The sequence below is a fragment of the Ochotona curzoniae genome, unplaced genomic scaffold, assembly GCF_017591425.1.
Source record: "Ochotona curzoniae isolate NIBS_2020 unplaced genomic scaffold, NIBS_Ocur_1.0 contig_4148, whole genome shotgun sequence".
Taxonomy (NCBI): domain Eukaryota; kingdom Metazoa; phylum Chordata; class Mammalia; order Lagomorpha; family Ochotonidae; genus Ochotona; species Ochotona curzoniae.
Window position 1 is genome coordinate 1,951,009 of NW_024466146.1, and position 72,089 is coordinate 2,023,097.

At 40.7% G+C, this 72,089-nt stretch overlaps 1 protein-coding gene across 1 annotated transcript; it reads left to right on the plus strand.

Annotated features, from left to right (window-relative positions):
* Nucleotides 1–34,281: 34,281 nt before the first annotated feature.
* CD28 (CD28 molecule) lies at nt 34,282–59,619 on the plus strand. Its single transcript, XM_040984527.1, has 4 exons — nt 34,282–34,465; nt 51,015–51,371; nt 51,932–52,056; nt 56,945–59,619. The coding sequence occupies exons 1-4, from the start codon at nt 34,411–34,413 to the stop codon at nt 57,071–57,073; spliced, it is 666 nt and encodes a 221-aa protein (XP_040840461.1). The 5' UTR covers nt 34,282–34,410; the 3' UTR covers nt 57,074–59,619.
* Nucleotides 59,620–72,089: the final 12,470 nt, after the last annotated feature.

Sequence of the window (72,089 nt, forward strand, 5' to 3'; positions counted from 1 at the left end):
CCCCTACCCTTAACCCAAGTTCCCTCCCTTCTACTGAGTTCCTCTGTATTATTACTATAGCATAGTTCTTCATAAGCTGTCACATGTTCATCATTGTGAGCATGAACAATGATAGAGAAAGAAACCCCAACTGAGGTGATCCCAGACCTGATTCCTGTATGTTTGCCAACACAAGGTCCAGCACAGTCTGTCAGCCTAATCATTCTGTGCACCCACTGGTAGTTGTAATTGCTGGGTCAGTTCTGTTTCCAGTCCTTATTTTACACAAACCAATGGGTGTTGGAGCCCAGCCTGATTCTGCCTACCACATACTTGACCTTCATGCAAAACAGTGGGAGCTGCAACCTAGTCAGAGCGACCCCCCTCCCAGGCCTGTCCCCTACCCTGGTTCCCATGTTTGTCAGTATGAACAGCTGACTGGTCCTGTCTGTCCCATATTCCATTTGGCTCTCATACATGTCAATGGGCATTAAAGCCCAGTTCATCCCAACCAGCCCCACTATTCAGTCCCTACTGGTGCCAGTAGGTGCCACCATCTGTCTAAGCCATACCTTGCCTGATTGAATTTGCCCCCTGTGTCAGCATCTTCCAGTTGATGCTGCAGCAAAGTCCAACCCACCTACACCCACTCTGGCTTATGCATGTATCAGAAGGTACAGTCAGCCCAGCCTGGCTTGTCTCAGATGTTATGGCCCTGCCTGGCCTGGTCTGCTCCCATCCCAGCTCTGATGCTCACCAGTGGGAGTACCGGCCCAGTATGGGTGTCCCAGCAGCCCTTCCACTGTGTCTGTCCCCACTGCCACCCCCAGATTTTACATGTGCTCATTGGGTGCTGTGGCCCAGTCTGGCACAGCCTGCCCCACCTTGGGATTTGCCAGTGGGTGCTGTAGCCTGGCTGGGCCCAGCTCATCCCCAATTCCAGCTCCTGCTGATGGAGGCTACAGCCTAGCCCAGCCCTGCCAGGCCCCAGGCCCAGCCCTAATGTGGACAGGCTGATATTGCTCCTGACCTGGTCTGACCCACATTTCATTATGGTATTTGGATTCGCCAGCGAGTGTGGGCACATTCTCTTAGCACATGTTCACCTGTACCCATTTCTACATTTGATCTTAGCTAATAGGCTAGGAGGCATTGTACCCATTTCTGCTGGGGATACCATAGAGGTGAAATTCCCTGGGTCACAGATACACATTTTGTGAAGTACCTGCTCAAATTCTTTCAGTGCTTTTTACTTGTTAATCACTAGCTCACTTTAAGAAAAAAGTTGCTTTTCACTGTGGGATTCTGTGTATCTTGTGTGCTAATGAGTTCTGCACTTGCTTTTGTTGCAACTCTAAGTGTTAAGAATTTGGAGTAAGAATTCAAAATCACAGCATATAACGATTATATACAATTGGACCTCAGGCTTGGAAGGGGCAGTTAGCATAACTGTACAGAACCTAGTCATCCAGAGATGCTCTAACTGCTGCCATTGCAATAGGACAGCACAGGCAATACATGGCATTTCAACTATATTCATAGTGGCAATCAGTGTTTAACGGCATAAACCCATTTAATGCAACTAAAGCAGCAAATATGTACCTAGCATACTTTTAAAAATTCCTCCTTTTGCTTCTAGTAACCATTTAAGTTGCATGGCTATGTGTGTGCTGAAAGGATACTAGGCAAAACTGACTTTCCTCCCACCCATCCTGTGTTTACTTCTAAGCAATGTATTTGGGGAACAACATAATCCCTCCTCAGTAACTGTATTTTCCCATTTCCTCCAAGGTCACATGAAAGACTGGATAGCTCAGGGAAGGTATTACCACAATGGAAAAAAAAACCCCACCATATTTATACTTATTCTAGTCTCTTTTTGACATCTTAGTTGTATCTAGGACACATCTGGACATCTGGAAACATCCAGCTTGATCACCTCTTATGAATTTTAGTAAAAGATTTAGTAAAAAAAAAAATAACAAAGCATTCTCTCTAAAGGGTTTCAGCATTTTGGCACACAGCATAGCCTCAAGTCAGAGCTGTCCCATGTTGATGGGGAGGCTGACACTCAAAGGATGTGGATTCTGAGGTTGCCACATGCCTTGCTGACCTAAAATATCTCCTTTTATGGCTGCCAGATGGCCCAGGGAGGCACCGAACACAGGCTCCGTTGACTTCAGAGCCTGATGCTAACGGACTGGAGGTTCTTCCAGGGCCTCTCCTAAATCTCTGCTTTTGAATATGTGGAGCATTTTAAGCCTCTTCCCCGTCTCTTTAGGGAAAGCAGGGAGTTAGAATTTCAGGTACAGAAAGTAAATGGTGTGCTTTCTCTATTCCTTGGAGAATTCCAAGGAGAAATTCTTCTTTCTGGTGAAACTTCTTTAGAGACTGTGCCAATGAGGCATGGAGAAACCCCATGGGGAAGCTTCTCTGGGAGTCTCCACATCCTTGGGGCTACCTGAGGAAGCAGCCCAGACACTCTTTAGGTTCTATCACCCTGGGTGCCGAAGCGAGAAGTGCAAGTGACTTCAAGTAATTGAATGATAAGTCCAAAAAGGTTAGACAAAAAATAATCTTGGAAGAAAGGGCAAAATAACGTTATTTAAAAAGAGGCGGTATTTTTTTTTCTGTTTATAGAAGGGAAAATGAGATAAATTTGGTTGAAAATAGAAAAATTGCAAGAGAGACCTGATTCACTATTTAGAAACTGGTATGCACCACAGACACGTCTAAGCTCTGGAGAGGTGATAGTGGACTAGGCAGATAGATTCTTTGCCATCCTGGGCTTCCTAGGGTAGTGGAATGGCAAAGCAGGGGACCCATTTCAAGAAATCCCAAGGATTTCTCTGATGGAATGATATTTAAACCAAGACCTGAATGGGGTTAGGTGGACAAAGTCTCCAAGTTGGCTTGCTTTTATTTCCAATGGTCTTGTAAACAAAACAAAGTTCAAAACTGAATCATTATTTTTTTGTACCCTTAGGTAGTTGTCTACCTGAAGTACAATTTTGATTTCATCAGCAGACAACTGGATTACTAACTATCTCCTTTTCTGCTTGCACAGGATTTTCTTATTTTTTTTGTGTGTGTTTCTTTGTGTTATGATTTAATGGCTTATGTCTGTATCTTCCTACAGACTAGGAGTCACTTAAGTTCAGGGATTATGACTTAGTATTTTCTGTGCTCTAGAATGAATAAATAAAGGAATCAAGACAGATGAATAAAACAAAATTAAAGGTTTCCAAAACCTTATTTTGCATTGAGAAAGGTGCTGTAACCTAATTACCTGCCTTCCATCTAATATATTCCATCTCCAACACAAATGTAGAGCATGTGCTAGTACAAGACCTTCGTTTGTCATAGAATGTAGTAGTGAGCAAACTAGGCAAGTCATTTTTTCTTGTGGAATGTACAATCTGCTGAAGAGACTCAGGTTATTTAAATTATCATACAGTTATACGATTCAGAATTCCAATGATGGAAACAGCGGTAAGAACTGAAGTAAATGGTGTTCGCTGAAAATGGAAAATTCAGTTTTTCCAAATAAAAGGAAGGTATCCGCTGTCTTCTTCCTCTCTCCCCTCTAGCAATAAATGCTTTTTAAATGCAAGATGCATAATTTTATCAGGGAAAAGGGCCTAAATTCAGCCTTGATTTTTAGCTGTTTGGTTTGGCTTGATGGTGCAACCTATTTTTTTTTTTTTTTTTGCCAGTACCAATGAATCATTAATAGGACTTGGATTTTCTGCCAAGTTGCTTCCCAGTCAGCATCCAGTTTTGCATAGGAGTTTTAGAATTCTAAAAGATTAGCAACACCTATGATCAAGGGTGCATACTGCTTGGAACCCTACTTACTCTCACAGGTTTATGAAACATCACATACTGAGTGACAAACACTTTTTCCCTTGATCCAGACCTAAGAAAAGAATATGATTTTCCACTATTCAAAGGTAAACATTGGAGCAGCAAACTGACTGTAAGATAGCACGGTAGTCCATGACAATTAGTGTCTTGTGGCTTCCTTCGGAATTTCCCTTTCCTTCCTAGCATTTCCCCCTCTATTTTCTTCCTTCTGAATACAAACATGTGGACGTCTGAGCTGTGCTGCTAATATTAGTGATGAACATGCTATTGCCTAGAAACAAGTATGGAACTGAGATGGTACACAGAATGATGTGATAACACTAGATCATCATATTTTCAGATATTGCATTTCTTAGATCAAAGAGGATGCTTATGATTGAACAGAGCAAGGCTCATTCGCTACTTTTGTTATGTTGCTATTTTTGCTGACAATATGGTCCTTTTAATGCTTATCTGACATTGAATTGCTTATCATTTTAATAAAAATATGAGAGCTGAGGCGGACAGAATATAGATAGCAAGCTAAGAGAGGTGGGATAAAACAAAAGGACAAAAAGGAAGTATGAACACTACTGATAGCTTTATTGTTCAAATAAACCACTTTCACAAGTTAATGTTTTACCTGTCTTCACTTTGTCAGCCAGAGATCAAGAGCCAAACCCCAAATCTTGTAGGTTCTGGTTTCCCTGTGTCTGATTTAGTTTTATGCCTGGGAAGCAGCAGAAGACACTCTAACTAGATTGGGTCACTGCAACCCACAAAACAGACAGAATAATTGCATGTTCTTGGCTCCAGCCTGACCCAGTCTCAACCATTGCAGCCATTTGAGAAATGAATTAGAGGCAGAAGATCCCATTCTCTCTATCTCCTTCTATGTTACTCTACCTTTCAACTAAACAATAAAGTAAATCTTAAAAAAATCAATTAAATAAAAAGAAACGTGTAGGATGCACATCATATGCTATATGTCATACACTGGCAATAGGAGTGTATTGTTCTCCTGGGAATAAAAATAGTGCTTGTGTGTGTAATCTTATTTTTAATGTATGTATAGTACCTACACATATATGAAGGATATCTAAAAAATGGAAATTTGATTAGGAGAAATATTTCTGGAAAGATTCTTTTGGAGGAGAGCAATAATTAAAATAGATTGTTGATCAACACTGCTCTTAATGGCATCTTTGTACTGTTTAGAGGAGATAGTTGGCTTCTGGGTAAAGCAATTTAAAGAGCTTGATATTGGTGCTACAACATCGACTAGGAAAGGATCATTGTGGGATGATACAAAATGATAGCACGGTTACTAAACAATGGAAGACTGGAGGCAAACTGGCAGGTTTGTCAACTGCTTTATTGTAAATGCAATAAACATAGGCTCAAACAGATTATTTATTTGGAAATAAAGAAGTGCTAGGTGGTTAAAATTGTGTTTGCTTATTCAGAGATTCTATTTTATTGAATCTATAGTTTTCTGTGTATATGAACAATAGACATTCTCTCATCCCCAGTCAACTAGCTTGCCAGATTAACAGAAGTTCTTTATGTCCTCTGTCCTGTCCTGGCTGTGCCATGGTATTTTCAACACTGGAGGCTAGTAAGCCACTCAGCTTGGTAAACTACACTTTCGTTCTCTTTCGTTGAGTTGTATGCTTACCAAAAATTACCTTGGTTTGTTTGCCAGCCTATTTATACCAGTTGCTTTCTATACTCTATTTGTTTATTATTTAATGAAATAGCAGGTATGTCTATGAAGAATAAGAAAGAAGACTATTGCTTTTACAAAATCCAAATTTGAAGACTTTGAAAATAATTAAGGAGGTGAAAAGTTGAAAAGCAAAAACAAAACAAAAACAAAAATCTCAGCAAAAATCTCCCCCCGAACCCCAAATCAAACCCCCAAACTCCAAAGTTCAATCCTCTAATAAATTAAGTTCATTAAAATTGAGAATAGTGGCTGTGTGCCTGTTCCTAACTAAATTTGAGCCTGGCTGTGAAGTAAAGAGAGCTTTGGGTTTATCCAGGCTTGGAATTTTCAACAGGCGTACAGAAGAGACGGAGGAGCCGTGGGGTTAAGGTGTATTTGGTGAGTATTGGACTTTAGGCTGGGTAAACGGGATGACAGGAACATGATGGGTACGAGAGAAAGTGAAAAGACGGCAGGCTTACTGACTGGAATCACTGGCACGTTGGAGGTTGTGGTTAGAGAATGGAACACTTGAAATTAAGATTCTGAATAGGGTGCAGTTAATGGTAATGACAAGATGGGCATGGGTAACTGAAGTGCTACGGAGGAGAACTCAGACGTGGGGAACAAAAGGACATGTGAGGCTAGATTATTGGAAGGATATTGAAATCACTAAGAAATACCCCTGGTAGAGGCTTGCAGGGAGACAGTGAAACAGCTCAAAGAACACAGCGTCATGCCGTTCAATAAGGGGCAGGTCAGAGAGTTGCAGAGATGTTTGGACAACGAAGAACATTGTGTGTTGTCATGACTGGAAAAAGTGTTTTGGAGGAAATACCTCTGAATGTCAAGGAGTTAGGACGGGACAGAAGAGAGCCCAGGTAGTGGATCTGAGCATGAGCAAAGGAGAAGTGGCAGGAAGGAGCAGCGTGTTTTTGTTGTCATTGAGTTTACCAGATATGGCAGCTTTGTATTGTGGAAAGTTTGGGATGCTGCACTGAGGATTTTTTCACTTGCTTATCTCTTCTTCTGTAGAAAATCTTTTTGTTTACTGGCTGTCTTTTGTAGTCCTCTCAATGTGCTAATCTTCAATGATGTTATCCTATGAGCCAGAGTTTTCGCACTGAAATGTCAGGCTGGGAGAAACTGCCTTACATTTCTAATAGTAGTTAAATAGTCAGACACATTAAATTGCAAATGAACAGATGGAATTAGATTAGAAAATAAGGAAACAGAAATTAAGTCTACACCCAAATTAGCAGGAAGCTGGATCAGAAGTGGAACAACCATGTCTCCAAACTGCATCTGTACATGCTGCCTGCACTGCAGGCAGAAGCTTAGTGTGCTGTACAAACAATCCCAGAACTTTTATTCATCTATAGTGGTAACTCAGATCCTGTGAATCAACCAGTTACTCTTCACCTGCTTCAGTTAGGTTCCTGGTAAGCAACACTCCAAGCTTTCCTTTAACAGAGACCTTTTATAGGGGTGTGGACAAGGTTAGGGAATGGCAAAAATGATAACGTGCTTAGGAGACTAGGAATCCTGGGAAGCCATCACCACTCCTAGGAGAAGGCTGAGTTATAGAACCCAGCAAGAGCCATCCCTGTGGAAAGCAGTGACCATAAGGACTGGCCAAACCCAGCCAGTCTGGCAAAGAATGGACTAAATCCTGGGGTCTTTCTTCCCATCCTCCAGTCTATTCCCGTTGATGGCACTCACCTGGAAGCCAGAAGACAAGGGAGCACAGCCAAAGAAAGAAAAGCACAATAGCTCTAGAGAGGAAACATAAAACAATAACAAAACAGCTAGTGCCTTGTTTCACAAATTCCCCATCCATCTCAATTTCCAAGAGCAGCACTTTATTACAATTCTGAAAATCTGAAAAAAAAAAAAAAATCTTCGGCTGTTAGAGGTTTGGCAAGAGCCCCATCAATATAATTCACCAGGAAAGAATTCTGCTGAACGCAAGCAGATGCCAAGGTATCATGTGCATGATCAATCAGGTTTGATTGCAGGGAACAGTTTTGTATGAGGACTTGCCCATCTACCAACTGAGCCCAGATCCCCTGTCTTCTATTTCAGATGGCATGAAACCATGTGAGGAAGAGCCTGTTCGTAGAGGCAAGTAGAGAATGGTTGCTGTCTGTAGTCACATTGCTTCCTGTCCCAAGAAATGGGGAGGCAAAGGGCAGCTGTATCCCCAAAGGCAAGGCTGGACATGCAGGCTCTGGTGTATGTGGAATGAGAGTAAGCGTACCCAAGAAGAAGATGGGTAGGGCTAGGGCCTAGTTATTCTTCCCAGATTTCCCAGGCAGAGAAGTCTTCCCTCTGGTTTGGAGCACAGTGAATTTGGGCAGTGGTTGGAGCTGAGCGAATCCGAAGCCAGGAGCCAGGAGTTTCTTCTGGGTCTCACACGTGGGTGCAGGGTCCCAAGGCTTTGGGCCGTTCTAGACTGCTTTCCCAGGCCACAAACAGGGAGCCGGATGGGAAGTGGGGGTGCTGGGATTAGAACTGGTGCCCATATGGGATCCTGGTGTGTGCAAGATGAGAACTTTAGCCGCTAGGCCACTGCACCAGGCCTTAGCACTCTTAATTCTTTCCCAGTCACAGACCAGTACTGGAGGTAAGCCTGTGAACAAATAAATATGATGTGACCACTGGGATCAGCAGGAATGGAGGACTGTACAACATGCTAGGGCAGCAAAGGGAGGAGTAACTAAACAGTCTCCGTGTAGGTCACTTGTGCAATTCCCCTTGCCACTGCCAGAAATGAACACAGCGAAGTCTTTTTAGGTCATGCCTGTCAGTACCGAGGTCAACTCACATTGCCCCCTGCTGTCCTTCCCAAACATAACAACACTTTAAATAATTTCTTCCTGACATCCTGGACCCCCTCCAAGTGTTCTGTTCCAGCCGTTGGACAAGCAGAAACAGGAAGAGGATGTCCTAATGTTCCCCTTGGAGAGACCCAAGCTGGAACTGTAATAGGTTTGTCATGAAAATTAGTGTTAAGCTTTTTTGTCTTGTACTCTGTGTGTCGGTATGAACACGTGCTGTACTTGTACAGAATCAGTGCATAGGCTGGGGAACTGGTTAAACCACAACATTTTTGCAGTATGCTGTTTTATGTCAAATGATGACTTAGTTTCTTCTTAAAGTAGAATGTACGTTTCTCATTTCAAATGCTTTCTTTGGGCGTGACGTCACTCCCACTGTTTCTGCCAGTTACACATGTTCTCATCTCCAGTTCGTCAGTCTAGGTAGAAACTTTTCAATGCGGTCCCCTTTTGTGACTCTTCTGTCAGCTTGCCCTTGAGCTGGTGTACAGCCATAACTTCAGTTTTTATATTATTTGGTATGAGAGTATCATCAAGCTTGCTTGACCAAAGAGGACATTGCAAACAGGTGCTTTTTGCTACTGCCAAGTGATGGCCCATTCATGCCAGGATGTTAGATACTTCCTGTGGTTTGTTGTAAACACCAGGTGGGATTCTAATCCGTTCAGCACAGAGTCCCCCATCCTTTATTTCTTAGTGAATGAAAACTTCTGGGAAGTCCCTGCTCAGGAATTAGCTACATCTTTCAAAGCCAGCAAGTCTCATTCCAAAATGACCCAGAAGAGGGCCAGATCAATTATCCCCAGCTTCCTCTAGATATGATCTATTTCTTGGAGTGATTTGAGAAACCCATAGAGAAGTACCAAGTCGACGCACAGCCCTTTTCTTGTCTCAAGGTACTCATCCAGGGTTTCAACATTGGAGATATTTGCCCTTATTTTTCAAATTGAAACACCTAGGAGCTTTGGGTCCCTAATCTGTTGTTATATCATTCTTGAATAATGAAGAGTAGCCAAAGTAGTCCTCACCACAAAGGCACAATCTTTGGGTCTCCCTTGGTCTTCGGGATAAAAGGTGACACTCTCAGAGGCAAACAGTGCTATCATTAGGGGCATTTCCCAGGAGGAAGGACAGACCTACCCACTGAGCTGGCCAGGGATTGATCATATGGTCGTGGTGGCTCTGCTCTGACAGTCTTTCATTCTCAGACACATCCATGTACCCTACTGGCATGGCTTGTCAGACGCACAGACTGATTGACGAGCGAGCTACATTGCAAAAGCTTTGCAGGAAAAGAGGTCAGGTCTTCCAAAAACATGCCTATCATTCAAAGGAATTATCTATGGCTAACTACTGCTTGTCCTCCAATATTGGTTCTTCCTTTTAGCTTTCTTCTAAAGTCATGGAATTCCCAAAAGGCAACTGGAAACACCCATGAAGTTCTGTTGTCCATGCAGTTAAGTTTGACCAGCAGGATATAAACAGATATGAAGCAGTGTCCTAATTGAAAAGGAAAAGGCAGATGCTGTGGGTGCTGGATCTAACCAGGCCCTAGAATGGCAAAGCTACATAATAGAAGGCACCTGAGTTCTTGACCCTTAAGCTACCACAACAGTAGTGGGAAGCATAAGTTGTAGATTGTGAGACAAAAAAATCGTCTGTTTGTGTTTGGACACTCTGAAGCATCCATTTAGATGCTGCCTTTGGGAGAATCTGCAGAGAAAGCAAGCACTGGGGTACTAGGCCTCAGCCAGAATAGAGAATGGATGGCAAAATTTTCCTCTGGATGCAAAACTTCTGCCCTAAACTGTCACTTTCTCCCTTAGACATTGGCCTGTTTCTCTGGCACACCCCATAATTGACATTAGGGAAAGCGTGAGTACTTTCTCAGACATGACTACTGTATTTGAATTTGTTGCTATGGAATGTCTATATTCTATCTTAGGAAAGACATGGAATTTTTCTTTGATGCTACATTCAGTTTTAGCCAGAAATACAGGGAAACCACTGTTTGCTGTAGCATTTTGGCAGAACCCTGAAGTGTGGCCTGGATCTGGGAGCCCACAATCCAGGAATAAGGGACCATTTACGTCTGAAATTGTTGCATTTGGACAGAAACTAGGTTCAGTTATGCTTGTGAAGCCACTTTCTTCCAGGGTCAAAAAGAGCTTATTTTTCAACTAAGTATGTTTCACTGTTTACTGGCGACTACCAAAATAATTATTTCCTGTGTGGGTCAGTAGGAGTGAGGTAATCCCAAGAAAAATGTTCCATTGTGCTTACTGGGAAGGGCAGTGTGAAAGCTCCAGACCTTCCCTTAAAGCAACAGTGGCCGTGTTATATGGTAAAGTTGGCTTCACTTACCTCCGGGAGGCAGAATCCTTTTCTAATCGATATTTTCAGGATCTTGTGAGATAGCCAGTGTGATACATGCTCATATCCATATCACATTATCTAGGAGTGCCCATTGACATAATTCTGGTATTTTAGAAAGGAATTTCCCTTTGAGCCAAGACAATCCTCTCTGCTTGTGTCCATGTGAAAGCAGAAACTTACTTTGCTCATATTGTTATTGGCTCATTTTGTCTGTCTTGAGTCACTTGAAGATCTGCCTTATTTGCCTTTGTCTTGCCAGCCCATATTAATAGGCTACCACTAAATATAATTCTCATGGATCATTCATTTAGTGAATGAATGGCTTGTTGAGGAACTGTAGATGAATACTTTCCCTTGTTGCCGCCCCTTCCCCCCAATGCCCCGGGCAATTGACTCTTCTTAGTATCATATCACTGAGATGAGAGAGTTTGCCAGAAAAAAGTGCCTAGCCAGTCAAGGCTGGAACAATCCTTCACAGTTCTGGAGAGTTAGTAGTTCTCTGCTTCATATCACCATCATTTCTGGAATTATCCACACCAGTTGGTAGATATTGACACAGTAAGGTGGAGTAAACTGGCTGGATTAACAGGTGATAGACAACCGGACTAGGTCAAATGGGGTACTACTTGCAACCACAGAAGCAGGGAGATGCTTTTGACTAGCCACAGGTCCTTTATCTTGGGCAGACGTTTACAGTATCCATTCCTTATGATAGAGCTGTTAATTATAGAATAGAATGTTCATTGCTGACTATTCCACTCACCACGTTTTTATTGAGTGACTGCTGTATAATAGGTACATAATGGCATTGGAGTGCAGAGGTGAACAAGTCAGACATGTTTCTTGCCCTTAAGTTTAGCTGCCAAGGGAGGATACAGAAAAAACACACACAAAATAATAATGAATTATGGCCACTTATAAAAAAAAAGAAAGAAACTGGTGATTGAGGTAAACAGTAAATGGAAGAATACTGGAGTGGTCAGAAATAATTATTGGGGGAAGAAAAAGTCTTAGGAAAAGTCAAGGGAATGAATGCCCCACACAGAGGAAACAATTCATGTTAAAGACCTGAGGCTTGAGAGAAATTGGCGGTTCAATGGATTAGGAAAATGCTTGTGAGTCTGTGGCAGAAGGAGAGAGGGAGCAAGTGCGCCAAAGTGGCAGGCATCGCCAAGGATTTTTGGATCCACTGTCAATGATCTAAAATCCAGTGGTGAATGTGGGGTGTTAGCTGAGCCGACAGAGCTTTGCATTGCTTGCCAGTGGTATGACCTGGACTTGGGTCCTCTCTCTGCATGTTTAAGATTTGGTCCTAATTCCTAGCAGCCCCACACTGTTGAGTAACAGGGAGCAGCATGGAGAGCTGGACTACGTCTAAAATGCAGCAGGAAGACAGGCTCTGGAGAAGTGAATTATAGAATTTCTGATTCTGGCTCAAGTTTAGGGAGGAAATGAGAAAAAATTGGACCCAGCCAGTCTCTGGAAGTGGAGGCTAAGAGGCTACTGACACGGATGTCCACAGTGCTATTTGTACTTTGTGCTGTTTTGGTATTACAGGATATAAGCCATCCAAGAAGTGTCTTCCTTTGTGGCTGTCATTAAGATGCTGACATAAGCAAGTGCAGACACAGGATGGCCACTGCACATGTAGGTAGATGCGATGCTGATAGGAGTCTGACTTAGGCTGATGTGCTGACTTGATGGTAGGTATTAGTGGTGGGTCATAAACTTGAATAGAAAAATTGCATCCTTATTTTGACTATGCTCTCCACTGAAATTCAGTATTATTTAGGTGATAGGAGCTAATTTTAACAGTACCTGTGGCTTTGTCTTTAGTAGGAATCACAGACATATCACATTGTAGTTGCTGCAGAATCTCAAGGTATTACTTATGCTTACCACCATTATACGAATATAGTAGTTATCACACCATAACTGAATTGTACTATTTGATATTCTATAGACATTACCACATCACAAATATTTGTTTTTAAAAAGTTTTGGGAAGATTGCATTTCAACACTTTTGGTTTTCTTTGAAACCTTAAGTGTTTTATTTTATGCAATGTAAAACATGGTTACAAGAAGGCTTCTTTAGGCTTCCTGATCATCAAAGGATTCCTGATACCGAACAGATTCAGAACTGTCAGACTCACTGCAGTCTTGCCAGTTGGATGTAACAGGAATGTTGGGAACCACATGCCTCCACAACTGCTTTCCTATGACACACTTTTGCATTCTGAGTAGAAACAGGAAAGAGGCAGTAAAGTACTTGGTAATTCCATTTCCACACATCGTCATGTACCTATTTTTGCTCACTTTATAGACCAAAGGCAGAGTTTCTGAGAAAGAGTGAGTGGCAGATCGAAATCTCCTGGATGGAGATATGAAGGAACACAGCCAAACTCTTGGGAACTAATTGTGCATATCTATAAATCTTCCCCAAATAGATCTGGGAAAAGAAAGAGCATCCATTGCTAGAAATGTTGACCTGGAAGAATGGAAAAAGGACACTCAGTCAGCCCGAGCCTTTCACGTACCCCTGGGCAAGGACCTTGGAAGCTCTCAGGAGGATACTTGCAAGCTCTGTTCAAATCCTTCACCAGGCTGAACCTGTCTGCCCCTGCCCCACCACTTCCCTTTCTGCCCAGGCCCCTTGTGGAAGCTCTTCTTAGGAAGCCTACCCTCCTCCTCCTTCTTCTTTTTCCTCTTCTTCTTCTTTTTTAGGATTTATTTATTTTCATTGGAAAGTCATATGTACAGGGAAGTGGAGAGACAGAGAGGAAGATCCTCTGTCTGCTGATTCACTCCCCTAGCAGCTGCGACAGCTGGAGCTGAGCCGATCCGAAGCCAGGAACTTCCTCTAGGTCTCCCATGCATGTGCAGGATCCGAATGCTTTGGGCTGTCCTTGACTGCTCTCCCAGGCCACAAGCAGGGAGCTAGATGGGAAGCAGGGCTACCGGGATTAGAACTGGTGCCCATATGGGATCCTGGCACGTGCAAGGTGAGGACTTTAGCTGCTAGGCCACCGCGCTGGGCCCAAGCCTACCCTTCTCAATGGAGACACAGCATCAATAGTTCCGTGCAGGTTCCAAAAGGCAGGAGGCAGCACACCGAGACCAGCACCAGAACTTCATGGGCCTAGGCAGAAGATGAGGGCTTCTGCTTCCTCATCTTGCAGGGAAGAGGTGAGAGCAGAGCAGTTATTGATTCTCTTCTTCAAAGGATTTGTACATTCAAGTTGACTTGAAGCTGAAGAGGCCACTGATTCATGCCCTACCTCCATCCCACAGGTTGAACGATGGCTTCTGACAATGCTTTTCCCAAGGATTCAAGGACCAGTGGAAGTTCATTCTGAAGCCATGGTTTAATGGCAGACAGCATGACGTCAACCAAAGAACTTGTTGGCTTTCCCAAGACCGTAATCTCAGAAAACTCAACTCCAGGTCTACTACTTTCTAGGTCTCTGTCTATCAAATGGACACGCAGTCATAATTCCTACATAGAATTTTTATGATCTAATGATTGTGAACTGAAAAATGCCTGATAAATGGTGGACTTCAGCCTAGTCATTAAGACATCTGCCTCCCCCATTGGAGTGTATGGGTTTGACGCCAAGCTCTGGCTCCCAGGCCTGGCTTCCTGCTAGAGCAGACCCTGGGAGGCAGTGTGATGGCACAAGTAGTTGGGATCCTTCCACTCCCAAGGCAGACCTAGGTTGAGTTTCCGGTGCCTCATTTGGACCCCTGGCCACTGTAGGAATCTGGAAAGTGAAATCAGCAGGCTGGATTCTTTCTCTCTGTCTTTTGTCTTTCTCTTTCACAGAAAACAAGAACAGCAACTGCTAAAAAGAAGTATCTGATTAATGTTAGCTTGCAACTTTTTTGACTTCTGTTTTCTTAGACAAGTACGATGGTTTATGAGGAAGATTTCTTTTGCTGAATTAATGCGAATGTAAATGTGTGGCTACTTTTCATCTGCTGTGCTTGATCCTTTTTTATTTTTAAAAAATTTTAGAGATTTATTTATTTACTTTTTGGAAAGGTAGATAAACAGAGAGAGGAGGAGGAAGATCCTCTGTTGATTCATTCCCCAAGTGGCTGCGATGGCCAGAACTAAGCCGATCTGAAGCCAGGAGCCAGGATCCTCTTCCAGCTCTCCCACGCACGTGCAGGGTCCCAAGGCTTTGGGCCGTCCTCGACTGCTCTCCCTGGCCACAAGCAGGGAGCTGGAGGGAAAGTGGGTTGCTGGGATTAGTATAGGTGCCCATATGTGATCCCTGCATGCTCAAGGCAAGGACTTCAGCTGCTAGGCTGCTGGGCTGGGCCTGGCTGCACTTTACTCTTGCTGATGATCTTTTTGCAGGTGATTTTGTCTTTGAATGATTTATTCCATGCCTGAGCATGAAGACAGGCTTTTATCTTTTCCACTCTGGCAATCTTCTCCTTTGACCTCTTCCAGCTTCTGCTGTCTCTTGCCTCCACTTTTGGGTCTTGCCTTCCTGCAGAATGCCAAGGTTGTGCTCACAGCCAAATGGTAGCTTTGTGGTTAAAGACTGTTCCTGCAGGTGGGGCCTGTAGTTTCCGAGTCATGTCTGTGACTGGTGGGTAAAGGCCTAATTCTGAAGCAGTTAGTGTGACCACATGTTTTAATTCCATTCTCCCATCATCCTTTATTAGTGATGATTTCATCTCCATAAGCCTGACTCCCCTGACTTTCTTAGTCTTTCTTACTTGATTTAGAACTGAATTAGATCTAGGAAGGAGTCATTTACTGACCTCTTCTAATCCCAACAATAGAATCCTGCCAAGATTTAAGGAACAGGCGGGGAAATGCAGCTGGCAATTGGAGCTGGATTTATAGTTTCACTGTAACGCTGATCGGAAATCCCCCAAGTACCATTTCCTCTAAGTCCCCTTCTTCCCATGCTGCCATTTAACTGCTATGAGAGCTCAGGGAATTCTGCTGAATGCAGTGGTTCAGGCACTGATCCTAACTATTTGGAGTTGCTATATGAGACTAAGCCCTTTGGATACACGGGCTCTAATTTTCTGATGTCTCTTCAGGCTGTGCAGCAGCTCACACCTGATGCTGACCCACATTGGGAGGTTCCTCTTTGAATTCAGTGCAAATGGCACAGTGTATAATGAGGTATACAAGGCCTTTCAAGACCAGCCCCCAACTACTTGTTATCTCCTGTGCCTTTCCTCTGTGTCCTATTTGCTCCAGCCAGATGGAGTTCCTTGTGGTTCTCTGAGTAAACTGTGAACTTGCAGGCTTGTGTAATAGTGTCTGCTTTACCAGGAAGGAAAGTTGCTTTCTTCCCAGTTATTGGCCTGGCTTGATTTGCTTACCCTGTACATGTTGGCATTCCTGTTCTCAGAGCCTCTCAGGAAAGTCCTACTTCAGTGTTTCTTTTAGTTTCCTTGGATTAAGGAGCCTGCCTTAATACTCCTTGCAAATTCATGGTGATGCATCCTCTGGGCCATGGTCATGGTCACTGAGCATAGATTTATTGAATGAATGAGTGCATTTGCCAGGTCGGTATATGCTGTCCTTCGATCTGCTTGGAAGCCATGAAACAATTCAGTTTTTCTAGAAGACTCACATAACAATCTAGGTTAGCAGATGTAAGTTTTGCACAAAGAGCAATAACGTGAGAAACTGGCTTAGATTGGATCCCTGAAGGGGATGAGATTTCCCTGTGTCTCCAGTCTCCATTCTGGCCTCACAGTGAAGAGAAGGATGAGCCAGATTTTAGTCCCTGCAAATATGACTCACTTGTAATACAGAATGAATCTGAATCTGCTAAGAACAAGAATTGGTCTGGATTTTTCCTCAAGACAATGTGCACAACTCAGACGGACTGATCTCGGGAGGTGTTCCTGACTAGCTCCTTAGACACATGCAAGCAACATCTGGACCCTGCCACGCTGTCGCCTGTTTATTCTTGGCTTTTGCCGCTATCGTGATGATAAAACCTCAGCTTCATTTTTTAAAAAAAATCTTCCCAAGTTCCTTCCCCCATCAGCGTTTCTTGGAGAAAGCATACATTCTTCAGTTTTATCACCTGTTCTTATGGGACATTAGGCAAGGCTTAGTGTGCCTGTGTGGCTAGATCAAGTCGAGGCAAAATAATCACTTAGGAAGAAGGAAAAATATGGCCTTTTGTAAAATTAAAAGAAAAAATTAAGGATTTAAAAGTTGGGGATGCCCTCAGCTCTGTACTCTGTCACATACAAAATGCCTAATAAAATTTATTCATAAGTATTGTTTTAATGATTCTATTACTGGTAGCATTAGTAGGATCCAGGGCTTAAAAATGGGTTGTGTTTATACCAGGCCAAAGCGGGTTTGAGGACTATTCCCTCCTGGCACTACCTTCCTCGTAGGAAGTATAGATTGCATATATTTGCTGGAGTTCACTCAAGTTACTTTTGGGACAAACAGGATAAGTGGTTGGAACAGAGTTCAACAGCTGTTACTCCTCTGTGACATTCCAGAGATGTGGACAGATGGATTCAGATTGACCTTCCTCATACAGTGAGTGTGGGAACTGGTGGGAAAGAATGGGGGGAAGTGAGATTCAGCAAGGGAAAGTCACATAAGTTCCCAAGAGGGCCCAGTAACATGAGAAACTACAGAAAGCAATGTGGAAGTTAACAGTTCTATTTCCTAGGAGTGCTATACTGAACAACATACTATAGAATGAAGGGTCTTAAAATGATTTGGAAAGGAGGAATGGCAGTTTTCCCAAGGCTGGGACAAGACTATAGTTTGTGAAGAGGTCAGGGCTTGCCTCCTTACTATTCCACTGACAGCACAGTTGGGAACAGAAAAGGGTCAGTCCAGGTTCAGTACTAGATGTGGAATGAAATACATTCTTTACCTTGCCCTCCCCAGCTCCAGTCATATTTAATTAACATTCCTGTTTCAGAAAAAGTCCAAAGGTACCAGGGGTTAAAAAAAAAATCTGCTGGACACCAGGCCCTGGGAACCTACGTGTCATACCTGCAGCAAGGCAGGCAGCAAGTCTTTCAAGGGACACAAAGAACTGGGTTCCAGACAGACAGAACACACAACTGTGGACTGTATACTGAGCATACTCTCTCGGGTGCTAAGACCCTGGGATTACTTGAACTCTGATTGAGAATAGTCTTTCTTGATCTTTTATGCTGTTGGTTTTGTATTTGCCACTTCCCTTCTGCGTTTTTTTTTTTCTTCCAGATGATCAACTGAGTATATATTTTATCAGGAAACCACCCTGAAGCTTAGATCAGCATTCCGGGGCTTCATGATATATTCTTTTTGCTGATAGCTCACAAATTCCTGGTCAGCTCAGGATTAATTCCTGCATGATGACGTCAAGAATACACAGGTTTTGCTTCTTCTCTGCATTAGCTCTGTACCAATATGAGGCCATCAGGGAAACAGCAGACTCTGTATTGCTGATTAAAGATACAGAATTCTAGCCAAATCATTGCACATACTTTTACAAAGGTTTTTGTGACCTTCAGTTGGTGACTGGAGTTTATTTGTGCCAATAAAATTGATGCAAGTCTCTTTAATAACCTTGCTCTTGATCACCCCACTATTAATCATAAAGCTACAAGAGCATAAGAAATACATACAAACAGGGTTTCACCAAACCAAAGAGGTTTGGCACACCATAGGAAAAAATTCAGCAGAGTGAAGAGACAGTCTACAGCATGGGTAAATATTTACAAATTATACATCTGACAAGGGGTTAATAACCAGTTTGTATAAGGAACTCAACTCAATAGTAAAAACACCATATTGGTGAATTTAAGAATGTCAGTAGATTTAAATAGGCATTTCTCAAACAAAGACCTATGAATGGCCAACAGGTGCATGAAAAAATGCTCAATATTACCAGTTGTCAGGCAGATGCAAATCAAAACCACAGTGAGATAACACTTTTGTTACAACAACGATTATAAAAAAGTCAGAAGATAATGAGTGTTCATGAAGGTGTGGAGGGAAGGAAAGCCTTGTTGGTGAGAATATAAATATAAATTAAATATAAATCAGCACAGTGCAGCCACGGTGTCACCTGCTTTCCTCCAGATAAACACTGGGACCATCATCTGATCTGCAATCTCACTGATGAGTATATACATTCACTTTGTTGAAATAAAACACCCATTCTTCCATTTTTTTTTTATTGCAACTCCATTCAGAAAAGATCAGAAATAACCTAATTTAGAATGGGCAAAGAAAATGTGATACAAATACAGAATGGAATACTATTCAGCCACAGAAAGCATACAATTTTTGTCATTTGCAGCAGCGTAGATGTAACTGGATGCTGTATTGTTAAGTGAAATAAAACAGGCACAGAAATACAAGTGCTGTGTGATCTTACTCATGTGGAATATAAGAAAGTTAATCTCAGGGGCCAGCGTGGTGGCGTGTTACAGTAATACTCTGCCCGAGGCGCTGGCATCTCATATGGACACTGGTTCTAGTTCTGCTACTCCATAACTGATCCTGCTTGTGGGCTAGGAAAGCAGCAAAAGTGCCCTGAGTCACTGGGCCTGTGTACTCACACAGGAGGTCTGGAAGAGCCTAGCTCCCAGCCTCTGATCAGACCAATTTTGACCGTTGTGGAAGATGAACCAGCAGATGGAAGATTCTCTTTCTCTCTCTCTTTCTGTAAGTCTTTCAAGTAAAAGAAGCAAATCTTTAAAAAAAAATTAATTCTCAGAAATGAAAATATCATTATATCATCTGGTATAATGATGATTTCGGAGGCTGGCATGGTAGGAGAAGATGTTGATGAGGGAAAGTTGTTTAGCAGGTGTTATGCTATAAATAGGTAAGAAGTTCTGGGGTTCTAATGTAAAAAGTGACTATGGACAGTGAGAATATACAGTACATGTATTTTTTTTCCTCAAAAAATAATAGAGAACCTCTAAGTGCTTTACCATTAAAAAAATTAAGTGTTTGGGGCTGGCACAGTGGTGTACCAGGCTAATCCTCCTCCTACAAATGCCAGCATCCCATATGGGCACCAGTTCATGTACTGGATGTTCCATTTTTGTTCCAGCTCCCTGCTTATGGTCTGGGAAAGCTGCAGAGGGCTCTCACACCTATGTAGGAGACCTGGAAGAAGCTCTTGGCTCCCAGCTTCAGATTTACTCAGCTCGAACTATTGCAGCTATTTGGAGAGTGAACCAGAAGATGGAAGACCTCTCTGTCCTTCTCTCTCTGTAAAAGCAGCCTTCTGAATAAAAATAAATAAATCTTAAAAGCAAAAAGAAATGTTAAATGTTTGAGGAGATAGATGTATTTACCCTGGTTGAACATAACACATTGTACACTTGTATGGAATCATTGCATGGTACCTTGTAAATATGTGCACATTTAATGTGTCAATTTAAAAAAAACAAACAAACAAACAAACAAAAAAAAGGAAAAGAACAAAAAGCAAAAAAAAAAGGTTTAAAAATAATTGTTTTAAACTCCTTTACATCCCATTTTTAATGTAATCCTTGATCAAATCTCATTGCTTATTCCTGCAAATAAATTTTTGCTAATACTTATTTACTCAGTGGGATTATTCAATCAATATGGCTATTTCTTTTTACTTTTCCTTTCTGTTAAGCTTGACATAATTTTTTGGTAGGGTCTGGATGTGCTGGTTGTGATAATTTGCTTTGTTAAACTCATCTTTGTCTATCTTTTGAATAAATTTTTCATACCAGCATCTGGTATAAAATCCCATAGTTCAGGGAGAGAATCTCAGACATCTTATTTTTCCACAATCAACATACAAGCGTTTACATCTCTAAAAGGAAGAACTTCGGGGGGAATTCAGATATGTCAATGAAAGGCAAGTTTCTAGCAGGAATTTAGATCAAAGAAGATGATATGGGAGTCAGCCATCAGGATTCTTGTTGATTAACTTGACAACCATAATTCTGGAATATTCATCAATGATGCTTTGTAGAGAACACTACAAATGCTGTTATTGGTGGGTTTTGTATCGGGGAGGACTGCTGTGTTAATTTCCAAATCATGTTCTAGTGGCATTGAATCTGTAAAATGAAGTCAATTCAATAGATGTATTCAATGACTCATACTCATGGATTAAACATTTACTCAGTCTATGGAAGTGTGAAATGAAGATTCATTAAATCTTATTTTTATCTTAAGGGTGAGGGAGAGTCACACTGTGTGAGCTAAGAACAACATATTGTTTTCATTTCTATTTTATACACAAGAAACTGAGGCTATGATTTCCTGACATAACTAAAATATGGCCTGATTAGGATAGTCTATAGTATGTTAAGTCCTGTGCTTTCAGCCACTGGATTCCCACGTCAGTTACCTGTCATCTTTTTTTTTTTTTTTTTTTGCATTTGAAGTAGTAAGCTGTATCTTGGTATGGGCTCTGTGTAGGAAACATCACTATCTCCCAGGGGCCATGGGTGACAGCTAGACGGGCCAGGAGAAAGGGGCAGGAGCCATCAGGCTTGGCTTTAATGTTGGCTGAAGGACAAATGAGTTATGAAGACTGAGTTTCCTGTATTGTCTTGACTTGTTCAAGGTAACAGAGTGGACAGCTTGATGTCCTAGCTCATGACATGATGTGTTCTGAACTGTGTCATATCCTCAGGAAGTCAGGAAAAGCAAGGTTACCCTGGTTATAGTGTCAGGGAAATAAACCTACATTTGCAGCCACATTGATTGCGGGTGAGGAGAACAGCAGTAGAATATTGCATTCCTTTCTTAAATACTTAGTATTTACAATGTGCTAGGGACAGGAAATATGGTTATAAATGGCAAAGACACAGATTATACCCTTATAATGTTCATAGTCTAAAGGGGAAGGCACAAACATTAAGCCGGGAGTGGCACAGATAAATATATAGCTACCTTTTTCTTCATAGCATCTTACCACACTATATAAAGAATGCAATGGAGGTTATGCCAGAGAGACCTTGCTTTCAATGAGTCAGAAGTTCAGAGTGGGTCCAAGGCCATGGTGTAGTGGATAAAAGCTGTTGTCTGCAATGCTGGCAACCCACATGGGTACTGGTTTATGTCCTGGATGCCCCACTTCCAGACTGGGAAAACAACAGAGGATGGCTCAAGAGCTTGGACCCGCTCATGTGGAATACTAGAAAGACACTCCTGGCTCCTGGCTTCAGCCTGGCCCAGTCCCAGCTATTGTAGCCATTTGGAAAATAAACCAGAAGATGGAAGATTCATATTCTCCCTCTCTCTTTCTTTTCTCTGTAGCCCTGACTTTCAAATAAACAAATAATTCTTTTAAAAAAGTGAGAGTGCATGATATGAATGATCATGCCTGGTGAAAGCATCTCTAAGGAGGTTTAATTCATTGATACTGAAAACATGAATAATATTTGCTCAGATCAGACAGTAACTTCCTATCCAGATTAACTAGTGTGGAGTTTCAAGATTCCTTCTCATGGAATTGTCTTATTCTCAGGCCTTGTTCCTGTTACGTTCCAACAGCCTGTGGAATTTGGTCATCTGTATTATATTTTCTCCAACAAGTCATGCAGTTGAGACTTTTATTTGTGGATGGATTAAGGGTGCTTGTTTCATCATGATGCATGTTCTTGAATTTCAAGAGCATGTGTGTATTTATGAAATCTGGACTTTCTCCAGAAAAATGCATGCAGTACAGTTTATGCCTTCCAAGTGTCATTTTTGCCACTTCTGCCTTTCCTTAGTGGCTCCAGTTTCTGGGATTCTAATGAGACACTGTGTTAAGATGCAACACCGCAATAGGGCCCATCTTACCTTTTTGTAAGGAAGCAATCCACAGAGGTGGAGGGATCTGACACTGGAGACGCAGCATGGTACTATGAAAGGACACAATTCAAGAGAGAATGATGTAGGCTCTAATTCTGCCTTCGCTGCTTCTAAGACTTCTTAACCTTCACTTGAGATCAGGTTTCTCATCTGCCAAATGTGGGTAATAATAACAACTTCCTCACAGAATGTGTGAGTATTAAATGAGATTAGGATTATAAAGTAGTTGGAACATAGATAATTATTTTCTACATAAATCAGTACGTTGATGTATATTTTAGTATATGAAGGACTTTTTATGATTGGAAATATAGTATGGAATTGGCACCCCGTACATTGAGGCTTAACTTGCCTTATTTCATTGCTGTCACTTGTACTTTTTAGTGCATGTGAACAGTATTAATTTTCAAGAGCAAATGTAAAAGGATTCTAATAAAACATTTTCTTTAGTGAGATACATGTTTTCTAAAACAGGAAGATAAATGTCAACCTTTTGTAATGGGATGGAGAAAATGATAAAACCAAGTATACTTATTGTTTTGTTAATTTATCACAGGAGGAGGAAAATCTTCCTCCTCTGTAAGATAACGGAGTTAGGCTAAATAATTACACTTTTCTCTTTTCCATACATTTGATTCAGGTAAATGCTACAATATAAAAGTGTTTGCTTTGTTTCCCCATTTTAAAAATTATTATTCATATTTTATGATACAGTTCCATAGATTCATGGATTTCCCTTACCCCTTTCCCAAATCCCCCCCACGATTTTCCCTGTATTATTACAATAGTATAGTTCTTCACAAATAGTCATAACTGCATCATTGTGGGCGTAGGCAATGGCAGAGTCCAGCATCCTATTGTCAAGATAAATTTAACAGTTTCATTGGAAGTCCATTTTTAATTTGGAAGTAGATAAACATATGGTATTGTATCCTCACAGCTGAATATGATAGTCTCCATTACACAATTATTATATATCCCCTTAAATGAAAAAACACAAAACAAAATGAACAATATGACGAAAACAAAAATTAACAATGCCATGAAGTTAATAACATGCCACTGAATGACTAATGTGTCTCTGAAGAACTGAAAAATAACATCAAGAACCTTCTTGAAGAAATGATGCTTGTGTGCTCTATGAGTCAGTGAAGAATTTAATATGAGGTAAGAAACTTGTCCCGACCTGCAGGACACAACGCTCCAACCCTGAGAGTGGACTGGGAATGCCGGGCTGCTAGACCCTGGGCTGCTGGACCAAGAAACACATGGACACACGTATTTGGTGGAAAGAGTGGCCAGTGCTCTTTATTTTAATCTTCATATATATACCTTCTTCTCTAGGGGAGGAGGAGAAGGGGAAGGGTTTCCTGGAACTAATCATCTGTATTGAAACAGGGGAGGAACTAATCATCTATATTGAAACAGAGGAGGAACTAATTTTTTGAACAGGAACAAGGGTGGAGGTTCTATTCTGCTTGCTTTACACAGGATGTTCTGGCCTAATATCCTGCTTGCTGTGGCCCTGCTTGCCCAAGGTAGGTTTTGCAATGCAACAGGTTGTCAGGCAAGCCAAGTCTAAGACCCGTAAGTCTGAGGCTCCTAACAGCTCCGCCTTTCATTTTTTCTATGATACAGCAAGGGTACGGCTCAGTGACTGTGCCTGTCTTAGGTCTTCTGACCTCCCATCAGGTCCTTACCCGTCATGGGAAGCTGAAGCAGATGGTGAAGCCCTAACTCCTGTCTTAGGTTGGTACTTGACTGGGTCAGAGGTTGCCTATCTTTGACTACCAGCCCTGGGTACTGTATAGGTGAGAGCCAGAATTGAGGGTCTTGCCCTCCTTCTAGGGCTGCAAAGGCTTGTCTTATGGCCACAACCTGAGCCTGTGCTCACTGTTTTTTTGGCCGCTTAAGCTGAAGGCACAGCAAAAGGAGGCCTATGAATAAGAGAGTTATCATACCAGGAGCTCTGAGTGGTCTGCAGAAACAGAAGAACAGTAAACTCCCTTCGAGACTAGGGAGAGGAGCTTTCTCTGGTCCCTACTTAGTTCCAACTTTGGATCCCCACCCTCTCCTGCAATGACCGTCAGGAGCCTCCCGCCAAAACAAAACAAAGCAAAATAAAACAAACAAAAAGAAAATTAAAATAGATAGACAGAGAACAGCAAGGAAAACTTAGAACCAGACAAGAAATGGTCAGTGGGGACTCACATATACCTTACTAGGTAGCACACAAAAATAAGTTACTCTTCATTCTGCACACCCCTCCTAAAACTGTTTCGTGCCTCAACTGTTGACATATGCCTTGTTAAAGTTATAAGCCAGTTTGGACTATTCTAAAATCCACCAAGTTCAGTAAAAATTATGCTTCAAGACAATAAGCTGCTAAATACAAAAATGAAAATAGACACGAGACACCTGAATGGTACCCTATAGCCATTTTTAGGTGTAGAGCAGCCGGTTGTGTGTAAAACAAAACAGAAATGTCAATGAAGTAGTCAGAGGACGTGGTTAAGAACTTGCATTTTCTAACATATTGGTCACTCAATACCATGTCAATTAACTCCATAATGTTGTAAACTGTTGTTGATGTTATATTATGGCTTTTAATTGGTTGGGACGATATTCTGCCAGCTCTACTTTTAGACCAGAGATGGTCTCCCCAAGAAACTGGTTAATTGAGCTGGACAATAAGATGCTGGACTCTACGCATGGTACATGCTTGCAATGAAAGAAGCATGACTGGATTTGATCTGTAATACTGCAATAAGGTGGAGTTAATCCACTATGGGGGGAGGGTACGGGGAGGGGTTGGGGGAACCTCAGAGCCTATGAAACAGTGTCATAAAATGAAATGTAATCAACCCCCGCCCATTTCCTGAACAAATGGAACCCCTGGGCTATAATATCTCCAAGAGAATTCCAGGAAATGGGATCAACATGGGTGGAATTAATGGCAAAGTTGTGATGTCAAAGCGTGTTGGTCAAATTTTCAAAGTCTGCATTCCAGAAACCATTCAACCTGTAAGAGAGCTCACAAGGGAGATTAGCAAGTGTAGAGAAACGTTCCCACTTTACTGAGGTGACACATACTACATTGAACCCGAGTAATAAATCAGCTTGTTGGTTCAGCATTAGTATTCCTGAAAAAGCTTCAGGAAGATTCTAATTGTGGGTCTCAATGGCAGTGGAGGTGGGATCGCTCTCATTATTCCTCAGTGTATCTCCGTCCTTCCGGGGTGTGGGTTCCATAGGAGTAGAAGCAGGAGAAGGGTGTTTAACCAGCCTTTTGGGAACCCATCTGGGGCTGTCTTTATCCTGTGGGAAAACACAAACACTTCCTCTTTCCCAAATAAGAACAGGGTCTGGCCCTTGCCATCGTCCAGTCAAAACATTTTTCCAAAAGACACTGTGTTTTTTTTCTCTGAACGTGGGTTCCAATGCCGATCTGCTGCCGTTTCCCTCATGGTCAATATTTAAAAAGTTGAGGGTAAAAAGGGCTAAATGTAATTGTTCCCTAGGTGAGGAGAATTCTCCCCCTTTTAATTTGAAAAACATATTTTTAAGGGTGAGGTTGGCATGTTCAATAATGACTTGACCTTGAGGGTTATAAGAAATTCCAGTAATATTGGCAATGAAAAACTGGGCACAAAAGGATTTAAGAGAGGAAGAAGTATAGGCAGGGCCACTGTCAGTTTTTAGAACTGATTTTATTCTCTTCTCCTTGGGCATGGGTGGTGAATGTAAGAGACAATTTTGCAGGAGAGAATCAAAGGTAAGCACATCTTCTCATTAACCAGAAGACAGCTTAGTTTTCATTAATGCAACTCTAGCAAATGAGAAGTTTTGAGTGTGTTTGCATTTGAGGGGGTTCTGTAGGTCTTGTCAGGAGCCCCTCATCCAACTTCAGGTTTACAGACTGAGACCTCCAGAATCCTGACTTTGAGACAGGAACTGGGGTGTACAGAGAGTAGAGTTGTAAGGTGTAAACAGCATGCAATGATCAGGATATTACACAATACCACACTCACGTCTAACAGAGTTGACGCAACACTCACACACAGCTCCTCACTGGTAGCTTTACAACACAACCACTAAGTATTCTCCTTCAGTTTAGAGACCTCGCAGGTGATAAGACCGCTCAGAAATCTCCTAGACACGTTAAAGCCTCTTAGGCTTTGGTAGTTTTCTTTTTTCTGGGAGTTGCAGGGGTCTGTAGACATTACACCTGTCAGACTCTAAGCTTCTGAGCCAGGGCATAACGGCTCATTTTCAATATATTTTAAAATGTCTACTTTGCTTTCATCTTCAACAGACTTTTGTGTGAGGGGCTACTCTTCTTAGTTGTAAAATGGAGCCTGTGGTTTTTGCAAACAAGACGGCAGCTCTAGACAGTCGTTAGGAAGTTGTTCACAAATGTGATCCTCTACCAGTTTCTTGTCATCTCATCAAATCACAGAATCCTTATGATGGTCAGATATCACTATCTCAGGTTTAGCAATGGCTTAACAATGCCAAAATGAAAATAATTGTTTTTCCCTCAACTAATTGATACATAGAGTTTCATTATGTGCCTACTTAGCAGCTACTGACAGACACTGAGAAAATAAGCTATATTTTTCTACTCTGTTATTGAATGATCACACTAATAGATGTCAAGTATTACTTCAAGCAAAAGTTTTGAGTGTTTTGGTACTTCCGTCTGCCTGGATACCCACTCACAATCAGGCCATTCTTAATGTAGTCATCCACTGAACTCACTAGCAGGGATTGGCCTTAATAACCGTCTGCTACTTTCTTAATTTTCTATTCTGACCTCATACACAGCATGCAATTTAGTCTTATAGGATACTACTGGAAAATATAAGAAAAAGAGACATCAAGCAATCTTGCTATATACTTAGCATGTTTTGGGAAGCATCCATAGAACTTGTCACAAATGCTAAAATCACATACTTGCCATGACCAAGTTTATATCTTTTGTTTTGCAAAAAAACTAATGTTCCTTCTTACCATTTCAATGTAATGTGAAGATCTTCATGTGTTGTCTTAACTTTCAAGGTTTCTGTACTCATAAACATAAATACATGTGACCTGGCTTGCTAAGGTTGTTTATAATTAGCATGGACTTCCCAACAGTATAATCCTTGATCAAAAATTGTTAAAGCATTGCAAATAGGGGTTGGTCTAACTATTCTCGGGAAAGTAGCGGAGTGAACCTTAACAAAGGAAAGAATAGGAGAAGGGGGATAATATGTATCGAACTTGGCCTGGCAGGACAGGAGCAAAATGGCCCAGTCCAGATCACCACATATCAACCACTGTAGATTTTCAGAAGATTAGGGAGTAGCTATAGTGTGGAGGTGGATTGCCATTATGTTTTAATAATTTCATAATTCTAAGCTTGCCTCTGGATTTCTGGGGTCCCTCATTATCCCTCATGCCCCAGGACAGGGAGAAGGTCTGGGGATGAAATCATCTATGCCCACCCAGAATTCCAGGGGTCCCTCAGATTGTCCCTCGTGCCCAGGACAGGGAGAGGGTGTGGGGATGAAATCACTTACACCCCTGCAAAATTTTTCTTAGAAATGTCCGAACTAATTATTGACTTACCTTACTTGCCTTGCACCCCAAACGCTTTGGCCAAAGTCTTTACTGCAACGTTCCTCAGTAGCTCCACCATATCAGGTTCCCCATACGGTCCACCAATTTGTCTTGACCTGCAGGACACGGTGCTCAAACCCTGAGTGTGGACTGGGAATGCCGGGCTGCTGGCCCCCGGGCTGCTGGCCCAAGAAACACACGGACACATGTATTTGGTGAAAGAGAGTGCTCAATGCTCTTTATTTTAATCCTTATATATATATATCTTCTTCTCTAGGGGAGGAGGAGAAGGGGAAGGGTTTCCTGAAACTAATTATCTTCATTGAAACTGGGAAGGAACTAATCATCTATATTGAAACAGAGGAGGAACTAATCATCTATATTGAAACAGAGGAGGAACTAATTTTTTGAACAGGAACAGGGGTGGAGGTTCTGTTCCACTTGCTTTACACAGGATGTTCTGGCCTAATATCCTGCTTGCTGTGGCCCTGCTTGCCCAAGGTAGGCTTTGCAATGCAACAGGCATGCCAAGTCTAAGACCCATACGTTTGTGGCTCCTAACAGAAAATATTTTGAATAAATGAAAATAAAAATTAAAACATCAAAATCCATGAGATATAGTTTCCGCTGATCTTTGTTGGTGAGATATGTCTCCTGCAGGCAACAGATAGATGAGTTTGTTTTTTAATCCTGTCTACTACTCTTGGATGTTTGATTGATGAGTTTAAGCCATTTACATTCAGGGTTAATATGAATAGGTGGTAATTTGGTTCTGTTATGTTAGCAATGAATTGTTCATTGTTTGATTTAGTCTTCTATTATTGTTTTACTGGGATGTTCTTCACATAGGCCTTTGGTTTTGGTGGGTATTATTTCTTTTTCCTGTCAAAAGAAAATCTTTGAGTATCATTTGTAGGGCAGGTTTGGAAGAGGCGTGTTCTTTGAGCTTTTCTTTACTGTGGAAGAATTTTATTTCATTTTCAAAGACAAAGGAAAGTTTTGCTGGCTTTGTTATTCTGGGCTAACATTTTTTTCCTGTTAGAATCCAGAATATATCATTCCATTCTCTTCTGACCTATAGAGTTTCCTGTAAGAGATCTCCTGTGAATCTAATTACCATTCCTCTGTATGCCAATTGGTTTTTTTCATGTGTACATTTAAGGATCTTTTCCTTTTGGTCAACTGAAGAGAGCTTGATTATCATGTGTTGTGGTGAAGATTGCTTTTGGTCAAGCATGTTGTGAGTTTTGTGTTCCTCCTGGTAGAGGAATCCTTTCTCCAGATGGGGGAAGTTTTAATTCATTCTTTCACTGAATACAACTTTAAACCCAGCTTCTCTTTCTGTGCCTTCTGGAACTCCCATAGCTCTTATATTTGTTCTTTTCATAGTGTCTCTTAATTCTTGAGTACTTTTTAAAACCTGACCCAGCTCCACTTCCAGTCCCTCATCCTTAAATTGGTGAGGTTGACAGCTTTTCCGAACTATCAAAACCACTTGGACAGAACTCTCAGAGTACGTGCCACATCAGGACCCTGGGTTGATATTGGATGGCCATTCCCCATCCCTAGGTATTGGGAGATTGGGAGGCTGGGCATGGCTTTTCCTATTGCTTCCTTCCCTCCCCCCCCCCCCCCCAGATACAGAAGGAAGAAAACAACAATCACTCCCGTTTTCCCCTTTCCTTGACCTTCCCACCCTGATCAACAACGTAAATATCATTAAAAATAAAAATCAAAAAAATGTATGTTTTGAAAAACAATGCGTGTATAGCAGCTTCTTAGTTTGATGTAGAAATGATCAACAAAACGAAGAAGTAACCAACAAAATAGGAGAACATCTTTGCACACTGTACAACTGATAGGGGACTAATATCCAGGATTTATGAAGAGCTTCAGAAACGCAATGGCAGCAAAACAAATAACCCTGTGAAGAAATGGGTGAAGGAAATGAATAGACATCTTTCTTTTTTTTTTAAAGATGTATTTTATTTTTATTGGAAAGTCAGATTTATAGAGAAGAGACAAAGATCTTTCATCTACTGGTTTACTTCCTAAGTGACCACAACAGCTGGAGCTGAGCCAGGAGCCAGGAACTGCTTCCAGGTCTCCCACACGGGTGTAGGATACCAAGGCTCTGGGTCATTCTCTTCTGCCTTCCCAGATCACAAGCAGGGACCTGGAAGGGAAGTGGAATAGCCAGGACATGAACTAGCACCCATATTGGATTCTGGCACACACAAAGTGAGGACTTTAGTCACTAGGCTACTTCACTGGTCCTCAAAACTACACCTTTTAAAAGAACAAATTCAAATGGCTAATAGACATATGAAAAAATGCTTAGTCCTTCTAGTCACCAGGGAGATAAAAGTGAAAACAACATTGAGATTCTACCTAACTCCAGTGAGGGTGACCTACATTCAGAACTCTTAACAACACCTACTGTCATGGATGTGGGGAGAAAGGTACCCTCCATGGGCCCGGCGCGGTGGCGCAAGTGGTTAAGTCCTCGCCTAGCACGCCCGGGATCCCATATGGGCGCCGGTTCTAATCCCGGCAGCCCCGCTTCCCTTCCAGCTCCCTGCCTGTGGCCCGGGAAAGCAGTCGAGGACGGCCCAAAAGCTTTGGGACCCTGCACCCGCGTGGGAGACCCGGAAGAGGCTCCTGGCTTCGGACCGGCATAGCATCGGGCCGTTGCGCTCACTTGGGGAGTGAATCATCGGACGGAAGATCTTCCTCTCTGTCTCTCCTCTCTGTATATCCGTCTTTTCCAATAAAAAAATAATAAAAATAAATCTTTAAAAAAAAAAAAAGAAAAAGAAAGGTACCCTCCTTCACCGCTGGTGGGAATGTAGGCCAGTACAACCACTGTGTAAGTCAGTATGGAGAGTGCTTTGAGAACCACAAATAAACAACAAAAATAGGAGAAATCAGTAGGGGGAGGGAGGAGATGAGAGAGGAAGTTGCAGATGCTTTGGAATTGTATCACAAAATAAATAAACTTTTAGAAAAGAAAAAGATTGCGTGGATTTTGTTTTTTCCCCACAAAAATAAACATATCTTTTTAAAATATCCTCTTACATAAAGTTAATGTGCTCTACAGTTGTCTTTGATATACATTTAGTCAGATTTTCCAGATTACTTATTGGGGGGGCAGAGACAGAAAATGTGTTCCCATCCATTGATTCACTCCTCAGATGCCCAAAATAGATGGAAGGGCTGATGCTGGGAACCTTGAACTCAAGCCAGATCTCCCATAGAGATGGCAGAAACTCAATTACTTGAGCCATGACTATTGTGTCTTAGGCCTGCATTAGCAAGAAGCTGGAGATAGCCACTCCAATATAATAGGATGCATCTGTCTTACCCGCTCATCCAAATGCCATCCCTGGAAACAGTCATTAACTTGGTCCTTAATCTTTTGTTATCAATCACAGGAACTTGTGGGAAGTCCTTGTTTCTGGAATATATGCTCTTACTCTATGAAATGCGTCTCAGAGCCTCTCTTTCTGGATATGGGTAATCTGGTAGCTCTAGAATAGAAGTGAACTTTTAATTCACCCTGCCATTTTAAATTGACCTGAAGGGCCCATCATTGTGGCACATGGGCTTAATTTGCCACTTCTGATGCTGGCATTTCATATTGGATTGCCCATCTCCGTTCTGGCTGCTCTACTTCCAGTCCAGGTCCTTGCTAAAGGACCGAAAACTAAAGGAAGGTGGTCTAGTTATTTGGACCCCTGATACCCATTTGGAAGTCCTGTATGGAACTCCTGGGCCCTGCTGGACCAGATATGGCTGTTGTAGCCATCTTGGAGGGTAAGTCAGGAGATGAAAGAGATCTCTCTTAGTCTCTTCCTCTTTCTCTCTGTCACTCTGCTTTTCAAATAAATATATAAATAAATCCTCATAAATTGTGTTAAAAAATAATAAGTTGACTGGGCAAGACGTTAGGCCCTTGGTAAGATATGGGTTCGCCCAACTGGTTATAAGGTCAGAGCAAGGAATGCTGAGTCAACTTCTAGTAGTGGGTTTTCTCTGGGACTGCTGGCATGACTTGGCTACTTCTCTGTAGTTCATTTGGATGAGTAAATCACGTCCAAGAACAACCTTTTTCAAAGGGCAGAAGGATGTGTTAGTCTGGGAGGGTCACAAAGACTGTCTGAGAAAATGGAATTATGGACAAATGGAATTTTCCAGGAGAGAAAATACTTTCAATATAATATTTATCAGATTAGGGGAAAGGTATCTGAATGCTGCTTCTCCTGATAACTAAGTCACCAAGAATATTAATTATGGCACTTATTTTTAAATTTTTTTAATTATCTTTTTTCATTTCATTTTAAAATTATTTTATGGTACAGTATCATAGACTCTGTGATTTCCCTCTCAACCTTCCCAAATTGTTCCTCCTGCACTGATTTCCCCTGTATTATTATAATAGTATAGTTCTTCATGAACAGTCATAAGACCATCATTTTGCTGTTTCAGTGTATCCTGACACTGCAGGTATAGACAATAGCAGAAAGTCCAGCACTCTGCTGTCAAGATAAATTCAACTGTTTCATTGGGAGTCCATCTTTGATTCAGAAGTAGAGAAGTATACTGCATTGTATATTCACATCTGGATATGACAGTTTCTATTACACAGTTACTATGCATCCCTCTAAATGAGAAGCCACAAGACAAAATCAACTCCAGGAAGGAAAAGAAATTTACAATGTCATAAAGTTAAATAACATGCTACTGAATGACTAATGTGTCTTTGTAGAAATGAAAAAGAACATCATGAACCTTCTTGAAGAAAATGGTGCTACTGTATGACCTATGAGTCAGTGAAGAATTCAATAAGAGAAAAGAAACTGCTGCTTGCTCGTGTCCTTCAGTCTCCAGGTGCCCCCCCTGCCATCAGCCTGTCCTCTCTGCTTCACCCTGGCTAATGACTCTTCATGTTTTTAAACATGTCCTTACCCTATTCCACCGTCTTTATTCTCTCCATCATAGCATTTTGAAATGGAAAAAAGAATAGGTAGCAGCACTGGGCTATTATTAAATAATTTATAAGATTGTAAAATGGAATATGATGCATCAATTAAACATGATATTTATGAAGAATACTTAAACCAATGGGAAAATGTTCAAGATACTGCAGATACCGGCATATGTTGTTTTAAACCAAAAGTAAAATATATTATTAAATATGTAAAAATCTTAGTAAGCCGCTATATGGAAGAGAACGGACAAGAATTCTGATAGTGTTAATTTCAGGGTTGTAAGATATTGGAGAAATCCATCAAGTATGACACACTAACTCTGGCACTTGGATAGGAGAGTGGATTGGCCATGTTATTGGGATGACATTGCTGGCAAGTGACGGGAAGTGGAGAGGGCTTCAGAGGAGAGGCTATGGGTTTGGGACTTTCTGCTATGGAGTCTCTTTTTGTGGCCCATTACTTATTCTTGGGATGATACACTGAGGCACATGAGATGGGTGTGCGTGTGGCGGGGGAGGGGCTTAGATTATCTTCTTATCTGCTAAGAACAATAATGGTGTTGGGCCTTCCATTTGCTCAGGGAACTTCCTTTAGCTACGCAGCCATCTGTGTGTGCTTGTGTGCTTGCAAGCCAGCTGTGTTTTACAGAGTTCCTAGAACTGAGCGGAAGGAGGCTTTTCATAAAATGAACACTGTGGGCTAAGCGCTCCATAGGATCACTTGATGTTGGACACATTCAATTCCTGGTACTTATGACTCCTTCAAATCTCCACGCAGATTTCTTCTAATTCCTTTTTGTGATTCTCATCGCTGTCTTTTTGACTGAGTCTATCATCCTCCTATGAAAAATGAAGAGGTTCTGCCCTTCTTAGAACATCTTGTTTGTCTGCCCTTAAGCACCCATTAGTCTTCATCCTTTTTTCACAACTCTGCTATCCAACATCCATAAGCAGATGTTCTCAGGAGCCCATCACACAGTGACTGACATCCTTGATAAAGTAGCAAGAAAAGGCTTGACTTAACAGAAGAAACAAAAGCCTAAAGTCATCAAAACAAAGTAATATCCTGTGTGAAAAGTTGCAGTCACGATGCCTTGTGGTTTGAGTCCCTTGATCATGTGCCCTAAGGGAAGTAGGTTGACAGTGGCCTTGGATGACCGAGATTCTCAGGCCGTGGCTGTCTGGCGCATCTTCAGTTCACCTCACACTCAGGGTTCCTTGGGAAGGAGGTTCTGGAGCCGCGGTCCACCATTAGGACGATGATTGTCAGGTTGCTCTTGGCTTTTAACTTCTTCCCCTCAATTCAAGGAACAGGTAAAACAATTCAGATTTTTCTTCTCCTCTAAGTTTTTCTTTTGCAGTCTTGTGATCAATGTGTTTTACTTTACATTTCAGACAGTGTATGAAATGTGGACATAGGAATTGTGGTTCTGCTCTAATATGATAGCTTGTTATTTAGACACTCATTGATTCTCAACTATAGTACAGTATTTTGATAGAGAATAGTTGGAAAGCAGGAAGATATATTTAGCTACTAGTTGACATTGCCCTAGGATTTTTGAGTTATATATTGCTTTTTTCTTTTAATTTAAGAAGCTGGTTCTGAGTAGGTTGGTTCTGAAAGCTCTGAATTTAGGCTGTGTAGATTTATAATATAAATTCAATTCTTCCTAGCTCAACTTAGGTGAGTATTCCAACTCTTTAAAACTTAGGACTTATTTTTGTTTTTAAAAAAAATCTTTAAAATGAGAATGATAGTTTCACCTTGATGTCATTACAAAGACAAAATAAAATAATCCATATGAAATGCTTAGCTCACTAAGTGCTTGGCTAGTGTTATTAATGTTAATTGTAACTGATGTCTACCTTAATTGAGTAGGTCTCCAAAGAATGCTGGTGTCTGTACAGAAGCTAGAAAAATATAAATGCTAAAAAATTAATTTTCATCTACTATTGGCTGAAATCTGTTGTCTTGGGTTAAAAACTTTAAAATTCCCAATGATGATACATTTAACACTTTTGGAGCACTTGTTTTGAGCTGTATTAAGTTTTCGCAAGGAGGAATTACACAGTACCTCAAACCCCATTATAGATAAAGGGATTGGGAAGGCAAGGAAATTAAATATTTTGCTCAAGGATGTGCAGCTATCAGTTATCAGAGGCAGGATCCCAACGGCATACGGCTGCTAACTCCAGAATCTGTGCTCCTGTCATGCTGTTTCACCTAATGTGATGTAGCTTGTAAGTTCATGGACATAAAGAAATCCAAGATTACATCATTTCCAGAAAGTACAATTCCTAACAAAAGGAGCCTGTTCCTTTGGTGGTAGGAATCAGACATTTGGTCAACTTGTTCTCAGAGCCAAGTTTCACTTGGCTCAAGCCTTGGATTGATAGGGATCACAACATGTTTAGATAAGGACAGTTATTTTTGCTTGAAAGACATGTTAACGAACCAGCACTGTCAAGATTCTGTCTTTGGGGTGCTGTACAGAGTCTAGGATTTTTGCTTTTGTTCTTTGAATCATGTACAAATATTCCAGACAGTGTAACTTCCCGATGTGGTACAATAGCTATACCTATGTCGGCACTTCAAAAAGTTCATGGGAAAATTAAATTAAAAGATGATTATTTTGGTACTTTTGTGGAAACCCATGCAGTCAAGGGTCTTCAAAGAATTCATGAGAAATGCATTATAAGCAAATCATGCATGCCTTTCAACATTACTTTGCACCCAAATAAATATTGCTAATTCAGTTTTCCACAAAGTTTCTGAATCACCCTCACATTATATCCATTTATTTTACTTTCTGATGTGCCATTGAATTTAAATATGCATATAGTTAGAGTGCTGATAAGTCAAAGACCTGAGGTGATGACAAGATATGCTGCAGGATCTGGAGCCAAGCATTTGGAGTTAATGAATACATTTTAGAAACACATTAAAATTTATTTTAAGAAGGTCTATAAACTTTATTTTAGGGATCCTTAAATTTCATTTTAAAGCATATTTAAAATTTCTTAATTTATTATACTCTAGAGGGAAACTTCACACTGGCTACACAGTTTTAAATTGGCAATTCTAACAAAATGCTTTTCTGGTGTTTTGTGGATAATCATCTGCCATCAATTCATTCACTCTTTTTTGAAGATTTCTTGTATAAGACTCAAAGTTTTATATTTTTCCTTTAGTCTATTAAAAGGGACACAGTTCATAAGGAATTGTAGCATTGAGCCAGGCAGGACATTTGCTTTTTACTTTGAGAAACATTAGCTTTTTAAACGCCAGTTCCCTTTCCTAACAGGTTTTAGGACTAGATGTGAAGTGACCATTCTATTGCCTATAAGCTAGGAAGGGAGCAGGCACTGAGATACTTTGGAATTGCCTCTTCCGGGAGGCAGGCATCTAATAGAGTGTTTATGATATCCTGTATCAGTGTTCCTGGGTTCGAGTCCCAGCGCTGCTCCCAGCGCTGCTCCCAACCACAGCTCCTGTTCTGTGCACTCTGAGAAGCAGCAGATGATGGGTCAAATTGGTTGGTTCCTACCATTCAACATGGGATGACTGTTGCAGGCATTGGAGACACACACACACACACACACAATTTTCTCCATATCGTTCCCTTTCCTACAAATTAAATAAACAACAAGAAATGCCTTTTCTAGTAAGAAAACTTCTGAGAAGGAAAATAATTATAGCGCACAAACACACCCAATCTATTCAGATAGTGCAAAGCCCTCCATGTGCTACTGATTGTTCTGTTTGTATTCACTTTCCTTGAAGAAATTATAGATAAAGGAACTGAAATCCTTTGATTTGTGATTAACAACTACTGTGCCCAGGCTGAGATGTGTTTGTTATGTCTGAATATGTATGAAGAATCGTTCCGATTTCCATGAATTTAGTGCTTTTAATTTATGGGTTCACAACACAGCTTGAAAGAAATGTTATATGAAGCCTAGCATGATACTTCAGGATTTGGGTGATGCTGTAAAAGTTCTTTATGACTCTATTAAAGAGACACAATTTAGGAAGAGTGAGTGAACCTTAATTTGGACAAAATTATTTGTGAACACCATGTGTTTTTAACAGGATCAACTGAGAGTGACAGAGAGGACTTGCTTGGGTTCCAGCAGAATTGTAGAACCTTGAAAGGGAATCAATTTGTGGCTGATCAAACAGGAGTGTTCATGTAACACATGGTTTTCATCCTATGCATAGCTTTTGTCTGTGTTGGCTATTTTTTTTTTTTCAGCAAGAAAATGATCTAGTACAAAGAAAATAATTCAGAAATACAAGCATTTTTTTTTTCATTTCCTTCCAAATGTTGGTAAGTAGACTGTCAAGATAGTCACTTTGGGCACAATTGATTTTATTAGTGTTGTGTCTCCTGAGCACTTCTGCGAGCGGCACAGCAGGCAGAAAAATGATGAGTATTTAATAAAAAGTCATCGGCAGAGTAAAGCAATTAGAAACATCATATTTATTTCAGTCTTCAGCAAAGGACTCCTCTGTGGTAGTTGTATATACACAGAGAGCAGTAATCTACTTTGCCAGTTAAGTGTTGTTCTGGGGCTGGGCTTGGGCCAGCAAGGAGAGAAGATGGATGTCGAAATTTAGTGCAAACTGTAGAAAGTGTTTATGTGCCTTCCAATGCTCTGCCACTAGGGTTTCTGGCTGTTAACATCTCAACTGGCTGTTTTACTATTTCGAGTCATTTTGATAGATGTTTTAAAAATATAGACATTGCTTACGATTTTGTTTTACTCCACATGCCCTAAGATATATGTGTCAATAGCATACATGTATATGTTCTTACACAGATGTAATGAACTTGTAGGCTCTAAATAAAAAATTGTTTTTTCAAAGCCACCGTCCAGCAGATTTTACAGCAAATGCTGTGACACTAATAGCAATATACCAATTCCAGGAAGTACAATGAATCATTGCTACCAATAGATTAGAGATAGAAATGAATCTGTGGCCATCACTCCAAAGTGTTCTCATTTAAATCTGTGCTGTCGGTGGAGAGGCACTCTTGCTGCCTCCCTTCTTTTGGCCATGGGCACCCTCCTCCTCCATGGTCGCTTTTTCTCATCAGTGGAGAAATGCCGAATGATTACTCTGGGGCTTTTATCTTATGTGGCTATCTTCCTCCAAGTACTTCCTGCATGCAGTGTGCTGACATTCGCAAAATGACTTTTTTTTAATGTCACCAATATCCCAGAAGAAAATTCTGTTTGCGGTTTGTCATCTCTAAAACAAGAGCTCTTTAGTGATGAGTACAGACATCGGTGAGGATATAGAATCCCTTCGAGTCTGATCTTAACACCAGACGGCAAGCAGTCCTGCAAAGCGTGGCTGTTTCGCAGCAGGTCATGATAAAGGATGAAACAATATTTTACCTCCTCTCCATCTTGGTAGATTGGTTTATTGTTTTCTTTGAGAAGTTTGTCTACAGAGGGAGTCTCCTGCGCAGCAGATGCTTGTGCTAAACAGTGGGAAAAGTGACAGCTGCCTGGCTTTGTGTGCCACTGGAGGGGCCTCCTGCTTTCCAAGCTGTGTGAAGTTCTCTGCATCTCTTTTAAGGTGGTTTCTTAGACTATTTTTCATCAATAGCATAGTTTTAGCACCAAAAGACACATCCAGAGTTTTCAGGCTGAGAACCATTACATGAGAATTAACCCTGGAGTGGAGGTAGCGCAGGCCCATGGAGAAGTGGTTGCAAAGCAAGTGTCTAACTTTCTGGTTACTCTCATTGCGATGGTCTGAGCACAGAAAGAGAGGTGTGCTGGGGTGGAAGTGAAGGCTTAACAGTTCCCTCATCAGTAGGTACAGGTTCCATAAAAAGAGGGTTTGGGGACTTTTTTTTTTTAGCGTCAGTACTTTAGTGCTAATTTAGTCTGTGTGTCACCACGCAGTTGATGCTTGCTGGGTGTCTTCCTGGTTGGCAGACAGCCTGCCACGTGGTGGAGAATTTCTTACATAACTCTGAGCTGCTCCTTTATCTCTGCATCACTATTTATGTCATCCTTTTCTCTTATCAACTGCTTTATCTAGGGTTAATGGTTCCTGCTGGTGTCATTCAGAATTACTCACTCACAGTGCATGTTGGTCCCTGAAATATTCATGAGCTGCTTTCTGCAGCATTTAAACCACAAAGCAATCCAAATTGCTGACATGTCCAGACAAACTTCCTAATTGAGAACATAGGTGTCTGAATTACTATTATTTGTATTATTATTGTTCTTACTTACCGAGAAGATAGCCGGTTGTCATGACTTAGGGATTCCTGGCAGTCGGTGAATTGCGTTTGCAGGTGCCATGTGATCTGATGTCTGTCCTTGATCCTGAACACTCACAGTAATGAGAGTACATAGTGTAATATCAACTGGGTTCCATTCCTGATGCACTGACTCCATCTGACAGTGGGTGAGGATGGGCATCCGTGAGGAGGGTGTTTCCCTTCATCAGGAAGGCCTTAGGGCACCGAAAGGGGGTGTTAGCAGGTTCCTGTTACTGCTCCTTGCTGCTGTGCTTTGCTAACACAGATCCTTCTTCATTTGCTCATTCAGCTGGTATCTATTAAAACTTGCTATGTGTAAGACACTATTCCAGATTCTGTAATAAATAAAAAATCCACTTTGAGCTTTAAAAAAAGATGAGAATTGTGAAATCTTTCTGGGAAGTTATTTTTTTTAAAATCAGGACATGGTAAATAATACTGTATCCACATAAACTAATTTTATAGAAAGCAATTATAAGCAGAAGCATCCAGAGAATTATTGAGTGCAACCCCAGATGTACAGAGATGAAAAGAAACTCAGACATCTTTCAATTTGTGATCAACAAATTGTATCGTTTCCTATAAGCAGCTTATAGGAAAAGGACAATGCACCTGACTTAGGCTTTTGCCCAAGATGAAGCATCTCTTGTGTAACTTTCCATCTTTCAGGAGCCAAGCACATTAAGTGCCATTGTTCTTTTGCTGAATGAATGACAGAAAGAGTTTGTCAGAGGAGAAATGAGAATACCAAAGAATGCTTCTCTGACATATCCAAAGTTCTTTTTAGAAAGTTCTCACTGATCCTTGTGATAACATTTCTCTCTCAGAAACTAACGTCTTAGATGTCATTGCTCAGACGGGACTTTCTGTTAGGAAACCGCTCGAGTTCCTCTTTGTTAGGTTGAATGTAGCGTGACACTTCTCTAAAAGGGCAAGGGCAAGCATCCTTCACACCAGTGGCCACTTGTGTAAGAGCAGAGATCAAGGTTAAATGTATTACTTAAACTTGTACTGCCCCAAAGCTACTTGTTTGGGAAATTTATTATCCAGGCTCCTGAATTCTGTTACTTGTACTCATTTTTGTCCTGCTTTGAAAGCCTCCTTGTATTTTAACATCATACTTTCTGTGAAAAAGGAGTCCTGTCCTCGATGTCCCTGGTAGGTGTGACACACATGGTCTTGGACAGTATTAGTTGCCTGGCCTGTTTCTAGACAGAAGTCATGCTTCTACCATGTGCTCTTCACTACACAACTCTCTCTTCTCTGGTTCTGCTAGCTTCCTGTCCCTTCACCACTAAGACCCTAAAGTGGTCATAGCTCTGCCACCACAAGCCACGGGTTCCAGCGCTGGTGCCTGTGGTTTGCTATCTTCACACCTTTGCCAAGAAACCCTCCTACTATTGTCCGATGATGAAAGTGTCATTTGATTTCTCTTGGCATCTGAATGAGACAACATACTTGTGCATGTATATGTCACAGTCACACAACTCCCACCCCTTTTGAGAGGCATTCTTTATATATATTTGCATTCCTGATGAAAATGGAGTTTCTAGACAAGTAACCAGAAAGACAAATGAAATGACGATAAAGTTATTTAGAAACTGTGACCTGTATTATTCTTTTCTTCACTTTAACATTAATTTCTGAGAGAATCTGGGGCCATTCAAAGTGTGATGGCTCATGAATAGTTTCGTTTTTATTTCTCTACTAGCCCAATGAGGAATGTGAACGATGTTACTGGGGACTTTAAAAAGTTCTTGGAAAAGTGGGATTAAAAGATAAGTTTATGTGGAGTCACAGTGATTTTTAAATTGATACTTTTAAAAATAATATTCATTTTTCATGAACTTTTTTTAAGGGACCCCCTACAGCAAGATTTGTATTCTTCTTTCCCATGTCTACATACAGCCAAGCCACCAACTAGAGTCACCAGAGTAACAGAATGCTCAATCTCCCTTTCCTCCAAGTAGCACTGTTTGTCTTGAAAGTTCTGCCCCTTGCAGAACTTGAAAAGGAACAATTGGTCAGGGGGCCACATGTTGAGGGTATCCCGGGCCTGAACAGGAAATGTACTCAGAGGAAAGTTACAGTAACTTAACCAGCATTGTGGTCAGGAGTGGGGTGTTCTTTCTGGGCTGGGACACCAGCGTTACCTTCACAACATACTCACAAACATCACAGGACAAGACTGTTGGAAACAGAAAGCTTTCATTTTTGTTCCTTCCTACCAAGCATCTTAAATTCTGTTCAATCATAATTTTTAAAAAGCAAGCAACATGGTCATGGTTAGGCTCTTTCAACCTGATTTTTCATCTTCAAAAGAATCTGAGATGGGAATACCAGGAATGCAGTAAAGTTCTTAAACACTTTGAAAGAAAAAGTAAAAAAAAAAAAAAAAAGAAAGAAAAAGTAGCATTACTAATTAAACAGGTAGGGTGTCTCTTTCCTTCTTTAGCTCTCTAATGCAGACTGTAACCTCAAGTGCTCCTTACCCTACACTCTGATTTAGCAGTCTCTGTGTCCGTGTTATTTCTCCCTGGTGCTGTGACATGGGAAAGGAAAGAGAGCATCCTACAAATGTCAACATGACAAACAACGTAACCCACAAAAGCTTGAAGTTGAGGATTTTTCTGCTGAGATTCAGATTTAAAAAAATGTGATTTCGTATGTTTTGTACTCTTGGGCGAGCAAGATTGATGAAGATGAGATGATTATTTCTAGTGGATTGGGAGTACTTGATAACAGATGTTCTTTGTGACCCTGCTGGTCTGTAGACCTTATCTGGGATCCATTTGTGACCTTAAGGAAGTCTTTGAAATCCTAAGCAAAATGTTTTGACTCTCTTAATCTAGGGGGTTATGTTCTAAGATCACAGTAGTGGATGCTTGCAGATGGTGTACAACAATGTCTTTCTCATCTTAATCAAATATTTATTAGATATGGAGGGCATAGCTTTTCCAGTTTGAGGTAGGAGAGCAAAACCAGTATCGAGTTCTTTCTCTTTTACAATTTGCTAAATAGATTAATTCTTACTGTAGATCTTAGCAACCTCAGCAAACGACTCCTCTTTCCTTATTTAGTCAAGAACTTTTTCTTTTTCATTTAAAGGAAACACTTTATAGCTACTCTTTGGCATGCTTCCTTTCCAGCATCACTACTCTTGTGTTTTGGGGCTATGGTAAAATACAGTAAGGGTTAATTGAATGCAAACCTTGTAGTATCATGACAGTTGATTTGAACAAATATTGGTGGGAAATGCATATGGCATGGATGTCCTGGAGTGGAGCAGTATGAGGTTTTGTCACGTATAACTAGTCATTTAAAACTTATGAATGATTTACTTCTGGAATTTTCCATTAGGCTCTTTTGGATCACAATCAACTGTAACTGAAACTACAGAAAGTAAAACCGAGGATAATGGGACAGGCTCCTATAGCGTGTTCACGGGTTGCCAAGAAAGTTTGGAAATACACTTTTTCTAAATATGAATCTAGTGTCAATTCAATCTTAAAAGAAAACGTTGTTTTTTTTTATTCATCCATGATTTAAGCATCACTTCTCCATGCCTAAATGAATTGTATCTTAACTTGAACATTGCGTGACTTTGTTTAAAAAGTCATTGGCTGCTTGTGTCTTTATTCACTTGTTACATAAAATGAGAGATTAGCTTAATTCATCTCCAAATTTCATTCCAACAAAGTGGTAGACAGTGTAATTTGTCTTGAGTTGTTCCTTTTCGCATTCCATTTACTCTACTGCTCACGTCAGATGACTGGTACTGTCCTCTCAACCCAGGTGAATGATCTATATAATGAAGCCCTGAAATCATGTTGAAATTTTGACGCAACAAGGCAGAGCTAAAAGAACAATAGGTGAGACATCGTGAGACGTGAGATTAGGTTTCCAGAGTCACTTGTTCCGAAACTGTGGGCAACTCACAGACCTCTTTGACCTCATTTCTCCATCTGTAAAATGGCCAAAAAGATGACTGCCCCTGCCTGTTTACTTCACAGGTTGGTATGGAGTTCAGATGAAATAAAGCAGAACAATGCATATTATAGCTCTCTGAATGTAGGTCACAGAAATGAATTTAAGACAACATGTTTACCATCTTGTACTTTAGACTCCATCTTTGGAAACCTAGCCATCAACTGAGCTTTTGGGGAGGGTCCTTTTAAAGTCATGGTTCTTTGATGCTTAGCCACACCTGAGAAGTGGTTATCCACTCAACCTGTGGGAAGTGTTGACCTAAATATAATAATTAACCCATTTACAATAGGTAAAAAGAACCCCTCTGTTCTTCTCCTGTTCTTCTCCTCCTCTTTCTTTCTTTTTCTTTCTTTTTCTTTTCTTTTTTTTTTTTTTTTTTTGGTAAACAAGCTATGTATACCCCACCTCATCTCATTCTCATGGAAGTACAGGCAACTTTCAATCTTCCAGAAGTCAGCTCTGTCATAAGGTTCAGATTATCTGTGGGAAATCTTTCAACTCTCACTACTTTGCAGCAGATAAGGGCCTTCTCACCTCTGATTTTACTCTTCATGTTGCCTGTTGTCAAACAGGACTCATGAGGGAAAGAGGTTTGAGGTTACTGCTTCCTGTCTCCACACCTTTAGCTGGTTTAGCTGCTAGGAAAGGCTTTGAAAAGCAAAGCACTAAATTCATCATCAAAACAACTTGTCAATTTAGTTAGAGAAATGTCAGTCAAGGCAATCTTGTGGCACATAAGCAAATACATGAATGGGTTGATGAAGATTCTGTTTAAATCCAGCAGGTTTGACCAAGGAATGTCTTCCTTAGCCACTCACAAGGAGGCAGATAAAGTATTCCAGGGAGTGGTGTAGGTTTGTTAACATTATAACAGACTAGAAGGATGCTCTTCATTCCTTGAGTGGACTAGAAATCAAAATAACATCAACCAGAAGAGAGGCTGAATATATTTCTCTAGTTTCTTCTGAATCTAAATATATCCTTAAATTTTACAATATGTCTTTAAATTATTTTTTATATTTTCCCCCAAACACAGAGAGTTAAAATACACTTTAAAGCCAAGTGTCATTGGATATTCTGCTTACCCATGACATTATGCCAATCCCATGGAATAAAGGGTGTGCATTTTCACAATGCTTAATTTTAACAGAAAAGAAGAGGAATCATTGCATCTACTGGAAGTTATAATAATCACATGTATTCAATATTACTTAGAATTACTGGCTGCATTTTTCTGCCACCAAAGGAAGTGTTTTTTTCATTTGGTGTCTCTCCAAAGCAGATATATACTTTGAGGTTCTATGAAATAATTCCTCGCTAAAACTTCCCCAAATTATTGATATAAATCAAGATAGGCTAAGTTTTATAAAGATACAAAATACTGAAAATCAAGAAGTTATGTTAACCAACCCTGAACTCAACTTGAATCTCAAACTAGGAGGCTGTTAGCCACATGCTGGCAAAGAAAGCAAATAATTTCAAGCATAGTATATACGCTACCTAAAAAGTTACTTATTTATTTGTGTATTTGAAAGGCAGAATGAGAAAGAACAAGAGATTGAGGAAGAGAGAGAGAGAGAAAGAAGGAAAGGCATAGAGAGAAAGAAGGAAAGGCATAGAGAGAAAGAGAAAATCCTTCCATTTGCAAGCTCATTCCGGCTGAGCCAGGTCAAAGATAGGCGCATCATCTGGGTCTACCATATAGGTTTAAGGAACCTCAAGGCCCTGGGCCATTATCTTTCCCTCTTAGGCACTTTAGCAGGAAATTGGATTAGAAGCAGAGGTGGAATTCCACTCAAGGCACTGTGATGTGGAATGTGGGTATCCTATGCAACTACCTCATGAACAGCACTCTAAAGCCTGCCCCTCCCCTGCCCAAGAGTCAGCTAATGAAAATTTATCTGTGTGGACATAGAAGAGAGGAAAACAAGCAGAGAGGGAGCACCCACTTTGCAAAAAGCCATAGCATACATAGGTTTCAAATCTTTTTCTCCAATATAGTCTTAGCACAAAGAATCATGAAATATTTATCCTTCCCTTGCTCAATTGGTAGATATACTATCAACTAAGAATATGGAATGTGTAACAGCAAGGCTAGATAATGGGATTTCAGTTTGCTTCCCCAGAGAAAGTTCTAATAAGAAAGTAATAATGGTTGGGTAGCAGATTTGAATTTAGAGTCTCTGTGACGGAGGAAACACTGACTTTCAGATATTTCACTGTATCATGTCTTGTGATGGACAAATCATTTCAAGAGAGAAAGACCAGTGTTCTTCCTTTCTGAAAAGTAGCAAATATGGAGCCCTGCATGATGGCTCTGTGGCTAAATTCTCATCTTGGATGTACCGGCATCCCAGCTGGGCCCTTGTTCATATTCTGGCTTTTTTATTTCCCATCCAGCTCCCTGATGTGGCCTGGGAAATCAGGGCAGGGTGAGCCAAAGCCTTGAAATTCAGTACCCGTGTGGGAGACCTGGAGCAAGTTCCTGCCTCCTGGCTTGGATTGGAGCAGCTCTAGCTGTTGTGGTCGTTTAGGGAGTGAACCAGCCGATGGAAGATCTTTCTGTTTCTCCTTCTTCCTGTAAATCTGTGTTTCCAACAACAACAATAACAAAAATAACATTAAAAATCATAGAAACGCAGCAAACATGGAAATAAGCTCCAGGAGCCCACTTGGTCCTAGCAACTTTTGAAGTCATTTGTGTGTTCTTTGTCATGATCCCTCCAGCTGGAAGAATGTCTTCAACCTATTTCAGGTGTCTGAACTTCTGCTGGATGCTGATTGGTCTAGTTTGGTAATGCAATGAAGAAGAGACAAATGAAGAAGATGCAGGCAAAAGGAATACATTCATTTACTGGTGGGTCCTCTTGGCCTGGGGAAAGTCCTTGCTAACGTCCTCCATCCTGCTGCTTCACTCTTCTTTAAATCAATGCTGTTTTTGCAAATTTTAACTTGGAAATATTTCTTAGCTTTATCCAATTGTGTCAAATTTTCTTTCAGTCCATTACCACGTCTTCCTAAGACTATATTCTAAATGGTCTCCATGCTTTCACTCTGGTAGCCTTCAAATTTATCTTCCACGTTTTTGCTAACATGCAAAGTTGTATACATCACTTATCTGCTTAAAATTCTTCAGTGAGTCTCTGTCACCTGCAGGAAAGATCCAAAGCTGCCTGAAAAGAGGGGTTGGTTCTGTTATTTTCTGTTGGGTTGATTGCTCAGCCCGTCAGTACTGGCTTAAAAAACAATGGTCAAGCAAAACAAAAAAAGAACTTGAATTTTCATATGAAGATCATTTTTTATTTCAGGACATGTTGAACTTTTTGATTCTCTCTTAAAAATTATTTTATTTGAAAGGCAGAATTACAGAGAAAGGACACACACACATAAAGTTGGAGGGAGAAAGAAAGAGAGAGAAAGAGAGAATGAGAGAGACAGAGACAAAGAGACAGATCTTTCATCTACTGATTCACTCCTCAAATGGTCACATTAGCTGGAGCTGGGCTGATTCTAAGCCAGTAATTAGGGGTCTCCTCTGGATCTAGGTAAAGGGGATTAAGAATTTAAGTCATCTTTTGTTGCTTTTCCCAAGCCATTAGAAGGGAGCTGGATTGGAAGTCGAGCAGCCAGGGCTTGAACTGGTTCCCATAAGAGAAACAGGCATCACTTGTGATGGCTTTATTTGCTATGCCACAGTGTTGGCTCCAGGAACTTTTTGATTCTTTACATGCTTACTTTTCATTATTTCTAGAGTATTTGTTCAGTGAATGAAAAATGAATGTAAAGTTGTTGAGACATAAATTTTTTTTCCTGTTTTTTAAAAAAATTTTTTTTATTACATTGCATTATGTGACACTGTTTTTTAGGCACTGGATTTCCCCTCCCCGCATGGTGGATTCTTCCACCTTGTTGCATTGCCACAGTTCAAGTTCAGCTGAGGTTTCTTCACTGCAAGCATATACATACCAAGCATAGAGTCCAGCATCTTATTGTCCAGATAAGTTCAACGGCTTCATGTGGAGACCATCTCAGGTCTGAAGGTAGAGTCGGCAGAGTGTCATCCCGACCAATCAAAAGCCCCAACATAACATCTGCAACAATCCACAACATCATGGAATTAGTGGACATAGTATTGAGTAACCAATATGTTAATTTTTTTTTTTTTTTTTACATTTTACAGGTAGTATTTTTCATACTGACATCATTTCATCTTAAATTAAGGCAAACATGTGGTATCTAACTTTTGGGTTTGGCTTATTTCCCTTAGCATTATGGTTTCCAGTTGGGCCCATGTAGCCACGAAGAACTGCATTTTATTTTTTTAAATCGCTGAGTAGTATTCCATGGAGTAGATGAACCATAGCTTTCTTATCCAATCTTCTGCTGATGGGCATTTCGGTTGCTTCCAGAGACATAAATTCTAAGCAAGATTTAATGAGCTAGCTGGCGACAAGAATGAAGCAGTCACCACCTTTCACTCAGCAATTATTTGTTGAGATCCTATTAGATTCTCAGTGCTATATTAAGCTTTGGGACCAGGGTTGTGGTGCAGTGTGATCTTCCATATAACTAATGGTTTGGGTCCCAGATGCTCTACTTTTGATCCAGCTTACTTCTAATGGTCTGGGGAAGTAATTGAAGATGGCCCAAGTTTTTGGACTCCTGTCACCAACCTGAACATCTCAGGAGGAATTCCAGGCTCCTGACTTTGGAGCTGGCCCAGCCCTGGCCATTGTGACCATTTGAGGGTGGTGAACCAGTGAATGAAAGATTTTTTTCTCTCTATTTATCTCTACATTTAACTCTGCCTTTCAAATAAATAAAATACATATTTTAAAGAAATGTAATATATAGTCCTTGCAGACAAACACTTAGAAACTAGGGCCATTATAGGGGCCAGTGTTGAGGCACAAGGATTTAAGTTGCTGCCTGCATTGTTGGCATCCTATATCAGTTCCACACCACTTTCAATCTAGCTACCTGCTGATGGCCTAAAAAAAACAGAAGATGGCCCAAGTGCTTGGGTCCTTGCCACCTGACAAGAGAGAACCCAAATGAAGTGGCTGGTTACTGGTTCAGCCCAGCCCTGGCCAATGTGCCCATTTGATAGGTGGGTGAACTAAGAGATGAATGATCTTTCTACTTTCTTTCTTTCAAATAAATAAATAAATAAATAAATAAATAAATACATCTTTTAAGAAAATTGTGGGCCTAGAATAAACATGAATTGAAAGTTAAAGAAATGGAAGCATATGAAACAATGTAGACGCTGACCAGGAGGCAAATGCATGACATGGATGCAATTGTTCTGATACCTGAAAAGGGAGCACTATTCTGGACCTCAGAGTTAATGAAACAAAGTGTGGGGGTGAATGCTCCCAGTGCTGGCATGCTAACCTGAATGATCTGGCTGACAAGGAGGTATTTGTCTTGAAGAACTCAGATTGGGAAGCCTGTGGATGACTATGTATCTGAGGATAACAAGTTAGATTTCATCTGTCACCATATGATTTGGGAATTCCAATCTTGTTCTAAGAGAAATCGCAAATTATGGCCATGTGAAAACATGTATTCAAGTGTTTACAGCAGTGTAGTGAGGCTATATGACAGTAGTCAAAAAATGAAGAATGGTAAAACAAAATGAGGCCGTTCCACGCAATGACTGTTACTGAGTCACAGAAAGGAATGGTGTTCTGATCCATGGGATGCTGCAGATGAACCTTGGAAACATTAACTGAAAGAATGCAGACAGAAAAAGGCCATGTCCCTTATGATTCCCATTACACAAAATACGCAAAACAAGCAAGTCCACAGAAACAGTATGTAGATTAGTAATTACCAGAGGCTGAAGGGAGGAAGGAATGAGAGCTAAATTCTAAATAGGGTATTAGGTAGGATGCTTTGTTGTGTCACAGTGAGTTAAGTCACCTTCCATAACACAGGCTTCCCATGTGGGTGCCGGTTTGAGTCCCGGCTGTTCCACTTCCAATCTAGCTTACTACTGGTGGCCTAGGAAAAGCAATGGAATATGACCTACATGCTTGGGCCCTTGTCACCCACATGGGAGACCCAGATGAAGCTCCTGGCTTCAGCCTGGCTCAACCATGGCTGTTGCAGCATTTTGAGAAGTGTACCAAGATGAAGATTTGCCTCTTTCTCCTCTCTCTTTGTAGTTCTGTCTTTCAAACAAATAAATCTTTAATGCGAAATAAAGTGTCTGGGATTTCTGGGATCATTTATTGGCCATCCACTCACAACTTGATGAATATATTAAGAATCTACTAATTGTGCACTTCAAAATGGTGGATTTCATGATACGTGAATTATCTCATTAAAGTTATTATTGAAAAACAAAATCCGCAGTATGAACCAACTATACCAGAACTTCTGGAATTGGGAACACTGGGCCAAAGATTTCCTTTTAAAATTTCTTGATTTACAGAGAGCATTGGTAAGTATATAGGAGAAAGTATCTTTAGTTTAGTTCTATTCAGCTTCCTTCTACATAAAGCAAAATCAGAACACATGAATTCAAATGCAGGTTAAATTGCAAAGTTTGTTTGTATAGATGCTAATTTTATTTGGCTCTTCAGTATAAATAGATAAGGTATTGCCTGAAATAGCCATTTTAATAATGCAGTGGTAGATCACTATCAACACATCCTAAGACAATAGTGTTTGACTTTGCATTGAGATTTGACTCAAAGATGCATAGTGATTTTCTCTCTTGGGCCAAGTTAGGAGTGGTCACTTTCTGGCAAAGTGGATCCTTGTGTGATGAAGAATGGTGTTTCAGTGATCCGTGTCTTCAGTGCTACTGGCTAACTTGGGTTTTGCTTCTGGTTATGTTCACAGTGACTTTAGATAAGCCTTGTAATGTTTCTAGCCCTCATACAGTAATTTGAAAAAAAAAAGCCAAAATATATTGTCATGTGCCAGTCAGTGAGAACACAAGGCATGCCTTCTTTATAAATGTATGAATAACAAAATCTAGAATAGATCTGCTAACTTCAATACTTCCCAAATAGTGATGAATAGAAAAATACACAAATTTCTTGAGAAGGGTGTTTACCATACATGCTTTGGAAATGAAATGAAAGCAAACCCTCTGGTTTCTTTTTCCCCCCTTACTTTTTCATTCTGTTCTTGGAATAGCCACCACTGAATGTCAAGATGTTTAAAAACATTTTCATGCATTCACCAAAGCCTGTATCACAACTTACAAACCAATCTGTTCATGCATGTGCCAAGCATTAAAGGCATTTCCAAATATAACAGTCAGAAAATTGGCTGAAGGCATGACTGACATCTTAGGAATCTCAACTCAGATTTAGCAATCCTGAGCACCTCGCTGTGGTACTCAGTGCCAACAGAAGGCCACGTTCTGCCTTCCAGGTGAGAACATGTCCCACTCAAAGGAAGGTGAAAACAACACCAAATGTAAACTACTAAACTCTTGGTGCCATTGTCTTCATCTGCCTGGAGAAAGCCTGTGTTGATCTTCTCATATGATTAATTAACACTTCTCAATTTGAGGAAAAAATTATTCTTCCATTCTTGTTCTAAGCAAATGGTTCTTCCCGCAGAAAATAAGATTTTGGTGAAGCAGTCTCCCATGCTCGTGGTGCAAAACAACGAGGTCAACCTCAGCTGCAAGTATACGTACAACCTCTTTTCGAAGGAGTTCCGGGCATCCCTTTATAAGGGAGCAGATAGTGCTGTGGAAGTCTGTGTAGTGAATGGGAACTTTTCACATCCACGTCAGTTTCATTCCACTACGGGGTTCAGCTGCGATGGAAAATTGGACAATGAAACAGTGACTTTCTTCCTCAAGAATCTGCACGTTAACCAAACAGATATTTACTTCTGCAAAATCGTGATCATGTATCCTCCTCCTTATATAGACAACGAGAAGAGTAATGGAACCATCATCCATGTGAAAGGTAACATGCAACTCTACCTGAGAGTGACCCCATGGTTTACCATTGCAGCCCTGAAAACTGGTTCGTGGTTAGTGCTGAGGTTGGGGAAATCCCAAGGGATCTGATGCTAATGGAAGCAAATATATATATATATAATTAATGTTCTTCCATTTTAGAGGAACTTCAGGTTATGGTTTGAATCTCTTTACTTTCCCTCATTGGCAATGGGCAAAAAGAGATAGTCTGTGGTTACGTGTCATTGACAAGGTTATTCCTGATTCCAATGGTTCATGGAAAGGTTGTTAATAAAATGCAAGCCCAGTTATTCTGAGAAGGGAGCTTCATTTAATGGGTTAAGACTTAAGAAGAATGGGTTCCATCTCTAATTAATTTTCTCTTGATGCTTCATGATCCTCTTCAGTGAAAATTTCAATTTCAATAAAAAATGGATTCTTTTCCATTTGCTACCAGCCAACTGTGTGTTTGTATTTCATCCATACTCTGATGTTTAGAAGGAAGAAACTATAATTGACAATGTACTTAACTGCCTTTCTCTTAGGATGTATTCTTTTTCATTTCAGAGCAACATTTTTGCCCAGCTCACCTATCTTCAGAATCATCAACGTTCTTTTGGGTGCTGGTGGTCGTTTGTGGAGTCCTGGCTTTCTACAGTATGCTGCTCACAATTATTCTTTTTTCTTGCTGGGTAAGAGAAACAACAATGCTTTTATGTGAGTCCCCCACTACACATGCACTCTGAACATACTCAAGAATGTTGCCTAGGTGGTTTGTTTTCTGTTTTACATGTAATTATGACTGTTTTCTTTATTCCTGCCAGACTTGGTTAGGTTCTCTTTCAGCCTTTTCAACTTTATCTGAGATAAAACGGGGCATAAATTCTGTTTCAGAAGGCAGTGAATAAGAAGCTAAATGAACCAAGAGGTGAGAAGTCAGGGACAGTTACCTTTCTTTTTTGTTCATAATTGTGGCTAATACAGTTTTAACACATGCATAAAAATCTAGGCAACTCAGGAAGCAAGGCAACTGAATCCAATGAACAACTGTGGTTCAGGGACAAAAAATCATGAGAGACTTGGCTACTAAAATTGTGTATTCAAATCTAGAAGAAACTAGGTCTGTTTATCTGAGTCATATTTTTGTCTTCTCTGAAGCAGTTGAATTCTGTGAGACCAAGTATGGTATTATCATTATGAAACTGTAATGGGAGCTAAGCTTTTCTGAGCTCTCACCACTGAATTGGAGCTTAGCAGTTTTTGCAAATGCTCATGCAGTACACTTGGCATGCCTTTTTTTCATCTTCCTTAATGTTGAATTTTTGGCCTACGTTTCGGCATATTTTGATGACCATATCTATTGTTGAGAAAAGGCCTCTAAGCAAAGATCTTTTAGAAGACTTCCCTCTTTTGTGCACAGCTTGATGCAGAACTTCATACATTGATTCCATGCTGTCTTTGAATATCTTTCCACAGAAACTAGATTCATATATATGAGTCTTCAAAAAAAATGCAAGCTTCCCAAGGAAAGGAATATTTCTCTTGATATTTTCCATTCATTTTGATGTTAAGTATATTAAGTGCTTATTGGATTGACAAACTGGCAATCCCAACAGGCCAAAATAAGGATTTAACTTAGTTTGCCTGAAGTCTGACACTCTTTCTTGAGATATAATTCATACATTAAATGAAGCCATAAATGGGTCAGTGATTTCTGAAAGTCATACCACGGTTTGAAGCTATATTCTTGGCTAGAGCCTGGATGCTGAAGACACAGCTCTGGATTTTCCATCATACAGTTCTGTCATTCATCCTTAGATTCTTGCAAATTCTTGCTGGCCTCTTGCTGGAGCTTGCCTCTAGGTTGTTCCCCACAGGTTCCCTGAAGTTCACAGTGCCCCAGGGGATTACATTTGTCAGGCTGATGTGGCCTAATCTGTATCTTCTTTAAGGTTGGGAAACAAAGTGGTCGCTTGTCCCTGGAAATTCTTTATATATGATGAATGTATGAGATATCATATTGGGGATTTTCCTGGCTTGTTTTCTGTAGGCTACCCAATTTTGATAGGGTGCTTTAGCACACACACAAAAAATCTGAAGTTCTGCCTCAGATGTTATCCATCTGATGTATCCTTCTGGGTTTCGGTGTCTTCATCCCAATGCTGAAATCCTCTGTGATATTTGCCCATGATTTTAGAATCATTAGTTCTGATTGTCCCCTAGTTACTTTTAGGGATTTTATGCCGGCGTTATTGCTGTTCAATCCTCTCACTGGAAATCTCAACTTCCTAACGTAAAGGCCAGGAGCAGTGGCCCCTGGAGTGTCCTTCCTGGAGAGGTATTTCCTTGTGATATGTTGACCTAGGTCAAAGTAATTTACCAGCTATGTATGAAGTAGTTTTGTGAATTGCTTTACTCCTCAGTTGCCAGAAGGATACTGCCCATCATTTAAAACTTATTATGAATATGCATTAGAATGTTAGATATTATAATGAGGCACTAATTTGCTGAGTGACTCAAAGCACCCAAAAGGACAAAAGCAACTCTTTACTTTCAGTGTGTTAAGCAGTTCCTTTCAACTCAAATATATTGTAGACACTACAAATTTTCTTTTGATGCCACTCCTAATTCCTGGTGAGGTTCATCTTGCCTTCTTTTGAGAAAATTTATTTGGTCTTACATGCCTCATTGGCTTCCTGTGAGTTGGACAGACTTAGAATTTAGTGTCATGTCACCTCTGGCTTCTTGTATTCCATCATATTGGCCAATAAGGTTTAACTTAAACCCAGGTCTCCATATTCTCTTTCAAAAGCTATGGTCATGCAAATTTATCTGTATTTCATAAAACAGCATTTTTGCCCTGGGCTTATCTTTCAATATTGCTCTGCAACAAGCATCATATGCATCTAGGCCATTAAGGATCCCCAGAGTTTAGCCTTTCCGAGGTAATTTTCTAGGCTCCTATTTTTGGCAGATCTGCAGTGTGCCCTGGTCTGAGTTACCATTTTTGGGAACTTCCTGAGAGCCTGTGATGAGCTCCTGTAGGCTGTTCTAGGCTGAGTGGGTTTCTAGGAGCAGCTGTGGATTCTATCTCAGTTCTTGACCTGATGTTGACATTGGAGTAAACAAAGAGCTCTCTTGGTGATTTTGCCCTAGCCTAGCACCTGTCACTGTCCCTCAATTCTTCATTCACTCAGTTGAAAGGTAAACCAATTCTCTTCCCAAATCTAAAGGAGTCTTTAAAACCAGTCTTTCCTACTACAGATCACAATGTAGGGAGTGTGGATAGTGCCTGTACAGGTAATACATGCCTTTAAATTTGGTAAATTCTTGAAGACTGTCTTCAGATAGATAGCCTCATATGTACCCTGTGTGTTGTTGCTGTTCCCCCAGGAAACAAATTGGAGCAGAGGGAAGGGCAAAATGAAAGTGTGGCCCTCTGGTCACACATTTTTTTTAAAAAAGATTTATTTATTTTTATTAGAAAGTCAGATTGACAGAAGGGAGGTGATACAGAGGGAAAGATCTTCCATTTGCTGGTTCACTCCCTAAGTGTTTGCAATGGCTGGAGTTGAACTGATCCAGGAATGCCTTCCGAATCTCTCACATAGATGCAGGGTCTCGAGGCTTTGAGCCATCTTCTACTGCTTTCTCAGGCTACAAGCAAGGAGCTGGAAGGGAAGTGGAGTATCTGGGACATGAACTGGCACCCATATGGGGTCCTGGCACATGCAAGGCAAGAACTTTAGTAATAAGGCTACCATGCCAAGCCCTTCTGGTTACGTATTTTAACAAAGGCTGTGGACTAGGTGATAGTCACATGGACAAATAAGTGGGTACTCCCTTCCTCTATCTATCTATCTATCTATCTATCTATCTATCTATCTATCTATCTATCTATCTTCGATAGATGCACATGGGCACAGAGGGCCCTTTATAGTGTTCCCAAGTCATGCATATGCCATTTCCCTACTATAGCTCTATTTAGAGTTAAATTGATAAAAACCAAATGTATCATCTGCTAATAGCATGAGAGTAAGCCTGGCAGCTGATTGCAGCAGGTCTTGCATGATTTTTGTTCACAAACTGAAAAATCTCAGAGTCAAATCTCCTCTACCAGCTCTAGCATTTTGGAATTTCTGGAAGCAAAGACCATTGCTTGGGAGCTTGGTGCAGGAGCCCTCAGGGCTGGAGTAAGTACTAAAAATACTTCTCAAGGTATCATGAGCAGTCTTCTAAACTTATCTGGGGGCAAACCTTTCCTTGTCCACACTCTTGCCATACTGCAACCCTGCTCCCAAGAGGGATATGGTTTTTCATTCATATAGCCATCATGTTTACTGGACAACTTAATTCACAAATTTGATTTCTTTGAGTCCCTCTATCTGAATTACTTCCTCTATTTTGCATATGTAATGATATCCTTTCTTATTAGTTGTAGTAGGTAACCATGTAACCATGTTAGCATCCAAGTGATCCAAGCTGAATTTGTATTTTCTTTTAAATCGATGCATCTTATTGCCCTGGCCTTCCGTCTGTGGTTGGAAGACAATCCTACTGGTCACCCAGACTCAAACTGGTCATTGGATTTGAGCAAGGAGGACTCAACCTGGCTGATGATACTCATTCAAACTTCATAATGAATTTTGCATTCTTTATTTAATTATAATTCCATTTTTTGATGACTAGACTTTTTACATCAGGATTTCCCAATCTTGGCTCTATTAATGACATGTTTTTGGACTAGGTGCTTCTTTATTGTAGCAGAGCTCCCTGTGTATTACAGAATGTTGAGTGCCATCTCTGGCCTTTTCCCTTTAGATGCCAGTAGAATCTTCATGGTGACAACACAGGATATCTCAGGCTTTGCCAAATGTTCCCCTGGCATAGGATATGGGAAGTATCAAAAATGAAGCTTGGAGAGTGTACATATGATAGTATCATTCACTGAGTTAAGAAACATTTTAACCAGATTTTTGGGAGAAAATATTACATTTTGCTTTTGGACATACTAAGCTTATAGTTCCTTTGAGATCCAGCTCAGAGATATGAATTCTGGTGAACAGTTGATATTTGAAGCTGCAAATGTGGACAAGATACCTACCTACAGAATTAGCATGAGTAGAGGAGAAAAAGCTGGGGCCAGTTAGGGAGGGATGAAGCTGCAAAGAGGCAGGGAAGGAGCGGCCAAAAAGGTAGGATGTCTCAGAAGGCAGAAAAAATGTGTTACAAAACAGTGTGCAACCAATAGGATGGAGTGCTGCAGAGAGTTCAAGAAGAAAAGGACTGACAACACGTTGGGTGTGCATTGCGCCAAGGAGATAAGGGTTTTCAAACTCGTCTTTAGCATATAAATGTGTCTCTAAAATACTTCCTTTACTTGGGATTTTTTGAGTTAACTTAGGGTGGCCAGTGGTGAAGCTTCATGTATCCATCTTAACCAAGACCCAGGGGCTCAGTGCTTGCTGGTACCACAGCCACCTGACAGCTGGTGTTTTGAAGAGTTGTCTCCAAATTCCCTGCGCTCTTCCCAGTGCAGGTCCTCCTGTCCCTCCACACTGACATCCTCCTCTTTTGCAGATGACAAGTAAGAAGAATAGGCTCCTTCAGAGTGACTACATGAACATGACCCCCCGCAGGCCTGGGCCCACCCGCAAGCACTACCAGCCCTATGCTCCAGCACGAGACTTTGCAGCCTATCGCTCCTGACACGGACGCCTATCCAGAAGCCAGCCGGCTGGCACCCCTTCACCTGCTCACCAACACTGCTCTGGATAGGAAAGAATTGCCTCATCTTCAGCCGGCCATCGTGGGTCCCTGTTAGGCCACCAATGTCAATTTTTCCTAAGTGACTAGACCAAGGCGCAAGATCGTTCTGAAACTCTAAAATGAAATCAAGGAAATTTGCCATAGTGGGCTCTGTCATAGCGGCAGGGCCGTGATCCAAATTCAAACTTACCATGTATTTATTGATATCAAGAAAGAAAAGTGGATTCTGTTAGCCTTAAAATCTGCTTCCAAGCTGCTGACTGGGTCCAGTTCTTGCCTCATGCACCTGAGCATCTCAGTCAAGCAAAATGCAATAGTCAAAGACATTTTAGGTGGAGAAGGGCTAGACTATCCCTCCCCTGTTAAGTGGGTATTTTGGGTGGGTTAGATTAGAGTGTGGGCTTGGTAGGGAGACTGAAATATTTTAAAACTGTTAAAACACTGTCTGTCATTCATGAAATGAGCCATTTTGTTCATTTTTAGTGCTTCTACCCCCATTATCTCACATTAGTTTAGAGATATAGACATTGCTTTTGCTGAGCTCTAATTGAGTTTAGTAATCTTGGCCACTGATTATCCCTTTAAAGTAACATTAGGCAAACCAACTTGCCTTCCTCACACCTGAGATGGGAATTCAGCATTCATATTCATGGCATGATTGCCAAAGAATAAATGCATCCTTCCACATCAATAAGAGTGTGTGAAGAAATAAGGTCACTTTATGGCAAACATATTTGAATACTATAAAGGATAACTTGCTCGCTAGATCATTCCATTCAAGTCATAGGGTGATGTCTGTGCTTCCTGTTTGCACAGTTGGTTTCTTCATTGCGTGGGTGGAGATTTGAATGGGATGTGGAGAGAATGTCCACTAGGAAAGTGTTAAGCTTGTGAAAGAGATGTTCACATTCACTGGGGCATGAGGAATGAGTTCTGAGAAACTTCCTGTGAAGTAGAGAGATCAAAAGGAAACAGCATGACGTTTGGCATGTGCTGAGGAGCTGGCCAGCCTTGGGAGGAAGTTCCCAAAGACATTAGGCATTAGGCAGAGGGATCTGTGGGGAGAATTCCTTGACAGGAATGTTCCGTGCTTGGAACTCAGAGCTCCAGAACCCCATGTTTGTTCCTGAAAGCTGTATGGCCACTGATACGGACAAGTATTTTGGAGCATGTCTTTTGAGACCCTTCAAAGTCCTCAAGAGACTACAGGGCCTGACTCTGGAAGGACTGTGGATATTTTGTTGCCTCTGATTTGGGTCAACTGAATCATGGCCAAGGGATCTTGAAGAAAGACTCTACTGCACCTTTACAGTTCATCCAGTGCTCTGGTTATTCAGGCATTGAGGAGCTTTGGTTCTAGAAGCTGGTAGACCATGTTCATGTCCTGGTACTAGTTGAATGTCTTCAGGCAAATCACTTGATGTTTAAGACCGTGCTTCTATAACTAAACTAGAGGCAAATGATCACAAATGTCTGTTCATGGACTACAATCTCTGTGAGGACACAGCCCAAGTCTGTCTTTGCTTTGCTCATCTCTGGCATTTCGCCTCATGCCTGACATGTAATGTTAGCTGTGAATCTTATTGCCATATAGAGAAATTTTTCACAAAAAGTAAACTGGGCAATAATCTAAGAAGTGATTGTAATGCACATTTAAACCCACTACGAAGGGATGAGGTGCTAAAAGTATGAAAACCTCTTCATTTTCATCATTTTCCTGTTTCTTAGAATATCTTATAACAAATTGTAGGGCATTTCCTCCTTACTTCTTTGTATATAAAAAAAAGCCTTAGAACATTTTTCTAAACATGGGGAGGAGGAGATGGGTTGGAATCTTATTATTTCAAACAGAAAATGCTGTACTCAGTTGATTTTCAAATGGGCTTCCATTTCATGAATTTGATTAAATTCAAAGAAGGTCAAATGCAGCAGTACTTGGGAGATAAAGGACTGCTGAATATACAGCAGCCCTTGTGCTACTGCTAGGCTCTTGGCATACCAAGTTCTTCTATCTAACTTATCAGATTGTATTTTAAAATGACAAAGCTGGAGAGTTTTTAGAAAGGACAGTATCAAATAAATAAATAAACTTGAAAAAAAATGGAAAGATTTGATCTTTGGTAGTAAGTGGTTTTCTTTTCTAACTGGAAAAGTGGGTTTACTAAAGATGAATCACACTTGAGATTTTTCTTACTCACTCTGAACAGGACCAAAGTAGAAATATTATCTAGGGAAGTCCATTTTCACTATTAGTGTGAAGAAAGAAATGGCTTAAAAACAGTGGTTAGAGCAATGCTTTTACAGTTTCAGATATAGTAATTATGAAGAAAACAATGTCATTTGCTGCTATTATTATTCTAACAGTCTTACTGGCATTCCTATACTTTTTGATTGTGAGCTGAACTGTCTTGGGCTGAGCATGTCAAGTTAAGGAGACCAAGTGTACATTATATTTCGTGTATTCAGTGATAAAATTGCTAAATTACTGTGTCTTTTATTTAAATTTGGGCTTTAATGTTATATTTTAGAGCAAGTGTGCTTCACATTGGGAAAGAATCTGGAGAAATGTTTCCCTTTAAAGGAGATGTGATATATATTCTATAGATCGCTGGTTTAAACCCCTTTTTCCCCCCTCAAAAAACCAACTTGAATATTCATTACGTTTCAAGTAACCCACACTTTTTGCTTGTTTGCTTGGCTTCAGCCAGACCAAGGGATTTCCTTTTTGAGACGTCAGGCTGGGCTTGCCCATTCATTATGTGTGATATGACTGCTTCAGCCATGGCTCCATCAGATACACAGGCTTGTTAGTGGAGACACCAGTCCACACAGCTGTTTCCAAGCATGTTCATTTCTGCGTCCACCTGACCCCAACCTTTTGTATGCCAGATGAGAGCCATCATAGACTTGTAGACCAGTCTCAGAGTGTTAAATTTACTTACCTGCTGGAGGCTAGAGAAGTTGTTTGTGATAGATTTAGAAATAGGATATTTTGGCCACAAATCTTTATCCCAGATCAAAGACAGTGGGTGGCATGGACTCTTAAAATCTGGAGATGAGTCCGTGGTATCTGCAAGGCCAGAAAATCTTTGATATACTTTTCCTTAAGATCTTTATGCTTCTACACTTCTGTTTGAAATGTTTTTCCCAAGTTAGATTCCTGATTTGCTCCTTCGCCTCCTTCAGGTCCTTATTCAAGTATACATGTTGATTCTAGTTTGTTTTTCCCATGTCATTTGTTTTCTTTGCTTATTTTTTCCATAGTCTCTTACCGTCTACTACACCAGATGTCTTACTTATTTATTTGATATTGTTTATTTCTCCAACTGAAGGCTAAGCTCTATAAGCTAAGGAACTGTTTTACTTTTTTTTTGCCCCTGTATCTGTAAAGTCCAGAAAAGTCTTTGGTATATAATGAATATTTATTGCTGGGATGGATGAATCTTATGTTGTCCTAAAAATTAATGGTCAGGGCTGGTGTGATAGCTCAATGGGTTAATTATCTATCTGCAAGTACCAGGATCCCATATGGGTACCAGTTTGTGTCCTGGTTGCTCCACTGATGATACAGCTCCCTGCTTATGACCTGGGAAAGCAGTGGAGGATGGCCCAAGGCCTTGGGACCCTGTACCATGGGAGACCCAGAAGAAGCTATTGATTCCTGGTTTTGTATCAGCTCAATATTGGCCATGGTGGCCATTTGGGATGTAATCAGCAGATGAAGAATCTTTCTGCCTCTTCTCCTTCTCTCTGGAAGTCTGCCTTTCCAGTAATCACAAATAAATGTTAAAAATTTAATGTTCAACCCCTAAAGAGAGAGCCAGTCCTATTTTCTGTTTTCCTGTTAGTAAGTTCAAAAGTGCACTTTATTAGATAAACAGTAGGTAAAACATGTATGTTGCTAAATCTGGTGAAAGAAAATCTGACGGATACATATTTTAGGAATTTTTTGTGCAGTGAGGAAAACTAATACTTCAGAACTAACTAAAGAGATGTGCCAAATAAACCACAGTCAGGAAGTAAATTTTTTCCTTGAAGTCCTCCAAATTTCCTGCTAATGGGGTATTGACTCTGTCTTAAACATTTTCTTTAGCCTAAGACTTCTGAAAATGTTTCCTTTGTAGTTAAAATCTCACCCTACTTAGCCGCAGTTCTTTTCCAGCGAGTGATTTTATCCAACAAATTCTATGAATGCCTTGCCTGGCTCTGATTCAAAAGGAGCTTAAAAAAAAATCATGCGAATACCAGGGACAGAAATGTCAGCTTCTTCACCTGTCATGCTCATGTCATAACTGAGCCCTCTAGAAGCTTACATTAGTTCAGAACTAAAGCAACAACAAACAAAATGCTCAGCATGTGGAGCAAGCTGAAGATTCAAAGCAGACATATTAAATCTGCTGACTGCTATCCCCTGTGGGTCGAGGAAGGTTCTTGAACAACAGACAGCAGAGCTGGTCTGATTATTCATGTAGCAGCCTCTGTTTCACTTGGTGTCAGGCCTACTTTGAGGGCGGCCTGCAGTTGAACAGGTGTGCAGTGTCTGGTTGACTTTCTTGGGCTGTTAAAATGGATCTTTATGCAATGTAAGAAAGGTAAGCAACTTGTGAGAAGGTGAGTCTACGTGTTCCCTACCATTCCAAGAAAGCGTGAACTCAAACAGCCATTCACAAGTACTTCGCTGAGACTAATTAATCAGAAGACACAAGATTTAAAGATTGGCCATGAAATGAATATGTTGAGCAAGTATTCTTTTATCTTTTTTCTCCCCCCAGTATTCCTTTATTATAGTAATAAATATGATGTAAACTATTCCTGTAAAAAAAATACTAGTACCTAAAAAATCGAGTTCTAAGCCAAATGAAATGCAAGCTTCATGACTTCACCTATTAGACCTCCCACCGTATACTAGTTATAAAACTGTGTGGATAGTGTATCCACCCACAGCTCTGAATTTCCTTCTAATGTGACAAAAACAGATTGATTCACTCTAACACAGAACCTTTTCTCCCCTGTCATCTTGTTGGGGACAGAGGTGATAGATGAGAAAAATCAAAGAAACTTCTACATTCATCAGAACAGCGGCCCACAGGCTGGGCTAAGCCACAGCCAAGAGGATGGTCCGGGAATCATGCCAGCACTTTTTTGGTAGCTTTCCTCTTGAAGTTCTCTTGATGAATCCCCAACTGAAACATAACTTCTGACTTTCCAGTTGTTCTTCAGGAGTACACGGGGCAGATGGATGTCTCGACTTCTTTGATTGGCAACCCAAAGAAATGAGGATTTTCCCTTTGGAGATTCACTGACTCCTGGGACTCAGGAAACGGGGCCATTGTCTAAAGCAGAGTATGGCACACTTTCTCTGCATGCATGCTGTTCATTTCAAGGAATTAACCCTGCACCTGAAACATTTACAAGCCACTTCAGATGACATTTGGGTGATCCACAAACATCTCCATTTTTGCGAGGAGCCAGACCTCATTTTCAATGCAGTGTTGAGGTCCAACATGTATTTTTCCCAATGCCTACTTCCAACTTTACTTTGCTTCTTTAATTTCTGAAAGGGATTGGTGTGCCAGGGATTTGAGGCAGCAAAAATCCCTAAAGAGGAAAATTGATCTCTTGGTTGAGGTGGATTGGATTTGACTTAACTTAATCTGGTAGAGCTATCTCAATGATAGATTCAAACTCTCCTTTGGCTCCAAAGAACAAATTATGAGCTGTGTGAAAATGTCAGTTGAGACAGAAAAGCAGCAAACAGCTTTGTTTTCCTATAGTTGTGGTTTTATGCGGTGATGACACACGAAGATGAAAATGAATACAGCCTGAACTCCAGTTGTTATCTGAGTGAGCATCTCTATCAACACTGAAGGATATGTGTGGGTGTCACCTGCAAGCAGAGAGAGAGGAGAGAGAGAGAGAGAGAAAAAAGAGAGAGAGAGAAGAGGCCCTGTTTCAGAAACAAGAGCCACTTAAGCAGAGATCAACAGTGACAAGTGATGCTGTTGATTTCATAAGTTTTAGGTTCTGTTTCTTTCCCCTCACTCATCTCCATGTGTTCATTAGTTTTGAGACTAACAGATTAGCCTCTGGTGATGGAGGAACAGAGTGGAAAAGGTGGGCATGAACGGGCATCAGGGTGATTACCCTAAGCTGAGTAATTTCTTCAGTCTTCTGAGCACACATTTAACATTTAATATGTCAGCTTTCCAAGTGGGGAGAATTATGCTAACTTTTGGGAACTTGTGACATATCACCCAGGGCAGACAAACTTCAGGTTTACTGTTAGAAATTCACTTAGTACTTCTTATTTCATTGGCTCCAGGTTTCTTCTTCCTCTCTCATATGCTTCTTTCATTTGAGAACTATTTAATGAACACCTACGCGGTCTCAGAAGTGGGCTGGATACTGGGGATGTGGTAATGAGCGACATGGCCATCATTATCTCTCTCCTCATCAAGCGCAGAGTGCATAGTTTGCATATACATTTTTGTTTCATTTTTTCCTGCTCTTTACACCCTGCTCAGTGTTGATTGTGGAATGTAAGCCTTAATGTGTTGACCTTATTGGTTTGCCTGAAGTTTGTTTCTTTAAGATGTTCCTATTTAACATCTTTTAATGTTTTTAGTATCTCTGAGCAGGAATTGGCAAGATTTTATCTATAAAGATAAAAATATGTCAGTAAATATGTTAGGCTTTGTGATGATACAGTGTGTTATACTAACTCGGGATTGTAACGGGAAAGCAGCCTCAAAAAATAGGTAGTCTCCTCTTATCCTCTGGGTATACATTCCAAGAATCCAATGGATATTTGAAATCATGGATGAGAGTGAACCCTGGAGAGAAGGCACTATGATACTACAACAGTGGACCTGATAATCAACATGGCCACTAAGTGACTAGTGGGATACAAATGAAGGAGTCACACCCAAAGAAGAATAGAGCAAGAAGGTGTATAATTTCATGAAGTCACTCGAAACATTCCATCTAAAATTTATGAATTGCTTAATTCTGAAATTTTCCACTCAATATTTTTGGATAGAGGTTGACCACAGAAAGCACAAAAAATATGAAACCTCAAATAAGAGAAGCCTGATTTTGTAAACTAATGAGCATGTCTATATTTCAATAAATTTTATGGATATTCACATCTAAATTTCATATAATTTTAATGTCACATAATGATACTATGCTTTCAATTCCACTCTCCAAACACTTAAGTGATAATAACATATGAAGCATACAGTAGTGATGGGCTGGACTTAGTCTGTAAACTTAGGGTTTGCTGACCTCTGATTTGGATCTTGTAGCCTCAAGCTGGTCCTTCGGATCTAGCCGCAGTGTGCTTTTTCAAGAGAATCCCATTGAGGGTAGAGGAAGACGTTTCAGGAGTGTTAAAAGTTAAATGAGTGTACTGGAAAGTTAGGGATCCGTGAAGAAGGGAGACTAGACAAGAGGAAATTATGAGCAAAGAGAATGACAAAGTATTTCAGGCTGTTAGAATCCTCTGTATGTTATTACTAGAAGCTTAAAAATACTGGGCATTGTGGTTATGTGTGTCTCAAGTCCTTTTTGCTCTGTTTTATCTTTCTTAGGCATCAGATCCTTATAATATCTAAGGAAAAGAGTAAATATTCACAGTAGGCCAAGGGCATAAAATGGTGTATGTAATGGACAGGATCAATATACGTGCTAATGTCTTCACACACAGCACTGCCCAGTCCAACCTCAGGCAAGGTGGTGTAACCATCAGAAGCATCTTCTCAGAACTGGGCTTGTACTTTCTATCCACCTCCCCTTTTCAATTTGTACTTTGCTGCCATTTTAGGGTGACCAATTATAACCCCAACTCCCACCCCTCAGCCCGATTGTGATCATAGACTCAGCAGTTCACCGGGGATTGATGGAACTAGATTTGCTCAGATCAGGAAGGTACTGACCTGACCCGTATATCCCTCACCCTCATCTCCAGCTCTCCTCCACAGCTGCTGTTTACACCCAAGGCACAAATAGTTACTGGAAGCAGCCAGTGTACGGGGGCACCCTGAGCCACACATCCATTCAAAACACCTGCGCAATTTTTTTTAAAGGTTTATTTATTTTTATTGGAAAGGTGGATATACAGAGAGGAGGAGAGACAAAGAGGAAGATCTTTCATCTGATGATTCACTCTCCAAGCGGCCTCAACTAATGGAGCTGAGCCAATCTGAAGCCAGGAGCCAGGAGCTATTCCGGGTCTCCCTGTGTGGGTGCAGGGTTCCAACACTTTGGGCCATCCTCGACTGCTTTCCCAGGCCACAAGCAAGGAGCTGGATGGGAAGCAGGGCTGCCGGGATTAGAACTGGTGCCCATATGAGATCCTGGTGTGTGCAAAGCAAGGACATTAACCACTATGCTATCATGCTGGGCCCCCATCTGGGCAATTTTGAAATAGGGCCCAATCCCACATACAAAATACACCAACAACACTTGCTGGAGAGGATGCGGGGAAAAGGGAACCCTACTCCACTTCTGGTGGGGCTGCAGGTTGGTACAGCCTCTATGGAAATCAGTATGGAGAACACTCAAACAACTCAAAATCTGCATACCATATGATCCAGCAATAGCACTCCTAGGAATATATCCAAAACACCTGTTACACGAGAAACCTACATCACCCCTATGTTCATAGCAGCACAATCAGTAATTGCAAAAACATGGAAGCAACCAGAATGCCCATCAGCAGAAGACTGGATAAGAAAGCTATGGTTCATCTACTCCATGGAATACTACTCAGCTGTTGGAAAAAAAAAAAAAAAAGACCAAGAAAACAAAATGCAGTTCTTTATGGCCAAATGGGCCCAACTGGAAGCCATAATGCTAAGGGAAATGAGCCAATCCCAAAAGGTTAGATACCACATATTTGCCTTATTTTAAGCTAAAATGATGTCAACATGAAAGACAGTACCTGTAAAATGTAATATTATCTCAACCTCAAACAGCCTATCTCACATGCAATAAGATATTGTGAAGTAACCAATGAACCAACAATCAATGTGAGTCAGATTGCTTATGATCTACATCAAAGAACTGTAAAACCTAATATACTTTTAATACACTTTGTTATTCTGTAATGGAGCGGGACAGCAGAGAAATCTTTCATCTCCCTAGAGGGTGTGAGGAAGACGTGAAATACAACCTACCAGGATGATAATGGGTAATTCATAGACAACAGACTCGAATCAGCATTAGACAACCCTGAAGACTCCTGGATCCTCACCAAGGACTATCAGTATGAGCACCAAGGACTACATCCCAACTACCAAGGAGACCACGGGGAATTGGAGTGCCTTCGGAGGCCAAGAACTCTGAGGTCATCCATGCCGCTTGGATCTACCACATGGGATGGAAGAAGTCCAAATCCTTCCTCGCAGGATCCAATGTCATCAGAATAAGAGCCAAGAGCGCTGAGCAGTCCGCAGAAACAGAAGAACAGTAAACTTCCTTCGGGAATAGAGAAGGGAGCTCTCTCTGGTCCTCGCTTGGTTCCAAGTTTGGGTCCCCACCCTCTCTGGCAATGACCATCAGGATCACTCCAGAAACTCCTCAAAACAAACAACAAACAAACAAAAAATCTAGAATAGATAGAGAACAACAAGGAAAGCTTAGAATCAGACAGGAAACAACATGGATTCACTTATACTTTAGTAGGTGGGACACAAAGATTAGTTACTTCTCGCTGGGGTATTGAAGATTTCTCTGCACATGCCTCCCAAAACTGTTCTGCACTTAAACTGTTGACATATGTCTTGTTAGAGTTATAAGCCAGTCTATACTACTCGAAAAACAACCAGGCTCAGCAAAATTATGCTTCAATGCTATAAGATGCTAAATACTATAATGAAAATGGACACGAGACAGCTGAATAGTAATCCAGAGCCTTTTTAAGGTGTATAGAACCCGGTTGTATACGAACTAAAATTGAAATGTCAATGAAGTAGTCACAGGATGTGGTTAAGAACTTGCATTTTTTTTTAACATATTGGTTAATACTATGTGAATTAATTCCGTAACATTATAAATTGTTGCTGATGTTATGTTGGGGCTTTTAATTGATCGGGATGATACTCTGCCGGCTCTACCTTCAGACCAGAGATGGTCTCCCCAAGAAGCTGTTGAACTTATCTGGACAATAAGATGCTGGACTCTATGCTTGGTATATGCTTGCAATGAAAGAATCTCAACTGAACTTGAATTGTGGTAATGCAACAAGGTGGAGGAATCCACCATGGGGGTAGGGTTTGGGGAGGGGTGGGGGAACTCCCAGTGCCTGTAAAACTGTGACACATAATGCAATGTAATTAATTAAAAAAAAGATTAAAAAAAATAGGGCCAAATGTATCCTTTAGCCTGGTCTGCCCAGCCCAAAACAGGAAATTGCCTCTAAAAGGTCAGATGACGTGCTAACACTCTAGGAGGTCGGTTATAAAAAAAGCTTCTAAGTGAAATGGATTTAATCCTAACTTTGTATGTGGCATTCAAGTTCTGAATTTGCGAGTCTGTGTGAAGAACCTTAGGAACTTAAGGTTTTTCTTCTCCAGAAGATAGAGCTGTTGTGTACCCTTAAGCACTGTGGTTCCTTATTTAATAGCCCTTACTGAAGAGAACAGGCACAAATCCAGCCAGGTTTCCCTTAGTAAGCTCTACACGTACTTAATCAAAAGGAAGGCACCTATAAGGTGTGAACTATTGAGGCCCTTACAGAAAGCTTACCTTTATGGCACCTGGTTACTGACCTTTAAACAGTAAGCTACACTCTTACTCAAAACAGGAGCTACATGGGGCAAACAACTGCAATGTACGCTCACATGTTGGAATGTTCCTTACTACCAAGCAGGCATTTGGCACAGCATTTGAAAGACTCTTTGGTATGCCCATGTCCCACATCAAAGTGCCTCGGTTTAAGCTTTGGCTTCACTTCTGATCCAGCTTCCTGCTACTGCACACTCTGGTATGAAGCAGCAGGTGATGGCTCAAGAAATTGGGTTCCTATCACCTAACTGGGAGTCTTAGTTAGAGTTCCAGGTTACTGGTGTTAGCTTATCGCAGGCCCAGTTGTTGTGGGCATTTGGGGAGTGAACTAGGATCTGCCATTGTTACTTAAACTTTTAAAAAAAATTCTCTCTTGGGGACTTTTGATCCATTCCTTTCTCTTGTTTCTACATGCATTTGGTTGGATTTTTCTTGAAATGCTTTGAGGAAATATTTTTAAGGGGTAAACTGAGAAGCCTCCTTGTTGATACCTCAGAGAAAAATTAGGTTTTTGTGACCTGGACAAGACTGGGTGTGGAGTTAATCCTTGGGGTATCTGTCGCTGAAACCTTTTGGTTAACATCAGAGTCCCGCTTTATACTAATCAGTCCATGAGGAAACTAAATATAAGCTCAAGCCTTATTTCTACAATAATTTTCATATGCTACATTTTAACTCTTCTAGAATTATTTCCCCAAAATAAATACTATTGCCTTGGGTTTTCCATGTCATCACATTTCTAAGTTTTACAGACATATTTTATGCTAGAGATTTGGCAATCAGGGTTATTTGAAGAAATCTGTAATTTTCTATAAATGTTAGCTTCACTTATTTTCCAAAATTGTGAAGTCACTTTCTCTAAAGAAAATGATGTATTTGATTTGCAAGTTCAGGCTAGAAATATTGAAAATTCTGTGGGATTTATGGATATGTTTTGTGTGGATTTAATTCAAAAGAAACTTCCTTATCATAACACAAGAAACTATCACATCATTTTTTTAAAGCTTGGCATTTTCCAAATAAATTTGTTGATGATATAATCTTATAGATTAGTCCATTCTTCCTGGCGTGCCATATCTTGACCATGTTAGGTGCTCAGAGTATCTTTTTAAAAAGTTGTATTCTTTTTACATCTTTTTACTTTTAACAAAGATGCATTTATTTACTTGACAAATAGGGCTGCAGAAAGAGGTCTTCCATTCACTGGTTCACTTCCCAATGGCTGCAGTCGTCAAGCTGTGCCAAGCAAAATTCAGGAGCCAGGAGCTCTATGTGGGTCTCCTTGCTGAGCCATCTTTCACTGCTTTTCCAAGCATATTAGCAGAGAGCTGGATAAGAAGTGGAGCAACCACAATGCAAACCACTGGCATTGTAGACCGTGGCTTAAATGCTAAATCACAATGTTGTTCCCTCAAAATATCTTAAATAAATGAATAAATGGGCAAATAGGTATATGACTGTATTTCATTTGATAAATATCTACAAATTTTTGGTTTTTCTTTGAAATTGCATAGAGTTTTATTATTGGAAAGAGCACGGACTATTGATAAGCATAATTTCTAAGTTATTGAAATATATTCTGTTAATCTGCATTTGAGACATTGTTCAATTACCCAAAAGCATAATTGTTCACCCTTCCTCAACAACAAAAAGAATTCTGAATGTGTTCAGGTATCTCCCACACATTTGCTTTGATTGTTTCACGACAGAACAGTTTTCCAGGTTCTCTTATCAGTCATTGGTTTAGGCATGGAAATGTAACGAAATACTGACCAACATCCTAATGACGTGTTCTGACAGGCATCTGGGAAAACAACTCCTTGCTCGTAAAGGAAGCATCAGAAATAAACCCTCTGAGAAGTTCCAATCCAGAGTCCGTGTAGAACTAATGCACTCCTTTCTGCAGCTTCTGGAGTGTTCACTTCTGACAGCTTACAAGGAATCCACCTTCAGAGACTGGAGCTGTCTCATCCAAGGTCCTCCTTCTTCTTGGGAATAGCCTTTGTCTTAGTGAGGAGTGGCTTCCACTGGGAGGATTCGAACGAGCCATTGAACCCTGAGCCCTGCTTCGGAGTTCCAGCACTATTGTCAGGCATCAGTTTGACCAACTGTACTGCAGTTCAGTGTCTTTGCTGCCCAGCCCTGCTTGCCTCACTGCTCCTCCTTGCAAAGTGTTTTTTTTTTTCTCTAAAAGCGCTAATGATTTTCAGACTCTTGGGATGTGTTTCTCAGAGAATCTAAACTACCATGGTAAAGAATCAGCTTCAATAACCACACATATTTTGTGGAGGAACAAACTTGGGGGTCATTTAAATTGTTTCATGGTACAAAGTATTCCAAAATACCATGTGTGTGGAGGGTTGCAAAATACCACGTGGAGGGTTGTGCTAATTTGTGAGTGTCTCTAGATTCACAAATTGGAACCCAAAGAGAAGAAAAAATATAGAAAGAAAAATGGATGTTTAATGGTGGTGAAAAAATAGCAAAATTATTATAAGGAATCTATTCCGGAGGCTGACATCATGGTGTAGTGGGTTAGACACCACCTTCAATCCCATGCTGGTGCTGGTTTGTATCCAGATCAGGCTCCCTGCTAATGGCTTGAGAAAGCTACGGAAGACGGCCCAGGTTATGAGTCCCTGCCACCCAAGTGGGAGATGCAAGTGAAACTCCTGGTTCCACCCTAGCCCAGCTGTGGCTATTCATACAATCTGGAGAGTGAATGAGCAGATGGAAGAGTTCTCTTGCTTACCCTATAACTCAGACTTTCAAATAAATTATCTTGAAAAAAAATCCAATTCATTCCTGTTAAATGGAAGAATGAAAACACTAACTAGCTTTCCTTTGCTGGAGAGTTCCTGCAACCCAAGACTGTGTCTGAGATTGGCAGGGGTACATCCTGCAGTCTTCATGGCATTTGGAGGCTCTCTCCCACGAGGGCCAGAAACCGTTAAAAACCAGAAATCTTTGTCTCATTGGGGGTGCTCAGAGGGAGAAGGAAACATCGCTAAATACCAACAGCTGAGGAAAGTCTCAAGGGAGGAAAACCTGAGTTCTAGAAGGAGCTGCTGGAGAAGAAGGTAACAGGAGAACTATTAGGTCAAACCACAGGAAATTGCAGGCATTTGACTTTTACAGAAACATTTAATAGACTTAATTTTAGAGCAATTTTAGGTTTGCTGCAAAATTGAATGGAAAGTTCAGAGTTTCCGTGTGTTCTTCCACCTCCAGTCTCCTCCATCAACATCCCATAGCATATTGGAGCATCTGTTATGAAAGATGAAGGATGACTGACGTATCACTATCAACCAAAGCTCATATTTCTATGAGGCTTTATTCATGTTGTTGCATAATCTGTGAATTTGGAGAAATTCATAGCAACGTAATCCATGCTCAGAGTATCAGCAGGGACAATTTTATTACTTAAGAACTTTTCTGTGTGTCAACTATTCATCCCTCCTTCGCCCAGGACAGTTCTAGAAGGACCATATTTACTCTAAAGGGGACAGAGATGCTAGTGAACAGTGCGTATTAAGCAAGAGAGGTGAGGGGTGAAAGCAGCTATTCCCATTCAGCAGCTGGAGAACTGGGCAAGGCTAGTTGCTGTGGGATGGTAGTTTCGGAAGTGGGGTCTTAGCAGGGATGTTGTGAACAGATGGTGAAGAACAGGAGGTCAAGAGAGTAGAATTCATGGTATGATGTGTTTTTGCGAAGAGAATTTTCTTGGCTCCCAAGTGCCTCTCTGCATCAAGGACTCCTGAGGATTTGCCACAGTCCAGCCTAATACACAGCAAGGGGGTGGTGGCATGTTCTCAAATGCTTGCTGACTTGAGAGCAAAAGAAAACAGGGGGTAAGTTGAAAACAAGGAGTCTTTTGTTAATAAAAGGAACCCAACAGAAAGGAGGATGGAGAAATTAAGGAAGATGAGAAACCGATGATAGTAGAGAGATCCTAGAGGATTAAGTTGGGTTGACAGAGTCTGGGGGTTGGGAAGTGTGAGCTTCAGCCTAAAGGGGACCGATCCCTGCCCTTCCTGAGCTCACTCTCACTTTCTTTCCCCTTCTCCTCTCTCTCTCTCTCTCTTTCTCACACACACACACACAGCACACTGAACACTCATTGTCAGAGCTTGGAACAGGATCATTTTGATGGCAATTCTCGGCTTGT

Coding starts and splice junctions, on each gene's coding strand:
- CD28 (XM_040984527.1), top strand. CDS start 34,411: ATGATTGTCAGGTTGCTCTTGGCTTTTAACTTCTTCCCCTCAATTCAA. Junction 34,466..51,014: donor CCCCTCAATTCAAGGAACAG/GTAAAACAATTC, acceptor TTCTTCCCGCAG/AAAATAAGATTTTGGTGAAG. Junction 52,057..56,944: donor TTATTCTTTTTTCTTGCTGG/GTAAGAGAAACA, acceptor CCTCTTTTGCAG/ATGACAAGTAAGAAGAATAG.